At 44.7% G+C, this 72,089-nt stretch overlaps 1 protein-coding gene across 1 annotated transcript; it reads left to right on the top strand.

Moving 5' to 3' along the window:
• Positions 1-25,018: 25,018 nt before the first annotated feature.
• LOC147445703 (uncharacterized) lies at positions 25,019-68,084 on the top strand. Its single transcript, XM_086525145.1, has 2 exons — positions 25,019-25,926; positions 67,779-68,084. Exon 1 carries the CDS (start codon positions 25,094-25,096, stop codon positions 25,910-25,912), a length of 819 nt encoding a protein of 272 aa, XP_086381271.1. The 5' UTR covers positions 25,019-25,093; the 3' UTR covers positions 25,913-25,926; positions 67,779-68,084.
• The last annotated feature ends 4,005 nt before the right edge of the window (positions 68,085-72,089 follow it).

Below are 72,089 nucleotides of genomic sequence, written 5' to 3'. Positions count from 1 at the left end.
CACCACTACAGAAAGCCAGATCTATGAAGAACAGATGAAAGAGCTTCAGAATGAGTTGACTTTAGAGAAAAAGCAAAGGTTGATGATGGCGGAAGGGTCGGTGGTTATGCAAACATGCATGGAAGAAGAGCAGAAAGCAATGCAAGATGAGCTAGAAATTATCAAGAGAAAGCTCGAGGAGGCGGAGAAGATAAACGCCGAGTTGAACGACCTCCTCGTGAACATGGGAGAAGAAGCTGAAGCAGAGAAACAGACACTCCTAAAGCAGATAGAAGAGTTGAGAGGACAGCAGGCAGAAGAGCAGGCAGGCACAGGGCCGGCAACCATGGAAGACATAGACCTAGAGAATGTGGCAGATCCTGTGGACACACCCATGCAAGAGGAAATCCTAGTAGGACCCTCTCAAGAGCCACAAGATCTAACACAAGAAGAGGAAGAGAAGCTGCGCAAGGCCATAGAGGCAGAAATCAGAGAAACGGCCAAGGAAGCCTTGGAATGGGAGTAGAGGGTTTTGAATCCATGACCATTCAGAAGATCGACGCTAGCAACCTCCGGCATGAATGGCTACAGCCCTCTCTCCCATATCCTTTGCTAAAGTACGAAGCCGCCACCATCAACAAGAGGATTAGAGAAGAGCTGACAGTGCCACTCTACACAGTAGATATCTCCCAGCCTGAAGGGGCCAAGTTGATAGTCGACTCCCAGCCCAGGTGGAGAAAGGCGTGGCTGATAAAGTATCCACAGTACCTAATCCATTTGGTAGAGGCACCCAAAACCATCAAAGATAACCTAAGCTTCTGCCCTCTACCAAGGATACGGACGTGGAAGGCCCAGGAGATACTACAAAGAAGCCAACCCACTTGGCTGAATCATCCAAAGCTGCCAGGCTTGAAGGCAGGCGAGAGAATAAGTGTTCAATACATGGTGAAAACCCTAACGGGCGCCATCAAATTGTTCACTGGCTCACCTAGCCTTTCTTGCATAATGATGAGGAAGATCTGCAAAACCCTTTTGGCAGTCTTCGAGATGTTCAAACTGGGCCAGGTGACAGACAGTATCTTCTTCTTTCAAGATACTTACAGATGTGCATATGATCTGTCTGGTCAGCCTTCCAAGGAGGTGATACATGCATTGTATCAAAGGATAATGTTTCTACCATCCTATCACCTCCAGGCCTTTGAAGAAGCGTTCTACACCGGCTTCTTCACCATCAACACTGATATATTCGGCCCAACACTGCAGGATTTACATGCAAGATCCGAGTCGCTGCTAAAGATGCGCGAAACCATAAGATGAAGAAGCAGCTCAACAGCCATGTCGAGGACGACATGAGCAAGGAGGGGGGGAGTGTTAGAAGCTTGACACACCCTACGAAAACTGACTACTCGGCAGATTATATCATTTTTTGTAATTATTCATTTATTGAGAAAACTCGACATTTCACCTTGTAAATATTGGGGCTTACAGAAGTTTCAAGATTGTATCCCAGTTTTGACAGTTAGATTGAGTAGATGGTTGATTTGGAACTTTAGGGTTTGAGAATTGTAAGGTATTTATACCACTTTTTGACCTTAATGAAAAACCTTTTGTCATTTTTAAAAAGTTTGAAGTCTGTGAGTGAGCGTACTGTGTACAAGAGATAGTGTGAGCTTCATCTTGATGGTACGTGTGCACCAATGGTCGGAATCAAGTGCGGAGAAGTGTAGCGTGTTGCCCCCGATGAGAGCTACGCGTCGATACCTACATTGCGCGCATACGGTCCGGTTTTGCGAGCTCCATCTACGAGCTTCATCTGGTGATTCGGTGAGCATACATTGTCCGATTTTGCATTGCAGCATATCCACTCGTTCACATTGAGTAGAGCTACACATTAGGCACTTTAGATTTCGGAAACGAAGACCTGCAAATTTCGTCCAGACATCCTACGTGATTTTGCACCGGGTGTTTTGGGTTGGGGTTTTGGTTCATAAGCGACCTATTGGTGTTAATAGGGTCCCAATCCAGGACCATCTTTAATTGTCTCATGAATGGTCTTTCCAAGATGATCTCGTAATTGTTCTTTTTGTCGAAATTGACTATTGCAAATGTATGCTCATACTGGATTCCGCACAAGGTGACAATTACTTTTTCTAAAAGTCCTAGAGGCTTTTCCATGAACCCATCTGTCAATTGCAATTTCATTCCGGTAGCTCTCAAAGCTGGTTTTCCCCATTTTTCCAGATTTCCTTGGTGGCAATAGCGACTCTTGCTCCACTATCAAGGATAGCTTTGGAAACTACTCCTTGGAATTCTACTGGTAGCGTGGTATTTCTATCTTCTCCCTCGCAATATTCTCCAACCTTGTTTAAGGGTACTGGCTAGTGTTTAATTGAGGCTTGTCCAATTCTCTGATCCCTTCTTGAAGCTTCGAGGTGGGGTATTTTACTCCAAATTTTTCTAAGCATTTGTCTATTGTGGTCCACATGTTTGGTCGTAGCCTTAGGAGTTCGGCTAATGTGATTGTGCATGCCACAGGGGTGGACAATAACTCAATCAACCCTTGTGAATCCATCACTCTGTTAGAAGAAAGTCTTTGAGATGGGATTGCTCTCACCTCAGACTTGGCTTCATACTTCCCTAGGTAAGAGGGTAGAGTTTTTAGCAAGTCTGGTTGGCTGTGCCCCGAACTAATTGATCCCTAGTCTCCCCCTTGTGAATGCATATCAAAGTTCATTTGTGATCTTGCCTCAAATTCTTCAATAGGAGGTAAGATCTCATTTTTCTCTTTTCTCATGCTATTCATGTGGTAACTCACCCTGTTAGCTTCGTTGGCATCGCGGATTTGCTTCCACGGGTCATCTAGACCGTTACAATCCTTACCCATTTCTACCAATGTTTTAAGCTGGAACCCATCCCTTGTCTCATCTATTGTATTTGGCACTATGATAGGTTCTCTCCTAGACTCAAAGGCATTCATGAGTCTCTCCTTTGTGTCTACTTGTTTCTCTAAAGTTGGTTTGATAGGGGTTTAGGGTTTACCAAGCGGGTTTTTTTGTCAAGGATTGGGTTGTTTCAATCATCTTTTGACACATTTCCAACCTCTGTTTTTCTATTTCGGCATATGGATAAGTCATCCATCTTTGTTCTTGGGTTTGGTTGTTTTTGAGTCTGGCTTCGTAAACTTTTAAAAGTGTGTCTAAGTGCTCATTTACCTTTTCTGCCAACGCTGATCCTCCTGATCCTACACTTTTGGGTTCTATTATTTCCTTGGGTACTATGGTTGCCGCAGTGTGTGAGCTTAGACTAGCTAGATCCTCTAATCGCTCTAATCTATCCTTCGTGTGTTTTAACTCCTCAGATAGAGCCGTTTGCTCTCATTCTCTCCTGGCTTTTATACGCACCTTTCTAGCTTTCCAAGTGCTTCTCTGATTTTTCATTTCTGAACTTGGGGCATCGGTTTTTGGCTCTTCAATTATGGGTTCATTCGTCATTCTTTGAGCTTGGGCTCGTGTCATTGCTTGAATAAGTATTACTGTCTCGTTTTTTGACCCTCCACTGGAAGGCACTGCTTCCAGCATGTTCGAGGTAGTTTTTTCTCCTTTGCTCGGGTTCTTAGGGCAATCAGGAATTAAATGAGTAATTCCACACTCAACGCAATATGCGTTGACTCTGATGATTTCATCATGAGGGCAGTCTCTTAGCCAATGGTCTCCACCACACTTGTAGCAGGGTCCCTTAGGCTGTTGAGGTGCTCCCTGAGCTCCTCTTTGTTGGTATGCATGTCTCTGCCCGCCCAAGCCTCCGTTGGCTATGAACAACAATGTTCGTTCATCCAAACTATATCTTCCTTCTCCTATTGTGTGTACAGTTGTTGGTGGTCTTGCACTTCCGATCATGCTCCAAGGTTCTAGCGTTGGAGGTTCTTCCGGTGTATAATAGACAGGATTTGCAGCATATCCATTGGGATCTTCGTAATATGCATGCATAGGTACCAAAGCCTGCTCCTCTGGTTCGGTTACTGTTGGTGTGTATCTTATGCCGACTGGTCGTAATCCTGGTAGGGGTGGTTGCTGCCCCAACACTGGTTGTGGTCTTTCTACACCTACAGGTCCTAGTAGGTTGCCTGCTTGATACCTAGGCATCGGTGGAAGTTGAGGAGATGCTACCTGAGCCTAGGGAGCATAAGGTCTCTCTCTCACATATCCCTTGTTATAATAACATTCCTCCGTCACATGGTTTGTCCATTATTGTTCAATAGCACACCACTTTGGCTGTTTAGCCTGAGGTTTGGCATACAAGTTAATCTTTTTTAGCACTTCCTCTACAAGCTACTCCTGGCTTACAGCTAGTTCTCCTTTCGGTGTTGTCTTAGCGGACTTGCTTCCACTTTGTTGTGAGGATGAATTGTCATCAAGATCCTTGAATTCACCCTCCTTGTAGACCGCACAATTGTCTACCAGGTAGAGAGCCTCCTTAGTTAACTCATTTAACGTCGTGCTCTTCTTCATATGTAAGTCCTTCTGGAGATCTGCATTTCTTAGTCCTTGAATAAATATAAGTATAAGTCTGGACTGAGTTAGCAGTTCTTCCACAGGACATAACTTAACATATCTTTTTAGTCGTAGGGATGCCTTTCGCACAGACTCCCCTTCTTTCTGTTTGAATTTCTGGATTTGTGAGACTGTATTATGAGCTATCCCCCTTTGTGAGAATTCTTCAATAAACTCGTCAAACACCTCCTCCATAGACTCAAAGTCTCTACTCTCCACAGATTCAAACCAAGTAGCAGCATCCTCCTCTAGGGTCAGTCCAAACCCTGCAAATTGGGTAGGGAAGTCTAACACCTCTTCAGCTCTAATTACACGCACAAAGGCTGCTGCATGATCCCTAGGATCTTTGTTTCCCGTGTATTTCTTGTTTACCCATTTTTGCACCCGAGAAGGTCTAATTCTACGATAGTCTACAAATCTCATCATTGGTTCTCCTCGTCCTACTCGATATACCTCCTCTGGCCTTCGATAGTGGGAGGGTTCCTCTCCCAGAGGTGCTCCTAAGCCATAATTTCGGACGGTTTTTGCAAGAGATGGTTCATCTCTTCGAACTCGTTCTATGGGTTGTCTTCCAGGCTCTGTTGACCCTTGAGTTTTTGGCTTACTCTCGCCTTGATACCGTGAATAGAGTGGTGGTTCTTGCAAATCCCTTAGCCCTCGTGCAGCTGGATAACCATCTTGGTTTCGGTCTTGTTCTAATGTTGCACTGTATCGAAGCCATTGCTGCAATGATGGCTGAGTTGCTGGTTGGTTTTGGTAGTTGAACGTCTGTTGTCGGGTAGAATGTGAGGTCACGTCATACTCTTCTGAAAAGGGATTTTTCGACTTGCTAGGGGTGTAGGTGACCCTTGGCACTTCTTTGGGGGCATATGTTGATGTTTCTGGAATTGTTGCCTTTTCTACCTCCTCTGGGAGAATACGTTTGTGTACCTATCAACAAAAATGATATCCTTCCGCATAGCAATTTCATAAGAGAATAAGTAAAGAACATTGTCTTTGCTTAATTCGTTTGGGTAGGGTTCTTTGCACCGAAAGTAAGAGACTATTCCCTTGCTCTAATGCTTGTAAATTCCCACATTCTCATTATAAGTAGAGACCCTGGTTGTTTTCTTATCATACATAAAAAGAGCTCCAGGTCAATCAATGTTTGGAGGCGGTTCTTGAGTGTCTGAAACCATTTTTCCTTTTGCCATATTATATCCATATCTATTGTAATCCTCAGGGTTACTAACTATCAGATAGTGGTTCCCCTTTTCGTCTCGGAATCTATCTCCATCATCATAGACTCAAATTATTTCCAATCTCTGAGCAGGTCTTTCTTCAATACAAATACACTTGCGTCCTCGATAGTCAGAATAAACTAGGGCTCCCCTAGAGTTTGTTCCTTCTAAGAAGATTATAGTGAACTTGGAATCGTTCAAAGGATTTAGGGAGGTGCTTCCTCCTAGCATTGGTCCTTCATTGGAGAAACCTCCTGGCTGTTGACTACCCATCATGAAGAAGGACTTATCTGATGAAGTGTCAGTATCACTATCCTCCTCGATGATCGGTGCTAGTGGATCTAGCCTTACCTGAGTTACACTCTCCTCGATGAACACTAAGCTACCCTGATCACCTGCCACCTTTTGATCTCTAAGAATGTGTCTTCCTAATCTTAAATTCATCAAACTTAGCAATGCAACTTATCACAAATCCAACCACTCACCTGGTAAAGGATCAGTTTCAGCCCAACTTCTTGCTTTGTCGCTGAATATACCTGTACACAAGCGTTTAATTTCGGCAATCGAATCAAAGCATTTAACCGCTAGAGGTGGTCTTAGTAATGATTGGTATAACTTGAGGGTTAACCTCAACCACTAATGTATTTTATACACTTGTGATGTTTTGGATTAGGTCTGCTAATCTGGAACTGTACTTCCCTAGGATGTTGGTCAATTTACATGGAAAGTCTTAATTCCGTCTTTGCTCCGTCAAAAGGTCAAACAAGGTCCAATTTCACTTCTGAAAGAAGTTCTGGAACTCTTAAGTTAACTGGAACATCACCCTATTTCCTTAGTCGACTTTTCTCTTCACTAAGCCCCTATAGACATTCTACGCGTAGGATGTCTATCTGCTCTGTTTTGCCTGGAGTTTGCACTATTTGATGTGCTGAGTCCACAACTGTTTTTACTTTTTGATTTGGACACCTAGAAGCTGGTCAATGGATCAAAAATCTATTCCAGCAGCCTGATGTTGGTCTGAACAGTCAAATCAACTCCAGTTTGGACCAAAATTGACTAGGAGGCTTGCCTTAGGCTATACAACACCCTACTATACCTACATTCAGTTTCTCACTCCAATTTCATGCATTAGACATTCTACACGTAGCATGTCTAATTGCTCAAAATAGCTTCAAATGCAACTCCTCTTAAGGTGCTGATCACTTTGGTATGCTCAAAGTTAGGTTTGGAGTGCTAAATCACACAGAACACATCCTACGTGTAGGATGTCTATTTGGTTTGTTTGACCCCAAACTTGAGCCACAGCTTCCCCTTGATGTCAGCAACCCAGTGCTATGCTTAGATTTTAGTTTGGATTTCAAAAGACCCCAATTTTAGCTGTCCTAACCTTTTTCCAGTCAAAAAATGCTAAAGTTTGCTTAAAATCCAATTTTCTCACCCAATTGAGATGAAACCTTTCTCAGGCACTCAATAAATCATGGAGATCATGCTCATGTAGCCATCCTATGGTTTTGGTCTTAAAATAATGCCTTGGCACAATTTGGATAGGATGTCTAGCAATTTCTGTCTATCTGGCCTTATCCTATCAAGATATGGTCAAACTTCCACTTTCCAGGTGAAAATAGGGTAAAACCTACCTTCTGAACACACTGGTCAACTCATAATTTTAAAATTTTCACCAGATCACCCTGTAGACATCCTACGCGTAGGATGTCTCCTGGCTTAAAATTTAATTTTTTCTTGACAAAAATGCTCCTTATGCTCTGCAGCTCTCTCAGAAATACTCACAGAAACTTTTGAACTTCACTTCAGCTTCTAAACACTCTTTTCCGTCTTTTACAACCTTGTGATGAGCCTAACAGCAAATATAACATACATGAAGTGCTCCAGATCATAAATCATGATGTCCTACTTACCCTACTCCTACTCATCATGTGAGATGGTGATATTGGTGTATCGGTTGCTTCTTGGCCTCTCCGGACTCTCAAGCTCTCCTTTCACCGCTTCTACCACTCCAACTCCTACTCTCTACACCACAACTCAACTAACACCTAAAACTACCTAAGTCTACCTAAGTCGAAGGATCTAGGCCAGACACTCGCTCCCTAGACTCCTCCTAAGACCTAGAGAGTCCTCCACCCTCTGATCCTATCTAAATGTAAAACGAGACTCTGGCAAGCCAGAGAATCCCTATCCTCAAGGACTAGTCTCGGTCACCTACCTAGGGTTTTCGTCCCTGGCAGCGGCGTCAATGTTGGCGGATACGCCGCGACGGACGTTAGCATAGCGAGAACTCACCTAACAAGATTTGACAGCTAAGGACGAAGCTCGACCCGCAGCCACGTGGAAGCAAGCATAGGGTGTCAACCTACACTCGACCGACTCTCAACTAATTCCTACGGAGGTCTCTACCCAATGTCTAAGCTACAGCCTTCAGGAGTGTAGAAGAGGAGATTTCCTACAACGCTTCCAAGAGCCAAATACCCATCAAACGTTCTCGAAACACCACATAACTTGAAGGAGACCCTATTAACACCAATAGGTCGCTCTCCCTAAGGTCCATGAACCAAAATCCCAACCCTAAACACCTGGTGCAAAATCACAAAGGATGTCTGGTCGAAATTTGCAGGTCGTCGTTTCTGAAAACTAAAGTGCCTAATGTGTAGCTCCACTCGATGCGAACGCGTGGATATGCTGAAATGCAAAAACAAACAACGTATGCTCACCGAATCACTAGATGTAGCTCGTGGGTTGAGTTCGCGAAACCAGACCGTACACCCTCAATGTAGGTATCGACACGTAGCTCTCGTCGGGGGCAACATGCTGCACTTCTCCGCACTCGATTCCGAACACCGTTGCACGTGTAGCATCAAGATGAAACTCTTACTCTCTCTCGTACACAGTACGCTCACTCACAGAGACAAAACTTTCTTAAAAATGACAGGTTTTTTCATTAAGGTCAAAAGTGGTATAAATACCTTACAATCTCAAACCCTAAGGTTCCAATTTAACCATCTACTCAATCTAAATGTCAAAAATGGGATACAATCTGGAAGCTTCTGCAAGCCCCACTATTTACAAAGGTGAAATGACGGGTTTTCTCAATTAAAGAATAATTACAAAAAATAATATTCCGCCGGCCAGTCATTCTCCGTAGGGTGTGTCCAGCTGCTAAGAGCACCTATATATGGGGCCAGGGGGGTACCCACATGACACATATCATTTGATCATTGTATTGTTGGAATTAGGGTTGCAAAGAAACATACATAGCTTGGAGAAGACAAAGGAAGCTCAATGCACACAATAGAGAGTGTGTTACTTAGTGTGCAATGGAAATATGGATAGCCCTAGAGTGATGGACGTATATACAATTCTCGGGGGGAAAAACCTCCTAAAGAAGGAAAAAATGCCCCGGTGGTCCTAGTGTGTTCACACACATCACTACCACATGTATATGGTAACAAATCCCCCCTGGAGTGATGCGGTGAACGAGAGCTGGCACACGAGTAAAGGGAAGTTCCATGCCTTGAGGACATGATTAGTCCACAAAGGGGAGTAAGCCCAAAGCTTTGCGAAAAGCTTCAAGCTTCTCACAAGACAATGCCTTTGTGAAAAGATCTGCAAGGTTGTCCTGTGTTGGCACATAAGACAAGCTGATCTCTCCTTCTGAGAGCCTCTCCCTGACATAGTGGTAATGCATCTCAATGTGCTTTGTGCGAGCATGAAAAATTGGGTTCCTCGCAACTGTCAATGCGCTCTGACTGTCAGTGTAGATAGTGTTGGCAGTGTCCTGTCCAGCACCCAAATCAGCCATAAGGCGTCTGAGCCATACACACTCAACCGTAGCTGTGAAGACTGCCCTGTACTCAGCCTCACAACTCGAAGTGTCCACAGTAGGTTGCTTCTTGCTCAACCATGATAGACATGAACTGCTAAGCATGAAACAAAAACCACTTGTGGACACTCGTATGTCAAAACAACCAGCCCAATCTGAGTCCGAAGAAGCATGTAAGTCTGGCGGCAATGATCCCCCCTTGGGAGAAAACAAGCCAAGATGTAAAGTGCCACTAAGGTAGTGGAAAATCCTCTTGAGAGCCTGCCAATGCTTAGACCCTGGGCTATGCATAAATCTGCTGACCTGTGAGACTGCAAACTGAATATCCAGCCTCGTGTTGCATACATAAAATGAGGCAGCCAACAAGAGTTTGGTAAAGAGTGACATCAGCAGGGTCGCCAGCATCATGTAGACTCAACTTCAAACCTGTTTCCATGGGAGTGGCAATAGGTTTGCATTCCTCAAGTCCAAACTTACATAGCAATGTCTCTATGTAACTTTTCTGACACAAGGCAATACCACCATCACACTGCTTAAACTCTATACCCAAGTAATGATGCAACAGCCCCAAATATTTCATCTTGAAAGTAGCATCCAAATCAGCCCTAAATTCAGCAATATGTCTCTCATTGTGGTTCTTTATGTCGATGATTTGCTGGTCACTGGACCTGATACCAATTGTTGGAATTAGGGTTGCAAAGAAATGCACACAGCTTGGAGAAGACGAAGGAAGCTCAATGCACACAATACAGAGTGTGTTACTTAGTGTGCAATGGAAAGATGGATAGCCCTAGAGTGATGGGCGTATATACAATGCTCGGGGGGAAAAACCTCCTAAAGAGGGGAAAAATGCCCCTCGGTCCTAGTGTGTTCACACACATCACTACCACATGTATATGGTAACATGTACGGGCCTTCTCACTCTGGTAGTCAATGGGGGACTGATCGCCCCCTTTCCCATCTCTGATGTTTTCTCTCTCTCTCTCTCTCTCTCTCTCTCTCTCTCTCTCTCTCTCTCACACACACACACACACACACACACACACACACACACACACACACACACACACACACACACACACACACACACACACACGTGCACTCTCACATGTAGATGATGATGTAAATATCTCGATTTGCATGTCATGGATCTCATCCTCACATGATACACAATTACAACAACAACATACCCAACTACACTCGTCCACAAGCTCCATACATATACATGAGGCTTGTATCTCTGCCGATCAGCTGAACGATTTGTTGCAGCTATAGATGACGATGTAAATCTCTCAACTTGCATGTCATGGATCTCATCCTCACATGCACAAGCACAACAACAACAGACCCAACTGCCTCTTTTGCATGGCTTTGTGTGTGTGTGTGTGTGTGTTGTATGGCCCTTGTCTTGCTTTCGCAAGTTGTGGCTGCTCTCACCCTCAGTAAGCTTGCATTTTCGTGGCTTGTATTGAAGGGAAAGTTACAACGCAACACTTGAAGGTGAGAACAGGGTTAACCAATAGCTTCATGCCATCTGATCTATTTTCCTTCCAGCGTTTCAAAAAATGATATTATACAATCAAGGTTAAAAAAAGCATTAAAAGTAGCATTGAAATCAGTAGCAAAGTAGACAATTTCAAGCCAATAGGCGACTTATTTCTTGGATTCAATGCCAAGTGGTTGCGCTTCCAAGTGGCTGCCTAGGTTGTAAGGAAACGCAGAGCTAAGGGTTTGTGAGTCGAGCGCTTGAACCCAAGAGGGAAACAATAACGTTGCTGAGTAGCTCCGCTCTCCAGGAAGAAAGTGTTGCCTGGAGACAAGGTGCCGGAGACAGGTCCTTAAAACGCACCTCATAATAGCAAGCCTGCAAACCATACTAGCAATACTTGCATGTTGCAATTGAGGAGGCACACCGTCTCGAGAAGCTCCAATTTCCATGAACTGGCTTACCTCTGCAGCTTGTGGGCTTCGTGATCAAAAATTAGGATAGTGCATGATCGACATGATGATGGAGATCACAGTCTCCATGAAAGAAGGTATGAAAGACAAAGAGACCATGATAATGATGATGGATATAAAACAGATAGTAGCCAAAGAGATGATGATCGAAGCTCTTGCAAAGAGCATGATGACAATGATGAACACAAAGACGAAAGCAAGAGGGTCTTCAAACCTTACTAACAAGACTTGTGAGTTGCAACTGAGGACATAGGCGGTGGCACACTGTTTCAAGAAACTCCCATCCCCATGAATTGGCCTACCTATGTAGCTTGCAGGCTTCGTGATCAAAAACTAGGACAACGCATGATCGACTGCATGATGATGGAGATCGCGGTGGACATTAGAGAAGGTATGAAAGACAAAAAGACCATGATACATAGGTTGAATGCAGAAGAGATCATAGCTAGATCAGGGATGGTGATCAAAACAGTCATAAGAGCAATTATGTAGCGGAAAAGAGTGGGAGTGGTTCAAGAAGCTTTGAGTGGAGCTGTAATGGAATTGGCCTATTTAACATGAGAGTAACGAAAATTAATGAGAATACTTTTGAGAGATTACTTTGTGAGCATAGCGGGTGAACATAATTGAAGATAACAACATAGACATAGCAATTAGTTAACTTGGCATGAACAATACTTTTGCAAGAGAGAGAATTTAGAGAACATGACAGCAGTTGATGACCGAATTTATGTGAAGCCGCCCCCCCTCCAATAGGCATTTGTATTATAATTTCTCCCATAAAGAGAGACTTGTTACAATACAATCTTTGTGTTCCTTGTGACCTAGGTGATGCAATGAAGATGGAAAGCTTCATGCATCACAAGCATAACATAAACTTTGAAGAAAGCTTTAACTATCCCAAGCCTCAGTCCCAAGACCTCCAACACCTTCGAAGGTGGAGAGAGCTAGTAGGGAATGAGGGTAGGGAAGAGGAAGAAGAAACATTTCATAGGAGAATGAATTAGTTCCTCACTTATCATAACTCTTCTTGCTAGCATACATAATAGCATAGTAATGAAGATGGAGAAGATGGCAAGCTTAAGCATTGAAGCATGGCTCTTGGTTGGATTTGCACTCCATAGCCAAGAGTGTTGGTGTAGGCTCTCAACTTCTCAAGGAGCTCGTAGAAGGAGATGGGGCGTGTGTGTGTGTGAGTGTGTATGGGTGAGTATACCCCCTAAGCAACCCCCTAGCTTTCTTGGGTCAACCCCCCCCTTGTAGCTCATGCTTGAACCTCATTGAACCAACAAGGGTAGCCTTGGGACAAGTGTCCCCCTTTCCCCTTTGAGAGAAAGGACTTGGTAAATGCAAAAACAATTAAATAATTCAAGTAACTTATCATTCGACTCCTTTTACGCCTGGCCAATAGGATTCAAACACCTCATGAAGGTAGCATGGGTAGGAGCTTGACATGTGTCCTTGCTGACTCTTAAGGCTTGGGGTTACCTTGAGTGTGTGTGTGGGTGTGTGTGTGTTCTCTCACTAGCCCCTACAATATGGGCTCGCCCCCTCTTATGTAGGACTCCTTTTGACTTTAGGTGCTCAATCACCTTACTCATCAAGCATGACAAAGCACTTGTAGCTTGGGGGTGTTCCCACAAGCTTCTCAAGCAAGCATAACAAAGCACCTCAAGCACCTTAGTCATCAAGCAGGACAAGCACCTCAAGCACCTTAATCATCCAATAAGACAAGCACCTCAAGCACCTTAATCAAGCATGAGAATTCCCACCTCAAGCTCAGCCCTAGCTCACCTAAGGTCAAAGGACTTTTACACATATTATTGGAGGTCTTTAATGAAGTTAACCCTAAGGTCTTATGTTCCATTGTTTAGCCTTTCTCATTGATAGACCATTTCTCATTTGGGCCCCTTTACCATTCGCCCCATGTTGAAATAGATCTATAAGCACATATCTATATCTTAACCCTTGTTCCCGTTTATTCTCCCACATTAATGATCAATTTAATATGAGAAAATCATTTGGGTTGGTTAGATATTGGATTTTATGACAGTACCTCTCTCTTGAAATCATAGTCATCCTCGACTATGAGGTAGAAGAGATAAAGCCTTAGTCATTAGTCAATCCTACTTAGCGGGTAGAGGATCGCGTTTTACCCTACGATATCTTTCCAAGATGGATGACTAATCCATTTGGTGCTTGGGAGACATAGCTCCCGCCGCAATCATGTTTGCTCTTTAGTCCATTTCATTCTCCCAAAGTAGAGTGACAAATTCTACTTGGTGTTTGAGAGACGTCGTTCTTCAATTTGGGAGGGTATTCAATAGTTGGTTCACTTGGTGGCTCTCCTTTATAGGGCTTGAGTAGTCTCATATGAAAAGCATCGTGTATGAGCCAATGGTTGGGCAATTTGAGTTGGTAGGCCGTCTCATTGATAGGCTTCAAAATTTGGACAAAACCATAGTATCTTTTTGCTAGCTTAGCATAATACTTTCGATGGCCCGTAGGATTTTTGCCCATAGTTTGCCTTAATCGAGCCTTAGGAAATTGAAGTAAGACCCAATCATTTTCCTTGAATGTTAAGGCCCTTCTGTGCTTGTCAGCGGCAACTTTTTGCCTTTGTTGAGAGATGGATATAGCCTCCTTAATCTTTTGAAAAGATTCTTGTAGGTCACGGCTATACTCATCGGCAGCGAAGATCTTCCCATGTACTTTGAGTAGCAAGGGACTTTTAGGTCTTCCCTCAATGATCTCAAAAGGTGCTTTTCCCATAGAAGTATGCACATTATTATTGTAGGCATACTCTACAAGTGGTAAGTACTTTTCCCATTGTGAGCATTGATCTACTTCTGTAACATAAGTCTTTAGTAGATCGAGTATCGTAAGATTGGCTATCTCACTTTGACCATCCATTTGTGGATGATAGGCCACAGAGAAATTCAATCTTGTTCCTAGATTTACAAAGAGACCTTTCCAAAAATTACTGGTCATTCTAGGATCTCTATCTGACACGATGGATGTTGGTAATCCATGGTGTTTGAAAATCTATGATATGAAGAGAGTTTCCATTTGGTGTGCCTTAATAGTCTTTTTGAAAGGAATAAAGTGTGATTGTTTACTAAACCTGTCGGCTATTGTCTATATTCCCGTATTCCCATGGATAGACTTGGGTAATCCAAAGATGAAATCCATGGATATACTCTCCTATGGTGAATTTGGGATAGGCAATGGCTGGAGTAATCCAGGTTGCTTCCCTCTATCATACTTGGTCTTTTGGCATACTACACATTTTGAAACATACTTTTGTATGTCTACTTTCATGGTAAGCCAATAGAAATACGTTTCTACTCCTCGAAGAGTAGGTTGAATACGTCTATGCCCCGTATAGATATGAGCATGGGATTCATACATAACTTCCTCACGAAGGGAATGGGTAACACATAACCTATTGCGGTGGAGAAGATAACCATCCTGCAAGGTGAATGGTTCCTCTTTCTTCACCAAAGCAAGGGCTGACATTATGTCTCTAAAGTCAGGGTCAATAGCATACTCATCTATCATAGAGGATAGATCATTGTGAGTAGTTGTAGACACCGTATATACTTTTGGTCGTCGTCAAAGTGCATCGGCCACTTGATTGTGGTTACCAGCAATGTGAGCAATATGGAAATTAAATTTCAAAAGAAAATTTTCGCACCTCATTTGTTTGTATGAAAGCTTGGTTTGCGTCATGAAATACTTGAGACGTTGGTGGTCAGTTCGTAGGATAAATGGAGTCCCCAATAGGTAGCGCTTCCATGTGTCTAGGGCATGTAAAACAGCTAAAAGTTATTTTTCATAAATGCCCAAGACTCGTTCATCCATATTGAGCCTTCGGCTCTCATATGCGATGGCATGCCCTTCTTGAAGCAAAAATGCTCCAAGGCAATCACCACAAGCATCACATTGGACCTCAAGTGGCTTTGAGAGATACGGAAGCATGAGGACTGGTTGGGAGGTAAGCTTCTCCTTGAGCTTATCAAAAGCATTTTGCTCCTTAGAGTCCATACATACTTAACATTCTTCTTAGTTAAGTCATGGAGTGGTCCTGCTACTTGAGAGAATTTTGCTATGAAGCGTCTATAGTATGCGCACATACCAATAAAGCTTCTTAGCTCATGTAGATTCCTTGGATTAGGCCATGCTTTTATTACCTCTGACTTTGATGGATCCATACGGATACCATCTTGAGAGATAATATGGCCTAGGTATTGAATCTCTTGAAGGAAAAATTCACTTTTCTTTTGGTTAAGAAAAAGCTTATTCTCCCTCAATGCTTGAAAAATCACTTGGAGATGTTGCTTATGTTCCTCCAAAGACTTGGAGTAGATGATGATATCATCAAAGAACACTCCACTGAATTTACAATAAGGTCTAAAAATTTTCTCCATTAGACAGTTGAACGTAGCAGGTGCATTAGTCAAGCCAAAAGGCATTCTTTTGCACTAAAATGACTGGAGAACAAAAGGGAGAGGAATTAGGCCTCACCATCCCTTTGTCTACCAATTCCTGTACTTGCCTCATGATCTCCTCTTGTTGAGCTTGAGAGACTCGATAAGGAGGCTTGTTAGGCGGTGAGCTTCCTGGAAGGAGCTCAATATGATGGTCATCATCCCCTTGTTTTGGAGGTAAGTCCATAGGGATATCATTGATGAAGACATCTTGGAGTCCTATAGAAAATTAGACAAGTCTAACTCTTCTTTATTCCTACCATTTACATTTGATGAAACATTAGGATCTTTTAGAGACTCTGTGACAAAAATCATGTACGCAGAAACTGAGCTCTTCATTGACTTATCAAAATCAAGAGGATTTACAAGTGGAATAGTGCGACCACGCTAACTAGCATTATATACATGTTCTTTCCCTTGTAGGTGAAGTAGATTCTCCTTTCAGGGAACTTCATATTGGCAGCCATGCAATCAAACCATGGTGCCTCTAGGATAGCATCCTCATGTTGGAGAGGAGAGATGAAGAAGTCTTCTTTGTCGACATAGCTTTGGACATGAAGCCTCAAATTCCCAATCAAGGGAGTAACGGAGGCTTGCTGTCCCTTAAAAGCTGTGTCAGCCATTACCATATCACCCATCTCAAAACCTTGAATGCCCAACTTGGTGGCCAACTTCGTTGATATGAAGTTGTGAGTAGAGCCAAGGTCAAACAAGATGAAGGCATCATGCTCTCTTACCTTTCCCCAAGCATAGGAAAGTGATGATCCTTTGCAATGAGCATCCTCTTTTGGAGCTTCGATGGTGGAAGCCCTAGGAGTCTCATTGCAAGCATTTTTGTTGGGGCAAGAACGATAGCCATGTCCTTGCTCCCCACACTTGAAACACTTATGGTCCTTGCGAAAAGCTTCAAGCTCTTCAGGAGAGAGTTTGTTTTTGCCTTTGTAAACTCCCTTCTCCTTGGATCGATTGTTGTTGTTGGTAGTGCCTTGGGAAGAATTTTGAGTATTGGTTTTCCCCTTTGCATCATTTTTGTCTTTGTTTTCCATGGGCTTGACATTCCGTCTAGCCCCTTGATGGGAATTGATGCGTGAATCAACCATGGTGTGATGGATTACCTCGCTAATAGTACCAGGCCATTGAGAGTTGATGTATTCGGCCATCTCTTCAGGTAATGCCGCAAACAGAATTGTTGTCTTTGCTCGGCAAAGTCTATCTTTTGAAAGACAGTAGCCTTGAGATGTAAATCCCAAAACTTGTCTACATACTTGTGGATAGACTCATGAGAGAGAAGCTTTAGACTGCACCATTCGATAAGCACTTTGTCCTTTGCATCGCTTGCAAGGAATTGCTTCATGATGGAAACTCATAGAGTTTTCTATGTCTTTGGGGCTTTGCCGTTGCCACGAAGGCTAGCCCACCATTGACGAGCTGATTTTTGAAAGTGCATAGCCACATGGCAGAGCTTAGAGGACTCCATGAAGCCCTCGTCTCCAAAGGCCACATCCAATTGCTGGATGAAGGCCAACACTTTGTCAGTAGCACCAAAGGTGCCATCATAGGTGAGAAAAGAGATACTCTTTCCTCCCTCCTTGAACTTCTTTAGATTTTGTGACCTTCGCTATGCAGGGTATGATTTGCGATGTCCTCCCCTCTTGTATTCTCTAGGAGAATAGCCATAGCTTTTGTTGGAAGAGGAGGAAGGTGAAGAAGAAGGAGAAGAGGGTGACCTCTTTCTAGCCCTTTTCTTCCTTTGTTTCCTCTCTTCCCTTTCAGAATGACGAGGAGAAGGACTATGTCTCGATCTTTTCCTCTTGGGGCGAGTGGGCGATCGTCTATACCGCCGTCTTCGTGGAGCCACATCTTCAGAGGAACTTAATGTTTCATTGTTTTCTTGCTCTTTGGATTCCTCCTCTCGAATGGGAGAGAGTCTTCTTTTGGGGGTCTCTTCAAGAGGCCTCCTAAGCTCTCTCTCCTCTTGGAGACGAAGGGAAATTCCATAAGCACGAAGTTGTTAATTAACTTTGGCTTGCAAAGTAGGGTAGCCCATAACTTGCTGCAACCTAGTAATAACGAGATAATTGACAAACATGGGGGCATCATCATTAGCACCTTCATGTACAAAATCAAAACTATCAATGTTCATTCTACTCTCTTGATTATTGTCAGCCATGTTAACAGAATCTAGGTATGTACTTAGTGTATGATTTGGCAATTCAAAACTTTAGTTGCCACTCCTCTTAGCCTTTGAAAATTGGCTCTTAAGTATCCACACCCACAGCTCGAAGTGGTTAATTATAGAGAGTAGTGGAGTAGGTCTAACATAGCAGAGTTGCCAAGGGCTAGCTCCTTTTGGACTTCTTATGGCTCAATAATGGTAAAGCCGTAGGAAAGTCTAAAAAGACTCCATTATTAAGTCCAAAGCTCCCGAGGTAGTGGGCTCAACAAAACTGATAATATATCCCAGTTCCACTTACCCTAATATAATTAACAAAATCAACCAATTATAGGCTACTTAAGGACCGCTCTTCTTAAGCAAGAAAAGAGAAACCAAATGCTCTGATACCAATGTAATGGAATTGGCCTATTTAACATGAGAGTAGCGAAAATTAATGAGAATACTTTTGAGAGATTACTTTGTGAGCATAGCGGGTGAACATAATTGAAGATAACAACATAGACATAGCAATTAGTTAACTTGGCATGAACAATACTTTTGCAAGAGAGAGAATTTAGAGAACATGACAACAGTTGAGGACCAGATTTATGTGGAGTCGGTCCCCCCTACAATAGGCATTTGTATTATGATTTCTCCCATTAAGAGAGACTTGTCACAATACAATCTTTGTGTTCCTTGTGACCTAGGTGATGCAATGAAGATGGAAAGCTTCATGCATCACAAGCATAACATAAACTTTGAAGAAAGCTTTAACTATCCCAAGCCTCAGTCCCAAGACTTCCAACACCTTCGAAGGTGGAGAGAGCTAGTAGGGAATGAGGGTAGGGAAGAGGAAGAAGAAACATTTCGTAGGAGAATGAATTGGTTCCTCACTTATCATAACTCTTCTTGCTAGCATACATAATAGCATAGTAATGAAGATGGAGAAGATGGCAAGCTTAAGCATTGAAGCATGGCTCTTGGTTGGATTTGCACTCCATAGCCAAGAGTGTTGGTGTAGGCTTTCAACTTCTCAAGGAGCTTGGAGAAGGAGATGGAGCTCTTGCACTTTGCATATCACACAATGAGAGTGTGTGTGAGTGTGTATGGGTGAGTATACCCCTAAGAAACCCCCTAGCTTGCTTGGGTCAACCCCCCCTTGTAGCTGATGCTTGAAGCTCACTGGACCCCTCCAGGCCTAGCTAATCACAAGCAGGAGGCATTACAAGCAACAAGGGTAGCCTTGGGACGAGTGTCCCCCTTTCCCCTTTGAGAGAGAGGACTCGATAAATGCAAAAACAATTAAATAATTCAAGTAATTTATCATTGGACCCCTTTTAAGCCTGGTCAATAGGATTCAAGCACCTCATGAAGGTAGCATGGATAGGAGCTTGACATGTGTCCTTGCTGCCTCTTAAGGCTTGGGGTTACCTTCAGTGTGTGTGTGTGTGTGTTCTCTCACTAGCCTCTACAATATGGGCTCGCCCCCTCTTATGTAGGGATCCTTTTGACTTTAGGTGCTCAATCACCTTACTCATCAAGCATGACCAAGCACTTCTAGCTTGGGGGTGTTCCCACAAGCTTCTCAAGCAAGCATAACAAAGCACCTCAAGCACCTTAGTCATCAAGCAGGACAAGTACCTCAAGCACCTTAATCATCTAGTAGGACAAGCACCTCAAGCACCTTAATCAAGCACGACAAGTACCTCAAGCATGACAAGCACCTCAAGCAGGACAAGCACCTTAAGCTGGGTCGGGTTCCACCTCAAGCTCAGTCCTAGCTTACCTAATGTCAAAGGACTTTTACACACATTATTGGAGGTCTTTAATGAAGCTAACCCTAAGGTCTTATGCTCCATTGGTTAGCCTTGCTCTTTGATAGACCATTTCTCATTTGGGGCCCTTTACCATTGGCTCCGTGTTGAAATAGATCTATAAGCACATATCTATATCTTAACCCTTGTTCCCGTTTATTCTCCCTCATTAAGTGATCGGTTTAATATGAGAAAATCATTTGGGTTGGTTAGATATTAGATTTTATGAGAGGAGCAGCCGGCCAAGAGCAAGAGTTCCTTGAAGGCATGTGCCATCACACAAGATTCTAAGATGGGTGAGAGAATGTACAATGAATTGCTAGTCAAGGGCTTTTGCTTAAACATATCTTGCTTAGCGGTGCTTTGGTCGATACGTATGCCAAATGTGATGTCCTTAAGGAAGCACGGAAAGTTCTTGATCAACTTCCAGTGCGAGATGTCGTCTCTTGGAGAGTGGATATGTACAATATGGTCGTGAAAAGGAAGCTCTGGGACCTTTTCAATAGATGCAAAGTCAATACCTTTTCTCAAATGAAATCACCTATGCATGCACCTTGAAGGCATATGGCATTACGAGAGAATTCATGATGAGACATGCTACCTCGTATCTCAACATGTTGATGCTGGAATCAGGAAATGCTAATGTAGTGAATTTACGGAATGTCCATGATGGTAGTATGGGAGTGTTCCTTATTGTAAAGAAGGAAATTGATGAACAATCATGAAAGTGGTACATGAATGATAGGGTATGGACTGCATGCATGACTTGTGTACATAAGCATAGCATGTACGGAGTAGCATAATGCAATTGTAGAAAATGGTAGAGGATTTCTTTGTCACTCGGCATGGAAAAGGAGGCAACACATCTAATGGGATCAGTAGGGTGCAGGCCACAAAGCAAGTTATGCCAAGGCAACAACGCAAAGCAAAAGGAGAAATGAGATCGGACAAGAGCACCGATGCATGACAAAGAGGAGGCATGAAACAGGTGTGATGGCAAGTCCTCACATAGATACAAACGGGGCACTATTGGACCAACAACTATAAAAGATATAGATCTCAACGTAGGCTACCCAAGATGCAATATCTATATCCACATACCATTCCATAGTAGCAAGATCATCTTGATGCCACCGTTTACAAAAACTTGAAGGTAATGAATCTTTTTTTATGCCTTTCATATCTAACAGAAAAGTGACCCTCATATATTGGAGGAGAAACAAATGTGACCTCAATTCTAGAGGACAAGTATATCGTAACTTTTCTAACACTGGAGGAGGAAAAAGTATATGGGGGAAGGGCACATTCCGTACCGTTTACAGTAAATGGATGAGGACGGTGCCACATCTCTGTCATACATATGTATGGTTTTTCATCTTTTATTGTAGGCATGACATGCAAGCACATAATGCATTGGTCATGATCTTATACACTCATGGCTATAGAACTTTTGTTGCTACCGACATATGCTAAACTCTAAATTTTCATGCTTGCGAGGTTTAGACGATTTATTTGTGTACTTGCGCTTTGGGATCACTTTTGAACACAAAATACTAGTATTGTCATAATAATCAATATCTAATTCTCCTAAATGATTTTCTCATGTTAAACTGATCATTTAATATGGGGAAGTGCCAGGGGAGAAAAAGCTAGAATATTGGTTAAGCTAGCAGCCCGGCCACAGTAGGGATCTAAAGGAGGGAAAATAGGGATCCAAAGGGGGGGCCATCTGCAAAAGAGCATGTGCAACAATGGGCTAAAAAGACCCTAAGGTTCAGCCCATTAAGACTTCCAAAATGCTAAGGTTCCTAAATTCAAAGGTTGTGTCCAAAGGTCAATCATGGGGGGAATTGGATGCTTTGTGTGTGTCCCAAAAGTCTTTTCAAATCCCTACATAGGAGGGGGTGAGCCTAGCTTGTAGGGGATGAGAGAGAAAGTCACACACACACACACACACACACACACACACACACACAAGCTCCCTTTACACAAAGGGAATGAGGGACACATGTCAGCTCCCTAGCCCAGATGCCCACAAGGTGTACCCAATTCCTATTGGATGGCCTTGGAGGTGGACCAATGAGAATTAGGCTAGAGTAAATCTAGTTTAATTAATTTAAAAACACTTAATAAAAGAACCAATGAGAATTAAGTCCTCTAGAAGACTATTGGACAGTCTCCCAAGGGGTCCAATGAGCATTTAGCAGCCCAATGGCTTGCCTGATTCCTATTGGCCAGGAGGCAAAGGGGTCCAATGAGAGTTAAGTTGAATTATTAAATTACCTAAAGCTCTCACAAAAGGGGAAAGGGGGACACATGTCAGAAGGCTATCACTTATGCTGCTTAATTGTCATTGGCTAGCCCTAGGGAGGTCCAATGAGAGGATAGCAAGAGCAAATAGCAAGAGGGGTCGCCCAAGAGAGAGAGGGGGCTGATTTTTGGAAGGAATTATCACACACACACTCACACAATCTCATGTGTGAAGTAAAGAAGACTCTCTCTCCTTCTCAAGCTTTAATGGAAAGCTTACCACCTACTCCAAGCTTGTGAGAAGGGAGGCCTACACCAACAACTCTTGGCTTTGTGATGCAAATCCAACCAAGAGCCAAGCTTCAATGCATGCTCATCTCCTCTACCATGCTAATTACTAAGCTAAGCTATGCTAATATGAGTGATTATGTGAGGAGATGTACATCTTTCTCGTAAGATACTCCTTCTTCCTCTCAATCTACTCTCATACCCTGCTAGCTCTCACCATCTTTGAAGGTGTGTGAGGTCTTGGGTCTGAGACCGGGGATAATTGATGTTGTGTTTGCTAAGTGTTTTGCTTAGTGCATGAAGCTTTCATCTTCATTGCAGTAGCTAGTCTTGAAGGAACACAAAGAATTGTATTGTTACAATGTCTCTCTTGATGGGAGAAACCATAATACAAAGCCTTTTGGAGGGGGGACCGGCTCCATGCAAATCCGGTCCTCAACTGTTGTCAATAGTTTAATTTCTCTCTCTTTTGAAAGTATTGTTCATGCTATCTAACTAGGTGTTATGCTTTTTGTTGCTCTCTCCACCCAAGCACTCTTGTAATTCTCATTAGGAATCTATTCTAATGAAATGCCCACTATGTTCATGCTAATTTCCGCTACACACAAGTTTTTAGGCCATTAAATGTTACAAGTACATTACTACCCTTCCATTGGAGCATAATTGCTGTTCTCCTACTTGCAGATACTACTGGCTCATCATTTTTTATATTCAATTTATCTCACAGATTCCTTCCGATTCCTTTTCTTACCTCTGAAGGGACTCATAGTCATAGGGATTTCAATCTTATCTTATCTCATAAATTAAGGAAGAGAGGATAATTCGAACCCACACCAAGGGAGTAGCATTGACTTTTGGTGCCCTCATGTAACCACCCAATCAACCGCCCTTAGATGCTCCGCTTTGCAACCCATCAAATATAAAAAAAAGGTTGAATTGGTTCCTCTCTTGCATACGTCTGCAACTCAAAACCTCTACGCCCACCCTTCTCCTTCACCCGCCGCCTTGCCAATACTTGCTCATGTTTGACTGCCACCCTCAGCCTCTGCACCCACCCTTCTTCTCTGCCTGCCGCCTTGCCGTGTCGTGCTTCGCTCGCATCTCCCTTGATTCTTGTTTTTTTAATAAAATTTAACCCAATTGGTACCCCCTCATGACTAATTGACATGGACCTCCCCAGTAGGGATCAATGGTCCATGTCAACACTCATCAACGCCATTGGATCATCACATGATGTAATCATAGTATGGTTTTGTTATAATGAAAATGTGATCACCATGTGACCTAGGCATAGGATGTGATCCTCATGTGATTCAAATGTGATTTCTTTGTGATCAACTGAAACATCAAAATCCAACTTATTCTTTATGTGTTTCCTTTCAACTTACGACAAATAGATTAATGGTAAGGCATTGGATCTGAGAGTTTGCATTAGTGAGTTTGAACCCTATTGCCTCACTCGGGTGGCGTTTTTGTCTATCCAAGGCAAAAAAGATTCCTTAGAATCTTAAATTATTCCCCTTGCCCATCGGATGGCTCTGAATGCACCTTACATGCCCACCGTTTATCCCCAATGGAAAAGGGGTGTCAATTAGACTGGGTTTAGATGAGACGGAGGCAAAGAAAGTCGTAGGGCTTTGCATACTCCCTGGACTGCATCGATTGGTGAAGGTATCGATCTTATCTACTGGACCCACCATGAGTTGGGCGAGCCCCCCCCCCCCCCCCTCCCCTTCCCTTCGAAAATTGCAAGATTCCGTCCTCCTTTTCAACGGGATTTGTGGGTTATGCAGTAACAGTGAGCACGCTAGCCCTCAATTCGCTCAAATGCTTGGTCTTCAACCTGTTCACCCACTTTTACCATGTGTCTTGTGAATTGGGGAGGCGGAGGCAGGATAGGAAGACTGGCTTTGCCGCCGCCTTAGGCTGGGTTCACAGTAGGCGGCGGCAGGAAAGGTTAGCCTGCTGCCAGCGAATCGCAGGCCTGCACGTCAGCCTCCCTGTTCACAGTAGGCGGCGGCAGCTCTGGAAAATGGTGCCAGCTCGCGGAAGCAAATGTGCGTTTCACTTTCAATCCCCCCCCCCCCGCCCATCTTCTCTTCCACCCTCCACGTATGCAGCTTGGCATGCCTTTTCATTTTGCAGATCTTTTTTTAAAATTAAACAAATACATTCTTTTGTCTTCTTGCGTTGCTTCCACCCATTCCCTAAAGTTCACACTGGGCGGCGGCAGGAACCACCCATTCTCTCTTCCACCCTCCCCACTTTGAACGTTCAGTGGTGGAAGAGCAAATACTTCATGTCCTCCACCCGGAACATGGCCTTTTGGAGGTTATCTTCCGTCGTGCAAATGTGAACCCACCCTTAGTCTGAACCCAGCCTTACTGGTACCCCCTACTTCATGAAAGAGACTTGAACTAAACCGTTCAAGTCATCATGATTAGCGGTTCGAAACTTGTCTCAGTGAATTGTTCTCACGACGTCAAAACTTTTCTTCTTCCTCTTCTCCCTTGTACACCTGTTCAGGTAACCGTGGGTGCCGAGGGAGACGAGATGGCGGAGGTAGTCTCGACTGAAGCTCCATTGAAGCGCAAGCTAGACGGCTCTTCCGAAGCAGTGGAGTGCAAGAAGCCACGCGACTGTGACCCCTCTGTCGGGCTAGCCCTAGGAAACTCGAAGGAAGCTTCCGCGCAGAGTAACGGCGACCACAGTGCTGCCCAATCGAATCTCTTGGGCGAAAATACCGCAGAATTTATTGAAGGACCGTCTAAGAACGATGCAAATTCCACCAAAAACAGTGAGCTGAGGCTTTCTGCACAGGCCACTGGCTCTTCCTCTGCGTCCCTGCAGGAGCTTGAAGCTGTTGGTGAAGAAGAAGTCCTTGAAGAGGATGAAGCTGATGAAAAGGTTGGCAGTGGCGAGTTGTCAGGGTTAGCTAGTGAAAACGCTAGTGAAGACGAAGGTGAAGATGGCTCTGATGTTGATGAGGATGACTCTGGTGATGACTCTAATGACTCTGATGATGCTTCTGACGATGAAACACTCGAAGAACATGTGCTTACCTCCACTAGCAGCAGTTTACAGGCCGAGGCTGCACAAAAAGACAAGGGAAAAGCGAAAATGGAAGATATTAAAGGGAAGGGCATTATGCCTTTAGATAAAGGCAAGGGTAAGGCCATAGTTGAAGATGAAACTGCACCAGCTAGTGATGAAGATGATGCTGGTTATCTCTCTGAAGACCCCTTGGAGGAGGTGGATCTCAATAATATCCTTCCTACCAGGACTCGCAGGCGGAGCAGTACTCAACACTATGATTTTGTAGACCACGGTACTGATGCTGACGATGACGACGACAACGACAGTGATGCCTGATTTCTTAATTTCAGGTACTCCTTCCCAGGCGCCAGTTTCTATTAATGTCTAGGATGTTCGTCTTTGTGTCGAATGAGTGGTTCTCGAAATTATTTTCACAGTCAGATTGGGTTCTATTTCTTATGGGGAATGCTTAAAGCTCTTCAAGCAGAACAACAATTTAATAAACAAACCAGCGTTAGATTTAGATTTGAAGTATCATAAGTAAAGGTTTGATTACTTACTTTAGGATGTATTGTGCCATTGCTAGCTGGTGTTATTTGGGTTACATTGCTATTTTAGCCTATTTTTCTTTTGATGGCTGGAGATCTTCAATAAAAGAGAGGCCAACGAAGCCATGCACATGGTGGAAAACTGTAGTTATGGCTTAAGGCATCCGATTTTTTTAATTAGATAGGTGGATCCACAAATGACAGTGCGTATTTTGGATGCGTTTTGTGAAAAATTATTACAGTTTGGTAGACGGAATATAAATAAGACCATCCTAGAGGGACAGTGTGATGGGGAATACTTCTCGGATTGAGTACTCGTTGTTGGGATTCTGGCCAACTGGCCGGACATCCCACTTACTACTAACCCATCTACTAACTTAACCATTATACACTTATTCTTTAATACAACAGAATAAGGAGCTGCACACGATAACGTTGCTGTGCACTCCATCCAAAGAAGGTCTCTCTCTCTCTCTCTCTCTGCTCTCGCACTTGCACTCGCACACACTTTCCGCGGCACCTTCAACCGGTATCAGAGCAGGGTTTGTGCTTGCTGTTTTCGTGTTCGCGTGCGCGCACTTTCAAAAGTGCAAACAGGTCTCCGATTTCGGCATCGACAAATTTAGCGTTCCGAGAGCGTTTCCACAAGTGTCCTGGTGTTTTACCCCCCTTTCGAAGGTGTTTGTGCAGTCGAAAGCTTCATCCGAGCTATGCTTCAGGAGTTGTATTTTTTAACTCCACTTTTGCTACAGCTACAGGTACAGGTATAGGACACAGCTGTAGGTTGTTCAGAGACTATTTTGGGATTGTATATAGCCATTTTATGGCTATTATGTGCTATTGAGACGGTGTTTATGGGCTGATTAGGAGCACTTTTCGGCATCGACATTGTCTCGGGTTTTTCAGGCATCCATCTCCTCACAGGTTCTTGCATACGTACAGGACATCCAGGTTTCTTACAGGTTGCAGTGTTTTGCATCATCAAAGATTTCAGTGGGAGTACTTGATGCGCATATGCATTGTTTTGGCACTTTTGATAGTGCTTGAGCTCTTTTGAGAGCGGTTTTGCTTCCTGTAAGGATTTGTTTACTGCTTGCACATTTTGTTTGGCGCCTGTTTGAGCGCGTATACTACACCTTGCAGTATTATTGATAGTTGATGTACGTTGACTTACGGAAACTGCCATATAATATGTACCTTTTGTGGAGCCAATTTGGTTTGTTACTGGCAGTCCCGACCGTTTCTGAGACTCGGTTCGGAGGTCCTTTCTGAGACTGGGCTGGTTTCTTGTCTGCATAACCTTTTGTGAGGGTCGATAGCGTGAGCTTTTCTTGAGCTGTGGGATTCTCGAATGTTGAGATCCTTTCGGTGATACAGGTCGTTGGAGTACCCTTTTTTTCGTGGCCTCGCCATAGGACATGTATAGAGAGGGCTAGGTGCATTTTACGTCGTGTTGGCTGTCTTGGGTCAGTTTTTTGACTTTTTATGCACAGTTAGTGGTTGATGCGTTTGTTTTATGCTTTGAGAGCATTACTTTTGATGCGTTACTGATCTCGTGTGACAGTTTTGGATTGGATTTTGTCAGTTTTTCTTGGGAAACTCTGTCGAATTTTTCCCAGAATTACGAGTGTTCATCACCATATTATCTTTGGTTTGCAGCCATGTCATGTAGTGGTGAAAAGGATATTTACAATATGCGGAAATTTGATGGAACGAATTTTGCTATCAGGAAAGAGCAGATTCAACATGTTCTTATACAAAAATGCCAGTTGGATCCTATCATGGAGCGCCCAAAGGGCGAGTATACAGATGTTGAGTGGGAGAAACTTGATGCTAAAGCCAAATCTACCCTCCGTTTGCATTTGGCTGAATCTGTGTAATTTACTATAGTTGAAGAAAGGACTGCTAGAGATGTATGGGATAAGTCGTGTTCCAATTATGAGAATAAAAGTATCACTAATAAGGTTTTCTTGATGAAGAAGCTGTTTGACCTTCGAATGGATGAAGAGGGCACTATTTCTACTCACATTAATGAGTTCAATATCATTTTCACTCAGTTGACCACTCAGGGTTTGGTCTTCGATGAGGAAACCAAATATATATTCTTGCTATGCAGTTTACCCTCGTGTTGGGATATGTTCTGTACTGCGATTAGCAACTCAGCACCTGGTACTGGTCTAGTATACAATGACGTCCTTGGGAGTCTGATTACCGAGGAGATTCGCAGGAAATCTCTTGAAGGCAAGAAGGATGGTGATGCGTATGTTGCTAGTGATAGACAGAGGGGTCGCACTCAAAGTCGTGCCAAAAGCAAGGAACGTGGGGGCTCACGCAATAAGTCTCGGGGTTCTATGCGTAATGTTGAGTGCTATCACTGCCATAAAAAAGGGCATGTGAAGAAGGATTGCAGGAAACGGCAGCAAAGCAAGAACAATCCGGTGACACTTCTAAGTCTGATGATTCAAACAAGGGCAAAACAAAGTTAAAGGAGATCAATGTGCTAGAGTCGTCAAATGCTCCTATTGTAGAGACTCTTCCAGCGGTTGTTATGCCACTTTTCCTCTGACTTATTGGTCTTCACAGCAGATCTACCTGTCGAGGCTCTTGTTACAGAAGATGCGCAGTATGCACAGAATTGGATAGTAGATTCTGGTGCGAGTTTCCATGTGACACTACATAGTGAGTGGTTCTCTACTTATTCTCACTCTTGTGGCAAAGTGAGACTTGGTGATGCTTATGAACTAGACATTGAGGGTGTCGGAAACGTCAAATTGCATCTAAGGAATGGCACGCACTTTACTTTATGTAATGTCAAACATGTGCTTAAGTTGACTAAAAGCTTGATTTCTGTTGGTTAGCTTGATAATATGCACTACAACACCACATTTGGCAATGGTTCGTGGATAGTACACAAAGGTAATCTTGTTGTACTCAAAGGTTAGAAGCATGGTACCTTGTATTCCATGCATGTGTCAGATGTTGGTCATGATTACATATCTATAGCCGAGCTGTTGTCTACTGGGTTGTGGCATTGCCGGTTAGGTCATGTTAGCCAAAAAGGAATGAGAACTCTAACTCGTTTTGGCTACTTATCTGTTTTGTCTTATGTGGACTTTCCCGTTTGTGAGCATTGTATCTATGGCAAACAGACTAGGTCTGTGCACTTACCATTGGGCCAAAACCGAGCTGAACCTCTAGATTTAGTACATAGTGATGTTTGTGGTCCTATGTCGACCAAATCTCTAGGGGGGCCTATTTTGTGATGATGACTTTACTCGAAAGGTGTAGGCATATCCTTTGAAACATAAGGATCAAGTTCTTGTGTTCTAGAAATTTTTGGCACTCGTTGAGAATCAGTCTGGCAAGAAACACAAGAGGTTGCGGATTGACAACGGTGGAGAGTGTGTCTCCAAGGAGTTTGATAATTTCTGTGCTGAAACGAGGATTAAAAGGCAGCTTACTGCACCATACACACCAGCTCAGAATGGAGTTGCTGAGCGCATGAATTGTACGATTCAGGAAAGGGTCACAACCATGCTTTCTAGAGCAAATCTCACACAAGGCTTTTGGGCAGAAGCCATCTTGACCGCAGTGCACATTATAAATCGTTCGCCTAGTACGCCATTGAATTATGAGATTCCAGAAGAGTTATGGTCTAAACGTAAGCCCCACTATGACCATCTACGTGTTTTTGGTTGTGAAGCTTATGCTCATGTGTCTAAACAACTTCGACAAAAGTTAGAGCCAAAGTCACACAAATGTATTTTCATTGGATATGGTGCAAATGGACAGATGGGTTATCGTCTCTGGCGCACGGAATCTCGTCGAGTCATCCGTAGTTCATATGTGATCTTCAATGAGTCGAAGATGCATAAACAACCTATCAAGGAAATAGAGATTCGGAGAGTCACCTTTGACGATGTTGCCTCAGAGAGAGTGAAATCAACTCAGCGGGCTAGTGATGTACCTTCCACTAGCAATGCTCCAGAGGGAGTGGATAGCAATGGTCAAGGAGTGAGACGGTCTACTAGAGTCTCTGGTCCACCTACGCGTCTCGAACCAAGTCTTGATTACATCATGTTGACCGATTGTGGTGAGCCAAGCTGCTACCAAGAAGCCATGATGACAGATGATGTGGTGAAGTGGGTGCAGGCTATGGAATCTGAGTATAATTCGATTCTGACTAATGACACTTGGGACTTGGTAGAACTGCCAAATGATGCGAAAGCTTTACCTTGCAAATGGGTTACAAGAAGAAATTTACCTCAGGTGATCCAAAGCCAAAGTACAAGGCTAGACTTGTAGCCAAAGGGTTCAAACAACAAAAGGGAGTCGATTTTGATGAAATCTTCTCGCCTGTGGTCAAGATGACAACGCTTAGAACTGTACTTGGTCTTGTAGCGATTAAGGACATGGAACTTGTCCAAATGGATGTGAAGACATCATTTCTTCACGGGGATCTCGATGAGGATGTTTACATGCAGTAGCCTGAAGGGTTTGTTTAGGAGAACGTATCTCGTGAGGAGCTAGTATGTAAGCTCAGAAAGGCACTTTATGGCTTAAAGCAGGGTTCAAGGCAGTGGTATCATAAATTTGATGCATGTATGAGGTTACAAGGATATAAAAGGAGCGAAGAGGATCACTGCTTGTACACAAGAAAGCTAGATGATGGCTCGATGATCATTCTAGTTTTGTATGTTGATGACATGCTTATAGCTGGGAAATCCATTGCGGAAATTGCAAACTTGAAGAAAACACTTAGCAATAATTTTGCAATGAAAGATTTGGGGGATGCTACACACTTTCTTGGCATGCGAATCAAAAGAGATCGGAAACGTCGTATTCTTGAGTTATCTCAGGAAACATACATTGAGAAAGTTTTGCAGCGTTTCAATATGCAGGAGGGGAAAGCATTGAGTACCCCAATGCAGGCATTATTGAAACTCAGCAAGGAAGATGCACCCCAATTTGATGCTGAGCGAGCTGAAATGACTAAGGTACCATATTCTTCGGCAGTGGGTAGTCTCATGTATGCTATGGTGGCCACAAGACCAGACATTGCTTTTGCAGTGGGAGTAGTGAGCCAATATATGGCAAATCTTGGCAGCAAGCATTGGGAAGCAGTGAAGCACATTCTTAGGTACCTCAAAGGTACGGTCGACAGGTGTTTACGCTTCAGGAATAGTGATGCATCCATCGTGGTTATGCGGATGCAGACTATGTGGGTTGTGTCGACAATAGGAGATCGACATCTGGCTATGTCTTCATATTTGCTAAAGTAGTAGTATCTTGGAGGTCATGTCTTCAAGATTGTACGTCGTCTTCCACCACGGAAGCAGAGTATGTTGCATTGTCGGATGCAAGTAAAGAGGCTGTATGGTTATCTCGCTTAGTCAAAAATCTTATCTCGCTTAGTCAGAAATCTTGGCTTTGATGAGACTCCAGTGATATATTGTGATAGTCAGAGTGCTCTTGCATTGGCAAGAAATCCAGTGTTTCACTCCAAATCGAAACACATTGAAGTCAAGTATCATCTCGTGAGAGATTTCTTGGCCAAAAAGCTCATTGATTTGGTCAAGGTACACATTGACGACAACCCAGTAGATCCTTTGACGAAAGGCTTAGCTTTGGAGCGGTTTACACATTGCAGTGAGTTGATGGGTATAGGTTGAAGCCACTAGATTGCTTCATGGTTGTACATACCAGGTCACTTGGGCTGCCTTGGCCTTCAAATGAGAGTTTGTTGGGATTCAGGCTAACTGGCCGGACATCCCACTTACTACTAACCTATCTACTAACTTAACCATTATACACTTATTCTTTAATACAACAGAATAAGGAGCTGCAACAGAATAACGTTGCTGTGCGCTCCACCCAAAGCAGGTCTCTCTCTCTCTCTCTCTCTCTCTGCTCTCGCACTTGCACTCGCACACACTTCCCGCGGCACCTTCACTTGTGACTCGTGAGGTGTCATATTGGATAGGTGCCTTGTCACAACTTGGTGATGTGGCATGCTTGAGGCCGATCGGGACAAGAAGAGTAGAGTAGAGGCTGAGTGAAGCAGAGCCAAGCTGACGAGACGCCGAACCCTGGGTCAGGCCCATGAATCATGGTGCAAATCGCATACCGCCTTGCAATTTCTGGGATTGTATGGGAAGATGACATGGCAGACATACGGACATGTATCATGGCACTGTACGGATGTTGTTGACGTGGCAGGTTGGGCGTCAGGCTTGCTTTTCAGCCAATTATTGAAAGCATTGACTTTTGGGCGACCAATTGAGGAAAGCTGTTGGCTTTCAATGCTTTTACCACTTTGTAAAGCAATGAGGCCAAGTGCATATTAATGTGGCCATTTTTCACCTTGTACAAGTGGGCTCACATCAACAGTTGTAATGATCAATTTGAGCAATAAAAAGAAGTACTGCAAAGGGTGTATAGTTTAGGGGCGAGTACATCTGAGTTGGAAACTCCCATGTCATTGTCTCTTGCCTCTCGTGTTCTCTTTCATTTAAAGTTCCGTTTTCAGTCTGTGTGTGGTGTTGTTGTTCTGCTTTACTGCCTTGTTAGGTGGCTTGTTAATTTCAACGATATCAGAGCACCATTCAATTCTTCTCCTATGGAGAGTCGGATCCAAATCTGCAACAATTGACCACGGACGTTGTAACTTGTCACAAAGCGATGATGTTGCCTGCCCAACGGGAAAGGAACTGGCTGAGAGGACAAGGAAAATTGAACCCAGAAGATGGGCCGAGTGGTCTAAGGGGTTAGGGATTAAAATCCTAACCCCTACCAACTTATGGAGCAGTGGTTGAGGAGCCTAAAACCTAAAACTCAAAAGCTTGAACCTTGAGGTTGATTATTGTAAATTGCGTTGACATGCTGACTTGGTAGGCTGTACGGATTTCCGTGTTTTGCGCTGACAGATTTGATAGTTTTTTAGTGTGGGCTTTTGAGGGCCGATGATTTTGGTGATCAGTGCTTAGAGCAAGTGCTTTTGGGGCTCTGCTTTTGGGCATCCTTTGTACGTTTATAAGTGCCCTAGGGCCACTCACCCGGGGGAGCATCTTGACGCAGTCTTAGAGAAGAGGACCCTCGGGAGTTGTACCTTTGCGAAGTAATAATAAAGAACTACCGAAAGGGGCGCTAGTCTTTAAGACCAGTGCGTTTGGGGACGCAACTCTGTCGTTCCGTGTCGACTCTCCTCTTCTCTATCTATCTCTCTTGAAGTTCAATTTAGTTATTTGGAGTTTCTGTTTGTGTGTGGCTATTGATTTCTCGCTTGGGGTGTCCAAGCCTGTAACAGTGGTATCAGAGCTCAAGAATCTTGATAGAGCGGAGTACAAACGTCAATTGCAGGTTGACACGTGTGTGAAAAGATTGATCAAGTACTCTAAAGATCCGAAATATCCGAATCACCTGAAGGATTACTCGCTTGATGAGATTTACTCGAGATGGCGAGAGGCTGTTGATTTTCCTCTTAAGATAGTAATAAAGCAAACTCCACCAAGGGCAAATACTTCTCCCATTGAGTCTTTTGATTAAAGATGTACGACTTTAACAAATCCAAAACCATTGAATTGGCTATCTCTGAGTGCCAAATGTCTGTGGATGACAGGGAGGAGAATTTAAGCCTTGTGCCTATATTCTCACAGATTGCCGTCCAAAACAAGCTCGTAAAACGGGGATCTCTATTTGAAACTATAGATTTAGGCATACTGTGTAATGTGAAAATTTGTGAGACAAACAACTCAGCCAAATGGTCTGCTTTAACTGTCTTCTTTACCGAAATAAAGTGGGCTTGTTTGCTGAATCGGTCAATGACTGTCCAAATACCATCATGCTTATTTTGAGTCTTGGGAAGATAAAAAATGAAGTCCATTGCTATACTCTCCCAAGGTTGGTTAGGAATAGTTAAAGGTTGTAGGAGAACAGGTGCCTTATGCTAATCAAACGTGACTTTTTAGCATACCAAACAACTGCGAACAAACTCGTCCACATCCTTTTTGAGCCTCGGCCAATAGAAATACTTTTCTACACCTTTCAATGTGGTGACAATGTCGCGATGGCCTGCAAAAGGTGGACAATGGCACTCTGTCAAAACCTTGTTCCTCAACCCTTTAGTAACACACAACATAGTCTTCCGCATTAAATAACCTCCTTTAGAGAATAGCCTGCAAGCGTCTCCCCACTTTGCAACCGGTCAAAGATGTCTGCAAAATCTGGATCAATGGCGTACCGATTAACCATATCATCGAAGTTATGCGGGTGAACCGCAATTTGTAACTAGGGTCTCTTTGCAATAGAAGTGAGTGTTGAACTTTGCTCAAGATGAGTGCTTCGAACTGTGCTCAAGGGTTCCTTTTACTTATGGAAGGGAGAGCCTTCCGTTTCTTTAGTGAGAGAGTGCAAATGATCACAAACAAAGTGGATAACACTGTGAATGAAGGTACTGAGACTGAGAGATAGAGATAGAGAGTGAAGAATACGACACCAGAATGTAGTCAAACCCTCCTCCAAGGGCCCCACTCTCTATGGCGAGAGAGGTCTATGCTATTGATTGCACAATCCTCGTACAATGGTCTAAATGCAATGGTCTTGCCGACGATGATGACGACGATGATGACGACGACGAGACGGGCTGAAAACTGAAAATGCTAGGGGCTGAAATCTGCAAATCTTGTATTTGCTGAATTCTGACTCTATGTCGGTGACGACGGCGATGACGACAATGCGACGATGATGCACTGAAAACACAGATGCTGAAATTTGCGAATAACGGGCTGATCTGCAAACGCTGGCTGATCTGACCTCGCGGCGAGGATCTGCTGCGGGAAGGTGAGATCTGCGAGGTTTGGGGGCTGTGATGCGGAGTCTAACTGCTGAAAACTGAGAACGCTGATGCAAAAATGGGTTCTGTTGCCAAGAAACTGCAAACGCTAGGGCTGATCTACTGTTCCAAAAACGCTAGGGCTGTTGTTGTATTTGCTGCAAAAACGCTAGGCAATCTATTGGAAATTGCTAACGCCAAGCTGATCTGCAATCTGCAAAACGCTAGGCTTCTTGGCTGAAAAACACTAAGCTGGCCTGTCGGGGTCTTGCTGAGAAGGTGCAGTGTTAGACATTGGGTCTCTGCTGCCTCTTCTGCTAGAGAGTGCTAGCGCTAGCTTTCTTATATATCAACTTGCCAAAGTTGCCCTACCCTGTTTCCCAACAAAGTCAATAATAATAAATGAAAAATGGCTAAAACAGGGAAAATGGGTTCTCTGCATTGTAAAATGCTCCTGATGGGTACTGACTGTAATCTGATGATCATGCTGTGTGCAACCAAAGGAAATACAACTACTATAAGTGCCTGACAATGCATCGCTTGCGAACAGACTCACAAAGGTGCCAGAACACTTCCTAAGCTGAACTGAACCCTAGTCATGAAGTAGCTTGTCCACATGCACATAGGGTTAGATGTACATGTGACATCCCCTCCTTTTTAAAGTGAGGTACTCGTACCGAACTGTATGGCGTCGAGGGAGATTGCCAACTGTGTCTGGAATCCTGTGAAGGACTCTTCGCGGGCCCACTTTGATGCGTGGGTCATGTGATACTTGAACTTCATAAAGGTCTGCAACGCTTGCTTTTATGGGCCGCGCTGAAAGCGACACGAAGTTATCTGAGACTGCTTTAATGATCCAGCTGTGTCTATGGACGTAGGTCCACCTTCATCAAGACTCTCCGAGAAGGAAAATTCTTGAAACCACTGTTAACACAAAAACATGAACATACCCATTCCATGTAGAGTAACTGGAAAAAGACTATGTTGTTGAAAAAACTGTGCATGCAATGCAGATGAACAAAGTGACGGAGTGCCAAACCATTCGTTAAACACACGGAAACCGTGAGATTGAATCTTGACTTTTTGATGTAAATCTATCAACTGTGGCAAATCACAATGGAAATGCTGATGCTTGATGCTCAATCCTTCTTGTGCTCTTTTGGATACCGTGTCATGCCAAGGAAGAGACATGGAATGTGAATTCCTTGAATGCAAACATTCCATCTTTTCATGAGTAATCTGCATACATCCGTGCTCATTCATGGGTGAATCGTGCTCATCGTACAATATGGCATGCCTATGAAAAGGGAACACATAAAGACGGTGACTAAAATACAGGAAACCGTCACGAATGAAACACTCGAACAATGCGTACTGACTAATCATGTACATACACAATACTTCCTGTAAGGGTTCCTTAGATCTTGACTCGAGAGCCAAGATTGGTTCTTCGTGATTGATCGAATTTGCAATGAGGTTAGCTTCACTAGAAAAAGCATCAACTAAACCATCATCCTTGTGAACAATCACATCTTTATCCTACAAATCATCATGCTTGTGAATAATCACATCTATATCATGCGAATCATGTGTGTCATTCTTTGGAGAAGACAATACTGAGAGAGTCTCCTCTCCTGATTCTTGTCAAGCTTCGCCTGCACATTAGAAATGAGAGATGAAGAATGAACAACTTTCTCCCCATGAATGACAATGGGAGAGTCACTTTTGGCATTGAAAGTGAAAGTATTGGCTGCCCAATCAATGAGAGGGTTATGCTCACGAAACCATCGAATACCTAAAAGAATATCATATCCTGAGAGAGTAGATACTACAAATTTTCTGCGGAAGGACACTTGTTGAACAGTGAACAACACATCAAGGCACTCTTGCGTGATGAGAGAGACCATACCGGGAGCGAAGCCAGACACCTTGAAAGGAGATGTCTTGCTAAGCTCCAAGCGGGCTCTTTCGACAAGAGAGTCACTAATCACATCATGCATATTGCATGGATCAAACAATATGACAAAACGCTGACCCATCACATGACCATAACACTTAATGAGAGACTCATCAATGGGAGGATTGTCACGAGCGTGTGACTACTATCTATCCTTTTTGTTGATTTCTTTCTTATTATTTATTTACTTTCACTTTTTGGAAACACCCCTCAGGAAATCTAACTGCCCTACATTGCATAGCTAGTGTGGAACTGTTCAGAGGGAGTCCAGGCCTGAGGGCATGAGAGCACTAAGGTTGGACAAGGACTATGGTTAGCCAAAGTGGGGTCATTGACTAGCCAAAGTGGAATCCTTTGCTACAGAGGCTACATTTCAGTTTTGGGTGTGGCTACAGTGTACAAAGGGGGTCAGATGACCTAGAAAGATACAATGGCAGCATCTCCTAAAATTTAGGGAACTGCTATTTTGGGACCTAAAAATGTGTTCGCGTCATTACCTCCGCAATGACAAGGGGAACATTTTATTACTCTGCAGTGAAGTCAACCGGGCAACCGGTCGGGAGATTTTTAGGTGGCAACCCCGAAACGGGAAATAGCTTGTAAATGCGCCAAGTGGCACATTTGTGTGCACTTTCCTCATGCAACAAGAAGTGGCGCTGAATTTATAGTTGGGAGGCTCATTCTGCAAGTTTCTATCACACGTTAAGAGCTATGGAGTGCTTCCTTTCCCTCCTATGTACAGTGTGGTGCCAGGAGTGATGCCCTGCACGCTACGCACTGCCCTCTCTCTCCCCTATGGCAGTATGTTATGCCCCTCTAGTGGGCTTTTCAATTGACCAATGTACAGTTGTGTGGGTTCATGCGCGATTGCCGAGGCAAGAGCCTCTTGCACAGGTACTGGATTAGCTAGCGGCTAATCCCCCGCAGGTACAGGTGAATTCGGAGAGGTTTCACGCCAGAAATCTCGTCCGATTCAAAGGGCAAGTAGCCCTACAGGTGCGGGAGCTCAAGGACTTGCTACGGATGTGACCGGCACGCGAAACGGAGCCCGAAACAGTAAATTACAGCCTGCTGTGTATTTTTGCAGGTTTAGGGTTTTGGCCCTAAACGGTCCCTAATACCCCCAGGAGGTTCGGGGACGCGAGGGGACCGTTGTACAGGTGATCTGGTGCATTATCGGGGCTGAAAACAGAGAATTCAGTGTGCTGCAGATTCTCGCCAGGTTTTGCAAAGTGCCCCTATGCGTCGGGAAAGTCATTCAATGCGTGGGAATACTGACTGTGAAGGGTCCTAGTACAATTATGCTACCGAAATCGGGCCGGAACAGTTGAAATTCAGCCAAGCTTGTGCGGGGCAGCTTGTAAGGAACCACAACGTTTATTCCCTCTTTTAAACAATAAAGAAATACCGAAAGGGGCGCCTAAGTTAGGGGCCAATCTGGTATCGGTCTACTCATACAGGTGCAATCTAGCAACCTGTATCCTTCTCCTCTTTGTTGTGTCTTGAAAGTACAGGTAAAGTGGGCGACAAACTAAATGGGTGAAAGCAAATAAGGTTTAAGTCTAAGGTCTACGGGCCTTTTTGAAAGTACAGGCCGGTTTCAAGGATCATGAGAAACTTGGGTCACACTAGTGTTCTCATTTATGGCATTAACAGAGGATGTGGGTTCTGTGGGTTGTTTAGAATCGTTAGATTCAATCTTAGGACATGTTCTTTTTATGTGACCCTTGACGTGACAATGATAACATCGACCTTCCTTAGAATAAATGCCTTGTTCTTCTGACGTGATGTATCCTCCTAAAATTCCTTGTGTTGCTTTTTCATCTAGGGTGAGCTTAGGTTTAGCAATTGTGTTAGCTTTACCCTTAGATTCATTGTGAGTGTTCTTTTCCGAGAGACTAGAGGAAGATTGGTTAGAAGAGTTACCATTCTTACCATTCTTACCGTTCTGAGGGTTCTGAAGATTCTGAGAGGTACTTTGAGAAGACTTGTTCTCCTTAGGCTTCCCCTTATTGTGCTTCATCTCTTGTGCGAGAGCAATCGCTACCGCCTTGTTGAGATCGATTGGATCGAGTACCTCGACATCATACTTGATATACTCGTCCAATCCAGAAAGGAATGCCTCCTTGCGCTCATCATCCGATTTGCGTAATTGGGTGCTGAGTTGCAAAACACGATTAGAGAAAGACATGACTGGCATACCATTTTGCTTGAGACTGCGCCAATCGTCTTTCAACCGTACGAGGTACTGTGGTGGCATAAACCGCGCCTTGAGCTTGTCTTGGAAGTCGGCCCAATTGAAGGAAAGGGGCGTGCCTTCGTCGGCTTCCTCTAGGTGCGCGGTCAACTGTGCCTCTTGCCAAGCGTGGTACCAATTAATGGCATCACCGGCAAGGTACATGGCTGCCGTCAAAACCTTGCTATTTCCTGCCTTCTTAGTTGTTGCAAAATAAGCATTAAATTGATGCAACCAAGAATGAATAACACTAGCATCCATCTTACTATCATACTTACTGAACGTGATCTTCTCTGTGACGGGGTTGTTGGAGTTCGAGTCTGTGCTACTTGATGAACTACCAACCTCTTTGACCCTCGGATTTCGAGGTGAGTACCTGTAGGACCAACTCCTGCATGCGTTGATCTCTCTGCATCTCACGCTCTAACTCCAAGGCCGCTCGTTTATCTTCGGCTGCCAAGCGCGCTTGCTCGTGCTCACGCTCCAAGGCTACCCTTCTGTCTTCGCCCGTCAAGCGCGCTTACTCGCGCTCACTCTCCAAGGCTTATCGTCTTTCTTCGCGCTCGCGATCCATTCGGCCTTTATTTCTTTGAGCGCGCGCTCCAAGATGGCGCGTTGCGCTTCTTGTTGTATCATAATGTCCATCATCGTCTTGAGCAAAGCCTCCATAGAATTTGGTGCAATCCTTGGCGTAGATGGGGAAGGGGGACGGTCGGAAAAACCTCCTGGTGGGAAAAATTCTTTGCCACCTCCATGCTCATCACCCCCATGCGAAGTATCCATTCCGCTTCGGGTGATGACCATACACTGAAGTCTTGAGTTCTTGAGTGCACGAGGAACTTGGATACTTGTGGTTCTTGAGTGTCTTGAGTTCTTGAGGGTCTTGAGTTCTTGAGGTTCTCGAGGTTCTTCTTTAGCTTGCAATCTGTGTTAGGGATGGATCTTCTCTTACCCGAGCTCTTCTCTTTCCCGTGGGCGCACCCCTTGGCGGCCTTGCGCTCACACCAAGGTTGCTTTTTCCCACCTCACATCGATTGGCCGGCTGCTAAGTGCACGGTCCGCTCTCAATGAGTGAAAAGAGAAACAAGGGGAGGTTGGACAAGCCCTTCTTTCTTGGGTTTCCTGTCACTCTTCAAAAACACGATTAGGAATTGACACGCCCAAGTGGACTTGGGTTACGTGTGACCGCAACAAGCAAAAAAAATTCTTATGGTTCTTTCCTTGAGTGATACAGAGCATTGCCAAATCTCTGATACCAATGTAAGGTGCAACACAACTAAATGTTGAACTTTGCTCAAGATGAGTGCTCCGAATTGTGCTCAAGGGTTCCTTTTACTTACGGAAGGGGGAGCCTTGCGTTTCTTTAATGAGAGAGTGCAAATGATCACAAACAAAGTGGATAACATTGTAAATGAAGGTATTGAGACTGAGAGATAGAGAGAGAAGAATACGACACTAGAATGTAGTCAAACCCTCCTCCAAGGGTCCCACTCTCTATGGCGAGAGAGGTCTATGTTATTGATTGCACAATCCTTGTACAGTGGTTTCAATGCACTGGTCTTGCCGACGATGTCGACGACGATGATGACGACCACGAGACGGGCTGAAAACTGAAAACGCTAGGGGCTGAAATCTGCAAATCTTGTATTTGCTGAATTCTGACTCTATGTCGGTGACGACGGCGATGACGACGATGCGACAACGATGTGCTGAAAACGCAGACGCTGAAATCTGCAAATAGCGGGCTGAATCTGCAAACGCTGGCTGATTTGATCGTGCGGCGAGGATCTGCAGCGGGAAGCTGAGATCTGCGAGGTTTGGGGGACTGCGGTGCGGAGTCTAACTACTGAAAACTGAAAACGCTGATGCAAAAATGGGTTTTGTCGCCAAGAAACTGCAAATGCTAGGGCTGTTGTTGTATCTGTTGCAAAAACGCTAGTCAATCTGCTGGAAACTACTAACGCCAGGCTGATCTGCAATGTGCAAAACACTGGGGCTGATCTGCTTGCTGAAAACGCTAGGCTTCTTGATGGCTGAAAAACGCTAAGTCTCCTGCCGGGGGTCTTGCTGAGAAGGTGCACTGTCAGACATTGAGTCTCTGCTACCTCTTTTGCCAGAAAGTGCTAGTGCTAGCTTTCTTATGGCATGACTAGGGTTCAGTTCAGTCAAGTCAGTCTAGAATAGGAAGTGATCTAGCACTTTTGTGAGTCTGTTCGCAGACCGTGCATGACCAATCACTTAGATTAGATGCATATTCTCTGGTTGCACACAACATGACCATCAGATTCCAGTCAAAAACCATCAGTAGCATTTTTACAGTGCATAGACCTATTTTTCCTATTTTTGACATTTTTCACTTATTATTTTTAAGTGACTTTTGTTGGGAACTAGGTAGGGCAATTTTGCTAAGATAATATATAAGCAAACCAAAGCTAGCACTTTCTGGCAAAAGAGGCAGCAGGAGCACACGCTCAACAGGCACCTTCTCAGCAGGACCCCCAACAGCAAGGCTAGCGTTTTTGCATCTGCAAGGACCTAACGTTTTCAAGACAAGCAGCCTGGCATTTTTGCACAGCAGGTCAGCCCCGACAGCAGCAAGCCAGCAGAACCCCTAGCGTTTTTGCAACAGAATACAATTCAGTCCCTAGCTTTTTTGGATCAGGCAGCAACCTCAGCGTTTTGCAGATTCATCGCGACAAGACCCAAGAAGCATCAGCGTTTTCAGTTTCAGCACGTCGTTGTGGCATCGTGTCATCGACATCGTCACCGATATAGAGTCAGAATTCAGCAGATAAAGATTTACAGATTTCAGCCCTTAGCATTTTCAGATTTCAGCCCGTCTCGTCGTCGTCCTCGTCGTCGTTGACATCGTCGGCAAGTCCAAGCATTGTAGAGATTTGTGCAATCAATAGTAGACCACTCTCGCCATCGAGAGTGGGGCCTTCGGAGGAGGGTTTTACAACATCTCCGGTGTCGTATTCTCTTCTCTATCTCTCAGTCTCATACACCTTCACGCACAGTGTCCATTCACTTTTGTTGTGTCCATTGCACTCTCATATTAAGAACGGAAGGCTCTCCCTTCTGTAAGTAAAAGGAACCTTGAGCACAGCTCGGAGCACTCATCTTGAGCAAAGTTCAACATTCATTCCGCTGCACCTAACATTGGTATCAGAGCTTTGGCACAAGAACCGCATAATTTTTTTTGCTTGTTGAGGTCGCACGTAACTCAAGACTTCTTGGGCGTGTCGATTCCTAATCGTGTTTTGAAGAGTGACAGGAATCTCAAGAAAGAAGGGCTTGTCCAGCCTCCCCTTGTGCCTCTTTTCACTCATTGAGAGTGGACCGTGCACTTAGCGGTCGGCCAATCCACATGAGGTGAGAAAAAGCAACCTTGGTGTGAGCGCAAGGCCGCCAAGGGGTGCGCCCGCGGGAAAAGAGCAGAACTCGGGTGAAGAGAAGATCCTTCTCTAACACAGATTGCAAGCGAAAGAAGAACCCAAGAACCTCAAGACCCGCAAGAACCTCAAACTCAAGAACCCCAAGAACCAAGACCCCCAAGAACCCAAGTTCCTTGTGAAGTTAAGAACCCAAGACCACAAGAACTCACAAGAACCCAAGACTTCAGTGGATGATCATCACTTGAAGCGGAATGGATACTTTGCTTGGAGGTGGTGAGCATGGGAGTGGCGAAGAAGAGTTTTCCTCACCAAGAGGTTTTTCCGACCCTTCCCCATCTACGCCAAGGATTGCACTAACTCCTATGAAGGAGCTGACGCAGTTGTTTATGGACAACAAGTTCGAACGCGAAGCAAGAGAAGGAGAAAGAAAGGCCTACGAAGAAAGAAGGGCAGTCATAGTCCGTGACTACGAAGAAAGAGTAGCAGCCATAGAGCGTAAGTACGACTTGGAAGCCAAAGAAAGACAAGCAGAATTTGACCGTGAGAACAAAGCAAGAAAAGAAAAGAGCGACCGATACATGAAAGAATTCTTGCGACTCTTTTCTATTGTGCAGGTGCAGTTTGCACTCAATCAGGAACATGAGACTCTCTTAGTCTCTTTTTCTCCAAAGCATGATACACAGGATTTGCATGATGATAAGCATGATAAATTAAATGACAATGATAAGCATGATGATTTGAATGACAATGATAAGCATGATGATGAGCATGATGAATTGCATGATCAAGATGTGATTTCTCACAAGCATGATGAATTGCATGAAGATGATGTGATTGTTCACAAGGATGATGTGTTAGTTGATACTTTCTCTAGTGAAGCTAACTTCATTGCAGATTTGATCAATCACGAAGAACCGATCTTGGCTCTCGAGTCGAGGTCCACAGAACCCTTACAGGAAGATTCGATCAAACACGAAGAACCGATCTTGGCTCTCGAGTCGAGGTCCAAAGAACCCTCGCAGGAAGTATTATGTGTATGAATGATTCGTCAGCACGCATTGTACGAGTGTTTCATTCGCGATCGTTTCCTGTATTTTAGTCGGCGTCTTTATGTGATCCCTTCTCCTAGGCATGACATATTGTACGTTGAGCATGATTCACTCATGGATGAGCACGGATGTATGCCGATTTCTCATGAAAAGATGAAATGTTTGCATTCTAGGAGGTCACATTCAATGTCTCTTCTTTGGCACGACACAGTTGTAGAGAGAGCACAAGAAAGTATGAGCACCAAGTATGGGCATTTCCGTTGTGAATTGCCACAGTTGATTGATTTAGATCAACAAGACAAGATTCGATCTCATTGTTTGCGTGTGTGTGGTGAACGGTTTGGCACTCCGTCTATTTGTTCATCTACATTGCATGCACAGTCTTTTAGGAAGACAAGATTTTTTCCAATCACTTTACATGGAATGGGTATGTTCATGCTTTTGTGTTGAAAGTGGTTTTAGGAATTTTCAGCATTGGACATTCTTGAAGAAGGTGGACCTACGTCCGTAGACAAAGTTGAAGCATTGAAGGAGCTACCAATGACTTTGTGTCGCTTTCGGTGCGGCCCAAAGAAGCAAGCGTTGTAGACCTTTATGAAGTTCAAGTATCACACGATCCACACTTCAGAGTGGGTCGGCGAAGAGTCCTTTCGAGGATTCCGGATGTTGTTAGTGATCTCCATTGATGCCATACAGTTCGGTACCAGTACCTCACTTTAAAAAGGAGGAGATGTCACGTGACACATCCAACCCTATGTGTCCGTGGACAAGCTACATCATGACCAGGGTTCAGTTCAGTCAAGTCAGTCTAGAATAGGAAGTGATCTGGCACTTTTGTGAGTCTGTTCGCAGACCGTGCATGACTAGCCACTTAGATTAGATGCATATCCTCTGGTTCCACACAGCATGACCATCGGATTCCAGTCAAAAACCATCAATAGCATTTTTACAATGCATAGACCTATTTTTCCTATTTTTGACATTTTTCACTTATTATTTTTAAGTGACTTTTGTTGGGAACTAGGTAGGGCAATTTTGCTAAGATAATATATAAGCAAACCAAAGCTAGCACTTTTTGGCAGAAGAGGCAGCAGGAGCACATGTTCAACAGACACCTTTTCAGCAGGACCCCCAACAGCAAGGCTAGCGTTTTTGCATCTGCAAGGACCTAGCGTTTTCAAGACAAGCAACCTGGCGTTTTTGCACAGCAGGTCAGCCCTGGCAGCAGCAAGCCAACATAACCCCTAGCGTTTTTGCAACAGAAGACAATTCAGCCCCTAGCGTTTTTGGATCAGGCAACAACCTCAGCGTTTTGCAGATTCATCGCGACAAGACCCAAGAAGCATCAGCGTTTTTAGTTTTCAGCGCGTCGTCGTGGCATTGTCGTCATCAACATCGTCAACGATATAGAGTCAAAATTCAGCAGATAAAGATTTGCAGATTTCAGCCCTTAGCATTTTCAGATTTCAGCCCGTCTCGTCGTCGTCCTCATCATCTCGTCGTCGTCCTCATCATCGTCGGCAAGTCCAAGCGTTGTAGAGATTTGTGCAATCAATAGTAGACCACTCTCGCCATCGAGAGTGGGGCCTTCGGAGGAGGGTTTTACAACATCTCCGGTGTCGTATTCTCTTCTCTCTCTCTCAGTCTCATACACCTTCACGCACAGTGTCCATTCACTTTTGTTGTGTCCATTGCACTCTCTCATTAAGAACGGAAGGTTCTCCCTTTCGTAAGCAAAAGGAACCTTGAGCACAATTCGGAGCACTCATCTTGAGCAAAGTTCAACATTCATTCCGTTGCACCTTACAACGAAACTATGCCGGGCCGTGTCGTCTCTTTCTAAAACTGTGATAAATTGTCAATTGATTTTTAAGTATTTTTCTCTTGTGTCGTGCGAGATTCCCGACTTGACACCCCAAGTCTGTTACAGAATCCTTTGGCCACTAGCTCAGTTAGCTGTCGCTCTTTACTCCTCCTCTTGAGATTTTGTTGAAGCGGTAGGAAGGGGCCGTACCACGTGCTAACTGAAAAGAACAGACTAGAACATACTTTTAGCACTTCAAAACAAATCCATGCGAGAGACACGGGGTGACGGAGTTCATTCCCAGATTGCATTGGTCCCAAACGCCCCTTTTGATATTACTTTACATTGCTCTACTCAGCCTTCTAGCAAGGTACAAATGAGGGAAACTGAAACCGGCCTGTTCAATCCGAAAAGGGCGGTAGACTTTACTTTAAACCTTGATTTAGCTTTCACCCATTATTAGTCGTCTATTTTACCTGTACTTTCAAGACACAACAAAGGGGAGAGGGATACAGGCTGCTAGATTGCACCTGTATGAGTGGACAGACACCAGATTGGCCCCTAACTTAGGCGCCCCTTTCGGTATTTCTTTATTGTTCAAAAGAGGGAATAAACGCTGTGGTTCCTACAAGCTGCCCCGCACAAACTCGGCTGAATTTCCACTGTTCCAGCCCGATTTCGGCAGCATAACTGTACTAGAACCCTTCACAGTCAGTATTCCCACGCATTGAATGACTTTCCCGACGCATACGGGCACTTTGCAAAACCTGGCGAGAATCTGCAGCACGCTGAATTCTCTGTTTTCAGCCCTGAAAATGCGCCAGATCGCCTGTACAGCGGTCCCCTTGCGTCCCCGAACCTCCTGGGGGTATTAGGGTCCGTTTAGGGCCAAAACCCTAAACCTGCAAAAATACACAGCAGGCTGTAATTCACTGTTTCGGGCTCCGTTCTGCGTGCCGGTCGCATCCCTAGCAAGTCCTCGAGCTCCCGCACCTGTAGGGCTACTTGCCCTTTGAATCGGACGAGATTTCTGGCGTGAAACCTCTCCGAATTCACCTGTACCTGCGGGGGGATTAGCCGCTAGCTAATCCAGTACCTGTGCAAGAGGCTCTTGCCTCGGCAATCGCGCATGAACCCACACAACTGTACATTGGTCAAATGAAGAGCCCACTAGAGGGGCATAACATACTGCCAAAGGGGAGAGAGAGGGCAGTGCGTAGCGTGCAGGGCATCACTCCTGGCACCGCACTGTGCATAAGAGGGAAAGCAAGCACTCCATAGCTCTTAACCTGTGACAGAGACTTGCAAAATGAGCCTCCCAGCTATAAATCACGTTTTTGCCTTCTCTATAAGTAGTAAACTGGCCTCAGAGTGCCAAGTGTCACTCATTTGTGCATTTTCCCGCTTTAGACCCTCGGGTCTAAAAATATCTCACCTGCAGCCTCTGTTGACTTGGCCACAGAGTAACAAAATGATCCCCATGTCAAACTGCACGTAATGACGCGAAGACATTTTCAGGTCCCAAAATAGCAGTTCCCTAAATTTTAGGAGATGCTGCCATTGTATCTTTCTAGGTCATCCGACCCTCTTTGTACACTGCGGCCACATCCAGAACTGAAATGTAGCCTCTGTAGCAAAGGATTCCACTTTGGCTAGTCAATGACCCCACTTGGCTAACCATAGTCCTTGTCCAACCTTAGTGCTCTCTTGCCCTCAGGCCTGGACTCCCTCTGGACAGTTCCACACTAGCTATGCAATGCAGGGCAGTTAGATTTCCCGAGGGGTGTTTCCAAAAAGTGAAAGTAAATAGATAATAAGAAAGAAATCAACAAAAAGGATAGATAGTAGTCACACGCTGGTGACATACCCCCCTCTTGAAATCTCAAACGTCCTCGTTTGCATCTATGTCGTCCATGCTTACTGTCAACACTGATGTATTCAACACATGTCGACACATATACGACACATACATGCTCATTGTCAACCCTGGTGTATTCAACACCTCGTCGACTCATGTATTGCCTGCGTGTGAACCCTGTCCCAATGACATAGTGGTAGCTTCGCACTCTGCCATTGCTTTGAGTCACTAACTTTCCAATGACAAAATGGTAGCTGCACATTTTGCCACTGTCTTATAGTACACGTTGGATCCCGTAACACTTTCGAGCATACCCAAACCGACAGTTTAAGAATGCAGTTACACATGTACTCTTTAATAGAAGCAATCACTGTATCCTTGACAGACTGACAAGAAATACTCACTTCTATAGCACTAACCAAACTTTTGGACATTCCATAAGAGCAATTGCCAAACTGACAATCTGTACAGCTCTAACATTCATGTAACAGGTATTTGATTTGAGCTCACTTTAAATACCATGTACATCATTTGTTTCAAAAGCCATTGTCACACTGACAATCCATTTAGCTTTGAAACTCAAGGGGTCAAGGTAGGTTGCAAATCGAAGGCTTCCAGGTAAAGTGATAACACAGTTGGTGACTCTGCAAGTTCACCTTCTTCCATCCACTTAGCATCCATTGGTGGATAGTTTCTGAACTTTACCAAGTAACGCCTAGCAACCTTGCCTTTCACTTTCCTTTCTTTGTGTGCCAAAATCTGTTCAGGGACCAAGATTTCGTCAAGTTCCTCGACTTCCGGCTGATCTTCAGCTGGCATATCTTCTGGCACATCACCCACATAGGGTCTGAGAAGACTCACATGAAACGCATTGTGAATCTTCCAACTGTCAGGCAATTTCAGCCTATATGCAACATCACTGATTATGTCGCACACTTGAAAAGGCCCATAGTAACGCATGCTGAGCTTTGGAAAGAGTCTTTCCTTGCCCTTCATCTTCTTTAACCTTGCCTTTTCAAACCGTAGAAGCACCCAATCACCAAGTGAATATACCACTTCACGACGGTGACGATCAGCTGCTTTCTTTTGCTTTGCCTGAGTCCTTTCTAAGGCCACTTTGACCTTCTTGTACATTTCATCCATGTCTTGAACATACTTATCTGCTTCAAATATCTTGTCCTTTGTATGCAGTATGGGAGGAACTTTCTTGCCACCTTCAACTATCTCAAAAGGTGCCTTGCCAGTTGATGAATGCACTGTATTATTGTATGCATACTCCACCAATGGCAAATACTGCTCCCACTTTCCTTTATGCTCTGACACATAGCACTTCAGCAGATCTAGGACAGTAGAATTTGCCTCTTCTGACTGTCCATCTGTTTGAGGATGAAATGACGAAGAGAATTTGAGCGTGGTACCCATATTCTCAAACAAGCCTTTCCAGAACAAACTAGTCATGCGTGGATCACGGTCGCTAATAATCGACTGTGGCATGCCATGATACTTGAAAATATTGCTCATAAACAAGCGTGCCATCTGATCTGGCTTTATCTTCTTCCTGACAGGAATAAAATGAGCCTGTTTGCTGAATCTGCAAATAATGGTCCAAATACCATCATTTCCTGTCTGCGTTCTTGGAAGATCAAAGATAAAATCCATAGCAATACTTTCCCATGGTTTATCTGGAATAGGTAGTGGTTGCAATAACCCTGGTGCCTTTTGCCTGTCAAACTTGACCTTTTGGCATATTAGGCATTCTCGCACAAAGGCATCCACATCCCTTCTCAATGTAGGCCAATAGAAGAATGTCTCTACCGCTTTAACTGTAGCATCGATACCACGATGCCCTGCATACGGTGGGACATGACTCTCTTCCATAACTTTGCGTCGCAATGGCTTTGTGACACACAATCTGCCATGCATCATCATGAACCCATCTTTGAGAAGATAGTGTTCATGACGTTGTCCATCCATTAGCTGCTCGAAGACCCTTGCAAAATCTTCATCATTTGCATACTGTTCTCTCATATCATCAAGTTCATGATGATAAGGAATCGACACAGCTGAAATTTGTGGCTTTCTTGACAAGGCATCAGCCACAACGTTCTTCTTGCCTTCCACATGCACAATCTGAAAATGGAACATGGACAAGATATTTGCCCATCGCATATGCTTCTCAGATAACTTTGTCTGTGTCAAGAAGTATCGCAAGGTCTGATGATCCGTTTGGACAACGAAATCTGCACCTAGCAGGTAGTGTTTCCAACTTAAGAGCGCATGAATCACAGCCAGTAACTCTTTCTCATAGACCTGCATGGTCATCTCTGGCCCTTGCAAAATTCTGCTCTCATAGGCTACTACCCTGCCATCTTGCATTAGCACAGCACCAATGCTACTACCGCAGGCATCACACTGGACCACAAATGACTTCCTAAGATCTGGCAACACAATGACTGGATCCGAAGTCATCTTTTCCTTTAAGAGATTAAAAGCTGAAATCTCTTTTTGTGTCCATCTAAAGGTGACTGCCTTCTTTTGAAGAGCATGTAAAGGTGAAGCAATCTCAGCGAAATTTCGGATAAACCTTCTGTAATAGGAGCATAGTCCCAAGAAGCTTCGGACATCATGCACCGTCTTCAAATTTGGCCATGACTTGATCGCTTCGACTTTTGCAGGATCCATTCTGACACCATCCTTTGAGACAATGTGTCCCAGAAAGTGAATCTCTTCCAGAAAAAACTCACTTTTCTTTGCATTGATGAGCAACCTATGACTGCGTAGCTCTTTGAACACAATGGCCAAGTGATGCCTATGCTCCTCTTCATTCTTTGAGTAGACTATCATGTCATCAAAGAATGTACCAACAAACTGCTGGTGTGGACGGAAAATTCTGTCCATCATCCTATTGAACGTAGCAGGAGCATTTGTGAGACCAAAGGGCATCACTAAAAATTCGTAAAGGCCAAACGTTGTTCTAAAAGCAGTCTTGTGCACATCCTCTGATCTAATGCGGATCTGATGGTACCCACTCTTTAGATCTATCCTGCTAAACATAGTTGCTCCTTCTAATTTGTCCATAATATCATCAATTCTAGGTATAGGGAACCTATTCTTGATGGTATTCTTGTTCAGTGCACGGTAGTCGATGCACATACGCCATGAGCCATCCTTTTTCTGCACCAACAACACTGGAGAACAGAATGGAGATGAACTGGGCTGAATCAGCCCCTTTTCTAACAACTCCTGTACTTGGCCCATTATCTCTTTCTGCTGAGCCGCACTAACCCTGTACGGAGGCTTATTTGGTGGGCTATTGCCTGGCACCAAATCTATCGCATGGTCCTCGGGTCTCTCTGGCGGTAATTGAGACGGTAATGAATCGGAAAAACAGTCACTATACTGTTGTAAAAACATTGACCTTTCTTTATCTAGCACAGATAAATTTGATTCATCACAATCTGACACTTCACGTGCAAAAACCAAGTACGCAGAAAGATGCTTTTTCATTACAGAAGTAATAGCAGAAGCTGATACAGTAGGAATAGACTCCCCTTTAAGCTTTACATCCAGAATGTGAGTCTTTCCCCTGCTCTGTACAGTGATCTTTTTGTTGTAGGCATCCATGATTCCCTGTACACGAAACAACCAAGGAATACCTAACAACACATCACATCCGTCCAGTGGCATGATGTAAAATTCTTCAGCATCTACATAGGACTGGATATGTAGACGCAACTTTCCAATGATGGGTGTCACAGCCTCTGTATGGCCAGGACATGCCAAACCTGCCTCTGCTGTATACCCCATCTCTTCAGGTCTGATTCCCAACTTTGAAGCCAATTCTGGGGAAATAAAGTTGGCTTTGGCACCTGGATCAAAGAAGATAAGCACTGTTTGATCCCTAACCTTTCCCCATGCTCTGCAAAGCTCACTTGCATCTGAATTTGGCTTGTCGCCCACCATATCTGGCACTAGACCAGCCATGGGCTTCTTTCCTTTCTTGTCTTCCTTGTCTTCAGAATCAGCTGGCCTTTTCTTTGTAGTACAGTTGTAAGCAATGTGGCCAGGCTGCTCACATATAAAGCATTTGTTCTCTGTCCTCAGGACCTTCTTTTGCTCTTCTGACTTGCGAGGAAAACGTCTTTTCCATTTCTTTGCTGGTCCTTTTTCTGATTCAGCCGTAGCTTTGTCTTTCCCTGCGTTGGCTGACTCCTGAGTCCCTTTAGGAGCCTCATTGGGAACGTGCTTCTTGGCTGAATTTTTCTTGCCTGATCCTGCCTTGACGCCAGTGTTAAATTCACAATCTTCTCCCTTGAGCAAACCATTGCCAGTGTTTGCTACCTCGATGAGCTGCGTCAAAGTAGTGACTTTTGTCTTCGTGCAGTATTTTCTCAATCCTTTGGGTAGGCCACAACAGTATTTTTCAATCTGTTCTGTCAATGGCACAAACCTATAGGAAGTTACTGGAAGTAGAGCTTTCCAAAACTTCCGATTGTAATCATCCAGATTTCTGCAAGTGGCAGCATTAAGCTGGTGCCATTCTGTCATGACATCTGCTTCGAAATCATCAGATAACCATGCTGCTGCAAAAATCTGCTTGAAGTAAATCCATGTGGACGGAGCTTGCCCTTGAAGCAATAAAGTTGTCCACCATTGTCCCGCATTCCTTGTCAAGAAAGTGGCTGCCTTGCGGACCTTTGAAGCCTCTGTAAAGTTTCCCCCTGCATAGGCCTTATCAAACTGCTGGAGGAATGAAAGAGCCTTCTTCCTGTCATCAAACCCTGTAAAGGTCGTGAATGACACACCTTTGCCACCTTCTTTGTACGGAGTTGGCCTCTCCAGCGGCGTTAAATTGTCATATGGAAGTGACTGAAACATGGGAACACTAATAGGGTTCATCTGTGTTCCTTGGCCGCTATTAACTTGACCTGGAAATGCCATATTTGGCTGCTGATTTGTAATTCCAGCCATACCAAAATTTGCTTGTGGCATCCCAAATTGTCCCTGAGTGCTTTGAAACCCTGGTTGCATACCCATGACACTGTACATGGGGTTAGGCATCATCGTTTGAGCACCCGCAAACACTGTTCCTGGCGTATAAAACTGATTTCCAGGTGCATGACCAGCCATGCTTTGGAATACGGATCCACCTCCAAAATAGCCAGGGTGTACTGAAGGTGGTGGGAAGACCTGTTGCATAGCCTGTAAGTTGCTTCCCTGCCCATTAGAACCAGCTATAGGCTGCTGAAAGGTGGCGGGCTGAATTGGTACAGCTTGAAAAACTGGCATCTCAGCCACCTGTTCTTGCATCTTAGGCATACGTTGTGGAGACTGCATGTTCTCCGTCAAGTGTACAGGTGTTTCCATTGACTGTGCGGTATGAATCACCTGTGTTCGAGCCTTAACAGGCTTTTGAATATGATCCAGTGACCCAACTTGCTGAGACGGAACAGGAGGTTGCAGAAAGGCTAAAAACCTCGGATTCTGCATTACTTGTGTGAACATAGCCACAGCAGTAACCAACTGGGTCCTGAATATATCATCATCAGTCTGTGGTGGTCTTGAGGACTCACCCACTTCATGTGTCTGTTGACCCTGTGAAGAGGAAACCTCTTCAGTCACATCATCTGGTCTGTCAGCCATAATTACAATTCCCTGTGTCTCGTCTATGATCCCCTGTGTCTTCAAGCCCAAAACTGCCCAAGGCTCACTTCTATGGGAAAAAGTGATTTAATCCCGTCGATGGAACCATGAAACCGGCCTGTTCAATCCGAAAAGGGCGGTAGACTTTACTTTAAACCTTGATTTAGCTTTCACCCATTATTAGTCGTCTATTTTACCTGTACTTTCAAGACACAACAAAGGGGAGAGGGATACAGGCTGCTAGATTGCACCTGTATGAGTGGACAGACACCAGATTGGCCCCTAACTTAGGCGCCCCTTTCGGTATTTCTTTATTGTTCAAAAGAGGGAATAAACGCTGTGGTTCCTACAAGCTGCCCCGCACAAACTCGGCTGAATTTCCACTGTTCCAGCCCGATTTCGGCAGCATAACTGTACTAGAACCCTTCACAGTCAGTATTCCCACGCATTGAATGACTTTCCCGACGCATACGGGCACTTTGCAAAACCTGGCGAGAATCTGCAGCACGCTGAATTCTCTGTTTTCAGCCCTGAAAATGCGCCAGATCGCCTGTACAGCGGTCCCCTTGCGTCCCCGAACCTCCTGGGGGTATTAGGGTCCGTTTAGGGCCAAAACCCTAAACCTGCAAAAATACACAGCAGGCTGTAATTCACTGTTTCGGGCTCCGTTCTGCGTGCCGGTCGCATCCCTAGCAAGTCCTCGAGCTCCCGCACCTGTAGGGCTACTTGCCCTTTGAATCGGACGAGATTTCTGGCGTGAAACCTCTCCGAATTCACCTGTACCTGCGGGGGGATTAGCCGCTAGCTAATCCAGTACCTGTGCAAGAGGCTCTTGCCTCGGCAATCGCGCATGAACCCACACAACTGTACATTGGTCAAATGAAGAGCCCACTAGAGGGGCATAACATACTGCCAAAGGGGAGAGAGAGGGCAGTGCGTAGCGTGCAGGGCATCACTCCTGGCACCGCACTGTGCATAAGAGGGAAAGCAAGCACTCCATAGCTCTTAACCTGTGACAGAGACTTGCAAAATGAGCCTCCCAGCTATAAATCACGTTTTTGCCTTCTCTATAAGTAGTAAACTGGCCTCAGAGTGCCAAGTGTCACTCATTTGTGCATTTTCCCGCTTTAGACCCTCGGGTCTAAAAATATCTCACCTGCAGCCTCTGTTGACTTGGCCACAGAGTAACAAAATGATCCCCATGTCAAACTGCACGTAATGACGCGAAGACATTTTCAGGTCCCAAAATAGCAGTTCCCTAAATTTTAGGAGATGCTGCCATTGTATCTTTCTAGGTCATCCGACCCTCTTTGTACACTGCGGCCACATCCAGAACTGAAATGTAGCCTCTGTAGCAAAGGATTCCACTTTGGCTAGTCAATGACCCCACTTGGCTAACCATAGTCCTTGTCCAACCTTAGTGCTCTCTTGCCCTCAGGCCTGGACTCCCTCTGGACAGTTCCACACTAGCTATGCAATGCAGGGCAGTTAGATTTCCCGAGGGGTGTTTCCAAAAAGTGAAAGTAAATAGATAATAAGAAAGAAATCAACAAAAAGGATAGATAGTAGTCACACGCTGGTGACAGAAACTCTGCTTTGCTTCCTGCATTGGGAATGCCAGAGAGAGACCTTGGCTTACAAATTTAAAGACCTTGGCCACTGACTCTTGAGGGGCGTTGTTTTGGGGAGCGGACTCACGTTGCTTGGGATGGTGGGATAGAGAGCCTGCAACATTCCTTGCTGAGTGGTCGCAACATTGTTGTTTAGATGCAAGTTCATTACCACTGACTGTGGTGTGAGTAGAGGGATCCATGCTTAGATGGTAGAGATTGATGAGGCGCTTCCCCATCCTTGGCTCGAGGTGATGTAGGGCATTGTTGATATGCATACTCATGATGGATAGTGGGGTATGTTTGATGCTAGGTGTACTCCCTTCGATGCTCGCCTTGGTTTTATACTGTTTGTAGGGATTTTGATGCAGTGATAGATGGAACTCATGCATGCGATACTAGAGTTTGTTGGCATTTTGTATTTGGGTTCTTGCTCCCTGGTTGGGTGGGACCCTATTCATGTGGTAGACTTATCTAGAAAACAATGTGTAGTCGACCCCGTGTTGCCTCTTGCGTATATATACCCCCCCCCCCCCCCCCCCCCCCCCCCCCCTCCCCCCAAAAAAAAAAAAGAAAAAAAAGAAAAACACACACACACACACACACACACACACCCCAATGTGTAAGCGGTTTCATTAGATTCGGACTCTCCGTTGCCCTTGAGAGATTGGAGAATTAGAAAGGGCCACAAAGCCCCCTCTCTGGCTATGGACTTTAACTCATGGTGTGGGCCCGTCAGTAGCACTTCAAGCCTTAAAACGGATTGCTCTTCATTAGAGGCAATCAAGTGCTAGAGATAGGCCGCTAGCTTCCAAACTCTTGTAAGCCGCCTCGTGGTGGTGGTGAATTCCACAAGGTCACCTAATTGAGTTTGAGTTGCTTTTGGTTTTCTGCATCGGAGATTCGCCACCATTATGGTTTCTGATGGATTGTTCATTGGTCTCAACAGATATACTCAGTTCCGTTCACAATCCAATGGCCATACTTGAGGCATGTGTCACAAAGCAAAGTTACTTGGAACGGGGACGGGAATGGGGGGCTTCGAAATGGTACCGAAACGGGGAGGGGGAGACCGGGACGGGAACGTCGAAACGGTCCACAAAAAACTCTGAAATCAGCCTCAAAACAGCCTATAAGTTAGTAAACAACTATAGGCCAAGCTTCTAACATCTAGTTGCACAATTAGAATCATTTTTAGGCATGTTTCAACATGTCGTTGCGTCGCTTTTGCGCATTAGCTTTTAAAGAGTAAAGGACCCCCCCCCCCCCCCCCGGGAGTCTTGCAAGTTGAAACTTGAAGTTCAAGTTTGAACCTCCCCCAAACGGCATGGCGAAACGACTCCAGCAGCCTGTCCTTTAAAAAAAAATTTCAAATTTAAAATTCTGCCGCTCGTTTCCCCTCGCTGTTCCGGCCGTTCCCTTGTCACGTTCCGCTTTTGGAACGTTCCACCGTTCCCGACCTCGTCCTCGTTTCGACAAGTCAAGCCGACTAAAACGCTGTTTCGATACGGCAAGGGCCTGTTCTGCCCGTTCCTTGTTACTATGTCACAAAGTGATGATGTGGCGTGTCCAATTGGAAGAGAAACAATTGAGTGTACAAGGGAAAGTGAACCCTAGAGAACAGATAAAGGTTGGCCGGGTGGCCTAAAAAGATTAAGAGACTTTTAAGGGATTAAAAAAGAAAAATCCTAGTTCCCAGCAACTTGAGGAACTTATGGAGCATTGACGGGGGGCCCCAATACCCTAAAAGACAGTAGCTTGAACTCTGAGAGAGATTTTCATAAATCGCGCTGGCATGCTGAGGTGGCAAGTTGTATGGATTTCTACAAATTGCGTTGTTGATGATGACGTGGCAGATTGTACGGATTTCTTTGTTTTGTGTTGCTGGCAGTTTTGGGCAGCTTTTGCGTGAAATTTTGGAGCAGATGCTTTTGGGGTTTAGTGCTTTTGGGGCTTTGCTTTTAGGCATATCCCTTGCATTGTTTATAAGTGCCCCTGAGGCCTCACTCTGTAGAGCATCTGGATGCAAAGTTTGAGAGCAGAAGACCCTCGGGGAGTTTTACTTTTGCGAGCATAATAATAAAAAATACAGGAAGGGGCGCCAATCTTTGGGGTCAGTGCATCTGGGCGCTGAACTCCGCAGTGCCGTGTCGACTCTGTGTGTGTGTGTGTGTGTAACGGTGGTATTAGAGCTTTAGACGTGCTTTTCTGAAAACCGGTCCTTCAAGAGCGCATAGAACAATCACGATTTTGTTTGTCGAAGAATCCTTGTGTCCCTGCCTCATATTCATTAGCTAGTCCCATCCTTAGTCCATCGCGCATCGGGCGCGCTCTGTGTGTAATGTTTGAGTGCATGTTTTGAAAGACAAAATGACTGCAATATTTCTTTCTTGTTCACCTGAGGGGTGATGTGGATGTAACGAGATTTAGTCAATCGAGACACGTGTCAGATATCAACGTGGTCTGGGTGTGATTGCTAAATAAGTTACAATGATCATGATTCTCATCTAAGATCTCGATGGGAATAGTGATGTGAATGTTCAATAGCTGTTGTCTTCGTGCAAGTGCTGGATAAATGTGGTTAGTGCGTTGGTACTTACAGTCAGTGTCTACTGAACTAGTTTTTGTCCTATGTCTGCTTTTGCAGGTGTAATTGAGGGCGATCACAATTCTTTCAAGAGGGGGATATGTCACAAAGTGATGATGTGGCATGACCTAAAGGCTGGACTCCGGACATAGAGGGACCCAAACCCTAGTGAAAGAGGCAGATGAAGTTTTACCAAACATTCAAGTCTTGCCGAGTGGCCTATTTTTAAAGTTCAGTTCCCACCAACTTATGGGACCCTGTCCGATGTGGCCCAAGGGAAAACAAGACATTAAAATAAAAGCAGGAGGCCCCACTTGCGTAAAAACCGCTGACGTGGCACAACGTACAAATTTCCGCGATTTGTAGTAGATTGTTGACATGGCACAACGTACGGACCCCTACTATTAGCGACGCGTTTTGCGGCAGCCTGCAGCACTAGCTTTTGGGGCAAGATGCTTTTGTACTTGAGGCTTTTCATGTACTGCTTTTGGCAAGGGGCCTTTATAAGAGTTTCCAGGGCCTCTCTCTCGCAGATTAGCTTGGAGCACTGCTGGGAGAGGACCCTCGGACATTGTACTTTATGAAGCATAATAATAAAGAAATACCAAGAAGGGGCGCCAGTCTTTGGGGCCAATCTCTCTGGGTGAGGAACTCCGCCGTGCCGTGTCGTCTCTCTCTCTCTCTCTCTCTCTCTCTCTCTCTCAGTTTTATTCAGTCCTTTTGTCACAAGACGGGCACCACGTGCCAATAGAAAAGAACAGACTGAACAAACTTTTAGCACTTCAATAACAACTAAACTGAGAGAGAGAGACACACGCAACACGGAGTTGTGGAATTCCACCCCAGAGAGTATTGGCCCCAAACCTTGGCGCCCCTTTCGATATTTCTTTATATTGCATCAACACAGTACAAGCCGGTACTCCAGACTCTGCACCTTCTCCAGGAAGCATGCCAGAGAATGAGCCCATGGTCTCATATTTAAAGTTTTAAAGGCCCTAGGCCCCAAAAGCAGTTTACATGAAAAGCCTTCAAACTCAAAAGCTTTTGGTCCAAAAGCAATGCCAAAAAACTGCCAGCGTAAATGACGGAATTTCATACAACTGCCACGTCAACAGTCAGCGCAAAACGCGAAAATCCGTACAGTCTGCCATATCATCATGTCAGCGCAATTTTTGGGTTTTACCGTACAGCTGCTACACCATCAGCTGCTACGCAAGTCTTTTAGTGTGTGTGTAGGTCGTGCTTTATTTTAATCCTGTATGTCACTTGGCCCCCATCGGACGGGGTCCCATAAGTTGGTAGGACTTCTTCTTCTATTGCTTGTTCTTCTTAGGGTTTAGGTCCCTCAGTCGTGATCTGAAGGTTGGCTCTGCTCTTTACTGACTTGACACGTCAGCAGTTTGTGACATCCCCCCTTCTTGAAAGAGAGTAATCGTCCGTGATTACAGCATATCTGCAAAACTACTCAAGCTAGCGCTAAATTTTTTTCCGAGGGTCATTCTGAGGGACAATCAGTTTGCTATTTTTTTTGTTAAGGAGTTGGCTTCTCCTTTCGGCTCTTTTGATCAAGGAGTTGGCTTCTCCTTTTGTCCAATTCGGAACTCCTGATATGTTGGCGTAGTAAAATTAGCCATCACACCTAGACCGCACTGATCTTCCACGGGTGTCTTGATGCACTAAAATTAAATACCAAGGCAATCTCATCCAGTTAAGAATATTCAATAGTTGGCACATCACAATGCAACACAAATGCTTACATATGCATGTTACAAGACACAACAAACAGCTCCGCTAAGCACTCCCTCGAGACAAATGGTTTGCGGTATGAAGCTCCTCAACGACTACCTTGTCACTCCCCCCCGCAAATAACCTAAAAAGGTCCGGGCCATGAGCTCAGAGGACTGTACAACCAAAAGCTCCCTAGGCATCGGCATGCGTCGTTCGGAGCATACAACGGAACGCTCCCCAAACATTGGCCTGTGTCGTTCCGAGGTTTTCAAACATACAACGAAACGCTCTCCAGGGATTGGCCTGCGTCGTTCCGAGGTTCAAAACAATACCAAAACAATATTTCTCACTTCTCCACCCGGGAGTAAAATCACCAATCATTGAAGTCAGTACTTAAAACTAGAGGCAAACAAATTAAATCAACACCAAGATAGGCTTAAAACAGATAGCATCCATTCCGAATAAATTCCATACAGGATCACGAAACAAGTTTCCAAAGAGATCCTCAAAAAAAATTCAAACTTAAAAAGCAATCTCGACATCAGTTGAGCTCAAAAAGTCGATTGACTTTTCATCCTGAAACCTGCATAAAAAATTAGGGCTAGGTTTTTTCCATAATGTCGTAGACAACCACAACATGGTCCATCAACTCTTGGACCCCACTCTTCCTTCGTAGTGCAACTTCTGGCATAGTGGGGTATCCTGAAATGCTTGCCATGGAAACCCTAGCAGGTTATAACTTGAAATTTCTCGACATCCCTCAGTAGGTGTCTCTTTTCGAGCTAAAAACCTTGGAGATTCGGTGTGATTGCTATGTGTTGGGACTACCATCGCCGCCATATAACTTCGGTCAGAAACCATATAACTTCGGGCAAAAAATTTTCTTAAAAGCTTGCCAAGTCCTTGGAGTGTGCGGCTTGGTAGCTATAGACATCAATATCTGCATGGCACTGCTTTTGAGAAAAACAATGACTCGAAACAAATCTTGGATCCTTCTCTTGCAAGTGATTTTTTTGGCTTATGGCCTGTAAGACATGAGGGATGAAGACGGGAGCGCGCTCGATGCGCGATGTATGAAAGGTGGGAGTGGCTAATAAGTCCGGGGTCGAGGGCTGAAGATACTTCAAATAAAATTCCAGTAGACTTTTGGGAGCGTCGGTTTGCTTTGTCTGCTCTTTGGTAGGACCGATATGCTTTCAGAAAAGCACATGCCTGATGCTTTGATACCACTGTCACAAGACGGGCACCACGTGCCAATAGAAAAGAATAGAATGAACAGACTTTTAGCACTTCAATAACAACTAAATTGAGAGAGAGAGAGAGACGACACGCGACACGGAGTGGCGGAATTCCACCCCAGAGAGTATTGGCCCCAAACCTTGGCGCCCCTTTCTGTATTTCTTTATATTGCATCAACACAGTACAAGCCGGTACTCCAGACTCTGCACCTTCTCCAAGAAGCATGCTAGAGAATGAGCCTATGGCGTCATATTTAAAGGCCCTAGGCCCCAAAAGCAGTTTACATGAAAAGCCTTTAAACTCAAAAGCTTCTGGTTCAAAAGCAATGCCAAAAAGTTGCCAGCGTAAAGCACGGAATTTTGTACAACTGCCACGTCAGCAGTCAGCGCAAAACGCGGAGAGAGAGAGAGAGAGAGAGAGAGAGAGAGAGAGAGAGAGAGAGAGAGAGAGAGAGAGAGAGAGAGAGAGAGAGAGAGAGTACAGTCTGCCATGTCATCATGTCAACGCAATTTCCGGGTTTTTTCGTAAAACTGCCACGTCATCAGCTGCTACGAAGTCTTTCAGTGTGTGTATGGGTCCTGCTTTATTTTAATCCTTTATGTGACTTGGGCCGCATCGCACCGGGTCCCATAAGTTGGTAGGAATTCTTCTTCTGTTGCTTGTTCTTCTTAGGGTTTAGGCACCTCGGCCGTGATCTGAAGGTTGGTTCTACTCTTTACTCACTTGACATGTCAGCAATTTGTGACATCTTTTAGTTTTCTCATGTGTGTTGCATTAGATCTCGGCTTGGAGTGTCCAAGTCTATTACAAATGATGGACATGATTTTTAGAGAGTATAGATCATTTGTGGACACCTTTTTCGACGACATCATCGTATTCTCCAAGAGTGAGGCAGAGCACGGACACCATCTATTAGAGGTTTTCCAGGCACTACGGCAACATCTACTTGTGGTTAATGGAAAAAAGTGTCACAAGACGGGCACCACGTGCCAATAGAAAAGAACAGATTGAACAGACTTTTAGCACTTCAATAACAACTGAACTGAAAGAGAGAGACGACACACGACACGGAGTGGCGGAATTCCACCCCAGAGAGTATTGGCCCCAAACCTTGGCGCCCCTTTCATTATTTCTTTATATTGCATCAACACAGTACAAGCGGGTACTCCAGACTCTGCACCTTCGCTAGAAGCATGCCAGAGAATGAGCCCTAACCTCATATATTAAGGCCCTTGGCCTAAAAAGCAATTACAGTGAAAAGCCTTCAAACTCAAAAGGATCTGGTCCAAAAGCAAAGCCAAAAAGCTGCCAGCGTAAATCATGGAAATCCGTACAACCTGCCACGTCATCAGCCAGCGCAAAACGCGGAAATCCGTACAGCCTGCCATGTCATCATGTCAGCGCAATTTTCGAAAATTTGCGGTACAATTGCCACGTCATCAATTTTGCGTGTGTGTATGTGAGTCCTGCTTTATTTTACTTCCTTTATGTCATTGGGGCCCCATTGGATGGGGTCCCCATAAGTTGGTAGGACTTCTTCTTTTGTTACTTGTTCTCTTAGGGTTTAGGCCCCTCGGCCAGCATTTGCAAGTTGGCTCCATTCTTTAGGGTTTTGACACGTCAGCAGTTTGTGACAAAAAGAGCGAGTTCTTCTTGCCAGAGATACACTTTTTGGAACACATTGTCTTGACGGAGGGTGTAAGAATGGACCCAGCCAAGGTTGATACTATCCGAATTGGCCAGATTTGAAGAATGTACACGAAGTTCGAAGCTTTTTAGCTTTGTGCTCTTATTATCGGCGTTTTACTCGAAAATTTGCATAGATTGCTTCTCCTTTGAATGTTTTGACACAAAAAGAGGTTCCTTTCTCTTGGGGACCATCTGAGATTGCAGCCTTCAAAACTCTCAAAGAAAAGTTGACAACTGGTCTAGTGTGGTGTTACCAGACTTGGAAAAACCATTTGAAGTTTACTGTGATGCCTGTGGTCGCAGTCTAGGAGCGGTCTTAATGCAAGAGAGCCACGTTACAACTTCTGAGAGCAAAATGTTTTCATGCCCGGAATGGGTTGCACAAATTTATGAGAAAGAGCTTTTGGCTATTATCCATGCTCTTACTCAGTGGCGCCATTTTCTACTCGGAGCCGACTTTACAGTGTTCATCGGTCACCGGAGGTTGCGATACTTTTTTTCTCAGAAACAACTTTCGGACAAATAGATGCGGTGGGCAAACATTGTCACAATTCCACTTTCAGATTGTCCATGTTCAAGGACATAAAAACTTGGTGGCAGACGCATTGTCTCACACGCCACTGATTTCGGCTATTTCGGCGATTCACCATTAGAGCTTCGAGGATATGGTGGATCAGTACGCCACAGATCCAGATTTTACAAACATCTTTGATGGGTTACAGAGTGGGGAGGTAGTTGCAGGCTATTTTCTAAAGGAAGGCTACTTGATGCGGAAAACTATGTTGTGTGTTACGCAAGCATTGGAGAATAAGGTTGTGACAGAGTGCCATTGTCCACCTTTTTCAGGGCCATCGCGGCATAGACCACGTTGAAAGGTGTGGAGCGGTACTTCTACTGGTCGAAGCTCAAAAAGGATGTGAACGAGTTTGTTTGCCGTTGCTTAGTATGCCAAAAGGTCAAGTTTGACAGGCATAAGGCTTCAGCATGATTGCACTTGGACAGTCATCGACAGATTCAACAAACATGCTTACTTCATTCCGGTAAAGAAGACGACTAAAGCCGATCATTTGGCTACATTGTTTGTCTCGCAAATTTCTACTACATGGTATGCTTGAGTCTATAATTTCAGATAGAGATCACCGCTTTACAAGTTTGTTTTGGAGGGCAATCTGGGAGAATATTGGTACACGGCTACAATTCTCGTCCTCGTTCCACCAACAGACAGAGAGAGAGCCAATTCAGTGGTTTTGGACTTATTGAACTCACATATCTCTGATCAGAAGACTCGTTGGGAGAAGTATTTGCCCTTGGTGGAGTTTGCCTACAACACGGTTCATACGTCTATGGAGACGATACCATTTGAGAGAGGGTGTTAAGAAGGTTTTACCTATTCTAAGCACCAAAGATAATATTTTTGAAGCAGATTACTACACACAGGATCTGGACATTGCTTTTACTAAGGTGCGCGAGGCTCTCGGGAAGTCTCAAGCACGGCATAAGAAGGCAGCAGACAAGCATGGACGTGACTTGCAATTGAAAGAGGATGATTGGGTGCTTTTACGGTTTGAGAAGGCATGCCTATGGAAATGAAAGAATAAGGAGCGGCTTTTTTCAAAGTTGAGTATGCGATACTATGGCCCTTTCCAGATTCCAGAGAAGATAAATGATGTATCCTTTAGACTGAAGTTATCGGATACTTGGAAGATTCACAATGCATTTCATGTGAGTCTATTGAGACCTTTCAAAGGTGACGTGCTAGTGGACATGGAGCTAGAGGAGCAACGTGAAATGGAAGAGACAGAGGAGATTTTCATTCCAGAACAGATCCTTACTCACAAGGAAAGGAAAGTGAAAGGTAAGCTGACACGTCGGTATTTAGTCATTTTCAGGAACTATCCGACTTTGGATGCAAAATGGATGGAGGAGGACCTAACAGATACTTCTCGGATTTTAGAGCTTTATCTTGAAGCTGTTGGTCTAGCACCGACTATTCCAAGAGTTATTGATGAATCAGCAGAGATCAGATGATAGTGCGCCTCAGGGTTCCGACGATTGAGATTGACGTGCCAGCGGACAGGGGAGGCTAGTGAGGGTTACCCACAGATCCGAGGGCACAAGGAAAGAAAATAAAGGGAATCAGTTGGTAGATCAGAGAATTCCACAAATCCAGATTGAGGTGCCAAGGACGGGGAGTAAAGGGAATCAGTTGGTAGATCAGAGAATTCCACAATCCAGATTGAGGTGCCAAGGACAGGGAGGCTCTACCAAGTCACAGGGCACAAGAAAAGAACAGAAAGGTAAGCTAGGTCCAGGATAATTTGGTCAAGGGTACTTTTTGACCCTTGATGCAAAGTCGATGGGGGAGGAGAACCTTACAAATTCTCTTCAGAGAGAGTTGTACCTTGATGCTTTTGGGCTATTAGCAGTGTCTATGTCAAAAGTTACCGATGAATTAACAGGCTGAATTTGGTGCGGTGGGGACTACACGAGAGGGGAGCCACTCCACTCCTTTGCCATAGATTGCCTAGATTGAATAAAGTCACTAATTTCTCTTAGAGATTTTAGGGTACTGACAGGTTGACAGTATTTTGCAAAATGACTTTATGAAGAGATATGTACTGAATTGAAAATTTCCTTAATTGAATTGAAAACATGTGCTCCTTCATGTGTGTATTGTTAGAGACATTGATGAAATGTATGCAGCATTTTGTTTGATGAATGATCGAACATAGTGCATCTAGACATATGTTAGAGATCAACAAGATCTAGATGTGATGGCTAAGTGCATGGGAATTGAATGAGATTCTAGTGCATCAAGATGTATCTTTGGATGAGATGATTGGATATTGTTGTGAGTGCTTTAAGAGTTCCGGAAGGATGAGATGGTTGCACAGTGATCTAGGTGCATCAAGAGTTTTGGACTGAATGAGATGGCTAGATTGAATGATATCCACCTAGAGCCCTGCTTGGGCCGTGAGTGAGCCCCGGGTCCTCGTGGTCCCAAAACGGCCCGGGGAGCACCCGAGTGGGCTGTTTTCATGTTTGTGGCTACTTTTTGAACCGTGGCTCGTGGAAGAGCCGACTGCCACCTTTTTGACGGGATTTCTATCCCGAGGCTTTGGGCTTGGGCGGATGTTAGAGATGAACAAGATCTAGATGTGATGGCTAAGTGCATGGGAATTGAATGAGATTCCAGTGCATCAAGATGTATATCTGGATAAGATGATTGAATATTGTTGCGAGTGCTTTAAGAGTTCCGAAAGGATGAGATGGCTGCACAGTGATCTAGGTGCATCAAGAGTTTTGGACAGAATGAGATGGCTAGATTGAATGATTGAAACAAAGTGTTCAATGTGAACTAAGTGTTTGATCTTGTGAATTGCATGCTATGTGGATGTACTGTTGTGTGGGGATGGTCATGGGCATGGTTCGCTTGATTGAAATGTGAAATAAAAGAATATGAATGTGATAATAACAAGATTTAGTAGATCAAGACATCCGTGAAAAGATTAACCCGGTCTGGATGTGATTGCTAAATGGTTACAATTACCAAGATTTGTATCTGAGACCCTCGACAGAATTGTGATTGATGAGTGACTGATGTATTTGTAGAAGTGCTGGATTGGAGTTTGGTGCATGAGTACAGAGAGTCAGTGTCTACTGAAGAAAGTTCTGTCCTTTGGCTGTTTTGGTAGGCATAATCGAGAGCGATTACAATTCTTTCAAGAGGGGGTCACAAAGTGATGCTGTGGCATGCCCAACTGGAAGAGAAATGGCGAAGTGGACAAGGGAAATTGAGCCCTAAAGAACAGATAAAGGTTGGCCGAGTGGCCTAAAAAGATTAAGGGACTTCTAAGGGATTTAAAAAAAAATAATCCTAGTTCCCAGCAACTTGATGAACTAATGGAGCATCGGCCGAGGGGCCCAAAACCCTAAAAGAGAGAAGCTTGAACTCCAAGAGATTTTCGTAAATCGTGCTGACGTGGCAGGCTGTACGGATTTCCGCAAATTGTGCTGCTGATAATGATATGGCAGATTGTACGGATTTTTGCGTTTTACGTTGTTGACAGTTTTGGAAAGTTTGATTTTGGAGCAGATGCTTTTGGGCATCCCTTGTATTGTGACTCTGCTGAGCATCTGGACGTAGAGTTTGAGAGCAGAGGACCCTCGGGGAGTTGTACTTTTGCGAGCATAATAATAAAGAAATACTTGAAGGGGTGCCAATCTTTGGGGCCAGTGCATTTGGGCACGGAATTCCGCCGTGCCGTGTCAACTTTCTTTCAGAGTAACTGGGAATGGGTAGAACAGGGCCCTCCGGTTCCCGGAACACGTTCCCAAGCCGGGCAATTCATCAGAAAAAGAACGGGAACGGAACGCCGTTCTTTCCAGGAATAACCAGAATGATAGCCGGAATGGGGCGTGGAACGGCAAGCGGAACGCGGAATGCTAGTATCCGGAACGCTCAAGTTTGAAAACATAGCTGTTTGGGGCAGCTCTTTTGAACCTTTTTGGAGGGGATGTCCTTCCCATCCTCTCCTAAATAAAGAAGGGCTTTAAACCCTCTCTCTCAAGTTCTCAACCTCACCCTCTCCCTCTCCCTCAAGGATTCAAAGTTCAAGCCTTAAAGCTCAAAGTCTCGAGCTCCATCACTCTCAAGCTCTCAACCTCACCCTCTCCCTCTCCCTCAAAATATCTCTGCCTCTCCCTCTCCCTCGGGCCTCAAGGCTCCAAGCCTTCATTGAAGTTCAAGCCTCAATGCTCAAGCTCCATCTCTCGCTCAAGGCTCACTCTCGAGTCTTAAGCTCCATCTGACATCCCTCCCTCGTGTAAGCCTTAAGCGTTATTGAAAAGCATGTGTAAATAGGATTCTACTTGGACTAATGGGTGTGTGTGGCTCTCTACTAACATATAGGTTGAATCCAGCTTAATTTAAGCATATTTTAGGTCTACCGTTCCGCCCCCCATTCCCGTTCCCGTTCCGTGTAACTTTGCTGTGTGTGTGTGTGACAGCATGCTTTTTGGTATGCAAAGTGGTTGGAGAGAGGCTGCCAGCGAGTAGCTCTTAGACTTCCTTAGAGCTGCCATACTCACTCCACCTATTTCCAGGATTGTGATGGTCTCTCATTGGGGAGAAGATGCTGTAGAGTTCAGTTCGAGACATCTAACGAGGCCATCCTAGCATTTGTACAGAGTGCCCTTACCTTAAGTAGAGCTCACTATTACTTGTACAAGTGGATGTAGGGGATGGATGTGAAGTGGGTGGCCTAGGTGTTGTATCGGGTGAGGGCGGTGCAACGTTTGATAGTGTATACACCCCCATTATGAGATTGATTCTTCATCGCTCCTCCTCGATTCATCTCTGTCCCTACTATACACGGAGGTGACATATAATAGAGAGTATCTTTCATTGGCTTACCAAGGCAGAGTAGGTCATATGGCAGGTGGATGCACTAGGAGGAAAGAGTGTCGTGAGCAGAGAGTGACAGTGCCTCGACAGAGACGAGAGGTATCATCGGGCTCGAGGAGGACAGAGGCTAAGAGAGCTAGGAGGAGAGAAAGCAAAGAAAGAAACATAGGTGCCTTTAGTTAGATAGGTATACAGATGTGGGATCCACCACAAGATCCACCTCTAAAGGCTTGCTCTTCTTCATCAGAGCATCTCCTGAATGCATTAGGAGGGATCTTGGTGATTCTATTGTACCTTCATAAAGTTTTGACACAGATGATCTTCCTCTTTTTGTCCTTGACACAATATGAGGAGATTTTCCCCCCTCTTGAATCACAGAAGAATGTATATGTATATGTTAGAATATATATTGAGAGAACTATTTGAAAACCAAGAAACAGTCTTGGTCATTTATTGACATTTTATGGACAGTTTTGGGATCACACCTATGTAGGGATTGGCTTTGTACATTTATGTTGAGGCTGAGCCCTGAAATTTTGATAGAAGATTCTGTGTGTGAGAGAGTGAGAGAGAGAGAGAGAGAGAGAGAGGTTTTGTTCAATTTTCAATTTGTTGACAGGTGCCTGTTATTTTACCAAAACCCAGGATGAGTCTAACAGTTTTTGGATACAAGGCTCAAGCTACTCGTGGACTTTCTAGTCAGAAAGATCAAGGTCGTTTGTGGGGACCTAAAGGTTGCATCATATTATGACTGAATGTTTCCTAAGAATCAAGAAATGCATGGGATTAAACATATAAGGGAATATTCTTTTATGTCAGTGTCTAGTGCCGAACTTTTCAAAAGATGTCAAGGCAAAAAGAGGAGGTACATCTAGGAGGAGACCGGATATGCACTAATGTTTAATGCAGATTTTATTTAAGTTTCCATCTTGCAAGTGTAGATTAGATCGCATTTCACAAATGATTGATTGTTGTATTTGTTTCCTGATGGAAGAGAGTGTGTTTGGGATGCCCATGGTGGTGGTATCCGCAACTAAGAAAAGGGTGGACACACTCAAGTGGTGTTTTAATTCATCTGGGTCTCACAAGTCCAGATGGATGCTACTTTACATGCCCATTTGCAATGTGTTCCATCATGTATTTTATTTCGAGGTTTTGCTGATGCTGCTTGTGGTACATACTAGGGGGAGAGACTTTTGGTATGGTAATTATCAAATGCGTTGAAGTTAGCTTATGGTTCCTTGCTGATTTGTGTGACACATAGTATGCTGACATTTGGTTTGAGAGAGAGAGAGAGAGAGAGAGAGAGAGAGAGAGATTTCATTATCGTCGTCGGAGGTCACATATGACCCATGGGACCAAGAAGAGATCATTACGTCGAGGTTTTCAGAGAGATACATATCAATCAAGGATTGAGGATCCATTGGAAGGAAAAAGAGGCAAAAGGAAAGGGGCAAATCCTAAGCAGGGTCAAGAGACGGATGCGCTGCTCTAGGAGTTCGAAACCTTTGGATGATGGCTTTATCGCCTCGGTAGACAACCCATTTACCTTGTTTACGAGCTTTGTGCATCTTTTTGAGCTCGCTTGTCTTAAGTTTGCGTTGATTTGGAGTCAATTCCTCGGCAAGCCAAAGCGTTCTTTCCTTGAGGAGGCCAGATTGTCGTAGTAGCTTCATCCGCTCTTCTTTGTCCTTGAATGTAAGAATACATTGTTGGGGTGGTATTGTTTTTTTTGTATCGTTGAGTAAGGGGATGGAATCGGGCTTGATGTGAATTGGTTGGAGAATATTATTGAGCTTGATGATGGATTCTTTGAGTGTGTCTTCCTCGGTGCAATAGGGGAGGTTGAGCCCTTCAATCCTGACCTTGAGGCCAAGAGACACTTGCAGACGGTTTTCTTGTAGTGTAGTGTCAAGCTTCTTGTCTGTTACTTTGTGCATTTCTTTTGTACCGCCATGACAATCTCGATGCGGGAAGCTTCGACTTTGTGAGATTTTGCAAGCAGAGCTTGACTATCTATTTCCTTTGCGTTCTCAAGCAAACACAGGCGTTGCTTAAGCGACTCGTTCTCCTTGACTAGCTCTTGGATCTGAGTCTTCACGATTATAATCCATGCATCTTGACGTGTGAGGGGTCCTTCCTAGGAGCAGCTTCCATTGTAAGAAAGCTCTTGCGGTTGCAGGCCGGGGTACTAGGGAAAGACATGATTGCCTTCTTATCGCGGAGGTCACACAGACCTGTGGGACCGTTCTCTGCGAGTGAGGTCACAGAGACCTTTATGTTCTTGGAAAGAGTATCGAATAGATGAGGGCGAGAGGCCTGTAGGATGTGGGCCTGTGCGCTGCAGCTTTGCGCGACTGTAGGCTGGTAGGGGGCAGGGATAAGGTGCCCCCCCCCCCCCCCCCCCCCCCCCCCCCCCCCCCCCCAAGACGCTGCCCCTGTAACTTGACGGGGAGCAAGCAACGCAGAGGTTAGGGTTAGTGCAACAGAGAGAGAGAGAGAGAGAGAGAGAGAGAGAGAGAGAGAAGTTACGTGAACCAACGTTGTTGTGCTTGCGAAACCTAATTCGTCACTCTGCTGTGCTATTGGCGAAATCCTAACTCGTCACTCTGCTGTGCTGCTGGCGGAACTCTAATTCGAGCTGCTGTGCTGCTGACAGAACCCTAATTCGTCACTCTGGCACCCTAATTTGACCTGCTATGACATTCACTTTGACCTGCTGTGCTGCAGCGTCAGCTTCACCATTGCGACTGCTGCTCATTGTGTGCTGCTGCGCGTGCTGCCTGGGAGAGGTCCTGCGTGCTCCTGACTGACTGTTCTTTAGCTGCGCCTTGCTTTGTGCAGCCTGCACCCTGCTACAGCCAGCCCGTTCCACACCTGCAAGCTGCCCACCACTGCTGTGTGCACAACAGTGCTGCTTGCGTTAAAGCAACTGTGACCTGCCCTTGCTCGCGCTGCTTTTTCCTTGCCGTGAGCCATGCAGCCTCACACTATAACCCACTGTCAATGGTACAGCATTGTGAAGGCCACCCACATGATGAATGCTTGAAATACTTTTGTGGCTTGCGAGCATCCTTTGCACCTGGCGAGCTGCCCTTCAACCTGCTGTGTTTTTGTTGCTATCGCCAGCCACATTGTGCTTTTGGGATTGGGTTTAAACGCGGCTGGCACAATTGGTTCGCTATACTTTTGAGAGAGAGAGAGAGAGAGAGAGAGAGAGACTTCTACCCTTGGTCAGTTCTTCCTCCATGGCGGCTCCTGCACCAAGTGTCGGGATGACTGCCCACGCACCCTTCATCTGAACATATGATGTGACTATGGAGGACCTAGCCAGCATCGAGGCGGCCACTAGACATTGCCTGGGCCGGACATTGGTTGGGTGCATGGTGGGTCTCTTCTCTGCACGTGGCACAATTCGAGAGTGGCTTCGAGGGCATCTTGGAGCTCATCATGCTGGGTTGTGGCATCTTTCAGGTTCAACTTTTCAACTACCGCTTTGCCAAGCCTCTTTCCTATTGTTGTTGAGTCCTAGGCCATTGGTTTTAAAGCGTTGGACACTAGACTTCGATGTTGAGGAGTTTGATCGCTAGGAGTGGATCTCTCGTCACCCTCTCCTTTCCATCGCTCTCGGTTCACTTGCTATGAAGATCGGCATACCACAGATACATGTATATGCACCTAGAGACGCCCATTTTCGAGATATAATACGACTCCGAGATCCCATGGTTCCGTCTACAAAGCTTGGTGGTTACTGGTCGCCCGGATTAGTGCCTCAGATGCCACGCACATGGTGAGAGATTGGCCTACCCACCCTCCTCATCACCTTGACATCCCCCACCTCAGGGGGTAGTTGAGGGTTGGCAAATGGCCCCTCGTCCTGCGGAGACAGCATCGTGCATCACCACACCCACCACCTCGTCAGCTTGTGTCCCCGATAGTTTTATAGGTTTCAGCTACTCCACCGGATCAGCCATTACTGCCCTCTACTTTGCGCCATCTGCCTAGGGCTACGTCACAATTAGCTATGGAGATTGATTTCCCACCTCTCCTCCTCCCTTCCGCCTCTTCCCATTGACATTGCAATACTATCACCCCTTGCCACCCACCCCCACCCATGCCACTCCATCCTCTGCTGCGTGCCCCACCACCTCCTCATGTCTCTCAATTCTTCATAGCTAGTGCTCTGACAGCTTGGCACCCATGCTCTCCTTCTCTCTACTTTTTGTTGGGACAGAGACATGGACAAAGGTTTCAGTCATGGATTTTGTTCTGCGCCGTATTTTGTAGGCTAAACATACTTGGGTAGGTTGCATTCCCTCATGCATTGCTACAAACAAACTTGTATAGAGTACAAGAGCATACAATGGCTACATACCAAGGATTATTACTTCTAACCATTATTTCTGTCTGTGGGCCATACGACTCCAATCCCTTGCACCATGAGAGTATGGTAAGAGTTGGCATAGTTTCTACACTTGGATGCTCTTCAAACTACTTTGGCTCACTCCTTTGCTTCACGACAACTCCTACAACCACTACCACATGATGAGGATGCGCTTCCTTGAGCTCGGCTAGGGATCAAGAAGGCTCAGCATTGATCCTTAGTCTTTTAGTCGTTGACACGGTTGATGTATGCCTTTGAGGTTTTAGGTTCATCATTGGTTGTCACATGGATTTATACATTGTCACTTGGAACGTCAATGGAGTGCATCATACTAGTATCATTGGCCCTAGACATAATTTGTTTCGTAGAGATTTGCGCTCTCATGTAGATCGCGCTGTGGTATTCGTCTTGTGTTGGAGCACAAGCCATATTTGCAGAGTTATTGTAGATGTGGCAAGTTGTCACCTGGGGATTCTTACACATTTTGGGAGACTTCGATTGGCCATCAATATTCTAGCAGTAGTGTATGCATTTTTGTGGGACCCA

This window comes from Adiantum capillus-veneris, chromosome 12, assembly GCF_014529385.1.
Source record: "Adiantum capillus-veneris isolate H3 chromosome 12, ASM1452938v2, whole genome shotgun sequence".
Taxonomy (NCBI): Eukaryota; Viridiplantae; Streptophyta; class Polypodiopsida; order Polypodiales; family Pteridaceae; genus Adiantum; species Adiantum capillus-veneris.
This window is presented reverse-complemented; position numbering and strand designations above follow the sequence as displayed.

Coding starts and splice junctions, on each gene's coding strand:
- LOC147445703 (XM_086525145.1), top strand. CDS start 25,094: ATGGCGGAGGTAGTCTCGACTGAAGCTCCATTGAAGCGCAAGCTAGAC.